The sequence below is a fragment of the Lolium perenne genome, chromosome 7, assembly GCF_019359855.2.
Source record: "Lolium perenne isolate Kyuss_39 chromosome 7, Kyuss_2.0, whole genome shotgun sequence".
In the NCBI taxonomy this organism is placed as follows: domain Eukaryota; kingdom Viridiplantae; phylum Streptophyta; class Magnoliopsida; order Poales; family Poaceae; genus Lolium; species Lolium perenne.
In genome coordinates, this window is record NC_067250.2 from 121451947 (window position 1) to 121523541 (window position 71595).

A 71595-nucleotide genomic window follows, 5' to 3' on the forward strand; every position below is an offset into this window, starting at 1 on the left:
TGACAAAGGGCTAAATCCCGTCGTATTCAAATGCCATTGGTTCGACCCACGCCGCGTGAGACGGGATCCTGAAATTGGATTGGTCGAAGTTGAAAGAAGCTCTGTTTATAAGGGAGAGGACGTGTACATTTTGGCCACCCAAGCCTTCCAAGTATTCTATCTCCCGTACGCGTGCCGAAACCCGACCAAACGTCTACATGGATGGGATGTTGTGATGACGGTTCCTTCACGCATTAGGCCACCCCCGCCAAACAAGGATGATTACCGCCGCGTAGACCCCTCAACAAGGAGTGTTGATTTCTATCAAGAAGAAGGGCTCCCCGGTCATTTCACTATCGACTTGTCGGCCGTTGTTGATAACATGGTCGTAGACGATGAGCAAGAAGAAGATGCGGTTATGGAGGAAGACAATGAAGAATATGAAGCTGAGGATGTGTGTGCCGTCGAAGACCTAAGTTTGCTCGAGGCGTTCAAAGCAGGCATTGACCTAGGTCCAAATGGACCACCTCCAGGTTTCATCGATGATTATTGGTTCGCTGAGCCTGATGATGATGAAACATGTGGTCCGATTACGGATGTCGACATAGGCTACTGATCTATGTAGTTCTAATTGTGAGGCTATCCTATGTAATAAACTATGTGCTATGTAGTTGTAATTGTGAGGCTATCCTATGTACTGAACTATGTGCTATTTGTAATAAACTATGTGCTATGTAGTTGTAATTGTGAGGCTATCCTATGTACTGAACTATGTGCTATTTGTAATAAACTTTGATCTATGTAGTTGTAATTGTGAGGCTATCATATGTACTGAACTATGTGCTATTTGTAATAAACTATGATCTATGTACTGAACTATGTGCTATTTATTGTTGATTTCACTAATATTCATCTGTTTACATTGCATACTAATAAACCACTCTTTTCATTGTGTTTGCAGGTGATTGAAACATGCCGCCAAGAAAAAGAAAGGGAGGTTTCAAAAAGAAGATCAAGGCCGTGGCTGAGCTTGTGGGACTTTCGAGTGGTTCATCGTCGCAGACACGTCCTCCTAGCGCTCCTCCTAGCCCTCCACCACGGAGGAAGAATGCCCAGCCACGGCGACTTCGTACCCCTTCTCCTAGTCCTCCCCCAGCCGAGGATGATGACGAGGAGCAGTGGGGTGGGGAGGACGAGGAGGACGGTGAGGAGCACGGTGGGCAGGATGAGGAGGATGGTGGGGAGGACGGTGGGGAGGACGGTGAGGAGGACGGTGGGGAGGACGGTGGGGAGGACGGTGGGGAGGAGCTCGAGGAGGATGAGGGGTTGGGGGGTTTGCCGCAGGAGCTAAACAAAGACCTAGCTTGGTATCCGCCCGAGGAGGAGGAGTACGTTGCAGCCGAGGAGAGGCTGGAACCACGGGACAAGAAGCCGTATAAGCGCGGGATTACGAAACTCCCCAAGCTAAAAACTTGGGCCTTCCGCGATGTTGTTCTCGTGCCCGCTGGAAAGAGGTACATGCTGATTCTGGCATTCCATTATTGAAATTTTTATCATTATACAATTTTTTTATCACATGCATACTGATTTTGGCAATTCGTTGTGCAGCATGTTCAAGTATGGTGACCCGAGGAGGCTCCCGACACGTGAGTACTCGAACATACTTGGAGGCCTAATTAGGAAGCATTTCCCTGGGATTGTCAATCTCCCTAGTGGTGGCCGCGATGTGGCTTGGACTTGGAAGCACTACAGCTACGCGGAAGATCCTAGCGGCAAGTGCGCCAACATGCAAGAGCGGGTTGTCCGCCACTTCTGGGTACGTGACTTTTGGCTTCTTAGCATTCAAACACTTCTTGACTACCAATAGTTGCTCTAATTCCTCTTGTTTTACCTATGTGCATGGTTGCAGAAATACTTCACGAGGGCTGAGGGCAAGGAAATTGCGTGCGACGTTATCTTACACGAGTTGTGCAGGGTGAGGGTGACTGGCATGCACTACGAGGCACGTGTCCAGTGCGTTCGCGACTGGCACGCCGAGCGCAAAGTTTGGATGAGTAAGGCTGATTGTCGGGATACGCTCATGGCACCGTGGCAGTACCTGCAGGTATTAGCATCGATGTGTTCTTTATTTCCGCATTTTCATGTAGTTTATGTTCTAATAATGGGTCTATCTTGTGTATGTAGAACCCTCCTCAGTACGTCGGGGAAGACAAGGCGTGCTTTCTTGCGATGGTCATATGGTGGACATCCGCCGAGTACGCCCGGAAGCACGAGGAGGGCAAGCAGAAGCGTTTAGAGATGGGAGGTGGATCACATGTCCTGGGCAGCAAGAACTTGGCCCTTACCTTGCAGCAAGAGGTGAGCAAATGGTTTCTTCATTCTTTCGTTTCATGTTATTGTTAGCCCCGCAAGGGTGTCCCTCTTCACTTACTTGCATGTACTCTTTTGCAGGAAGTGAAGACAGGCGTGACACCAAACTTGTTTGGCCTCTTCCAAAAGTCCAAGACCAGGAGGGAGCCGCATCCTGAAACGGGGTCCGTGTGGGTCAACGGGCTAGCGGAGGCCCAGTGTGGCGCGTACCGCTCGAAGTTCAAGGACAAGCACGGCGAAGACGCCGACCCAACCACCGAAGACTTTGACGTTGAGGTTGCGGTGCTTGCGGGACAAGGCAAGAAGGGTGGCCGCCTATGGATTGCTGACGGGTTAGTCGACCCAACGACCATTCCATCTCTACGCCAGATCCGTCGTGGGCGTACGAGCGAGCAGCCTCGGGTAGAGACCCGCCCACGGGCTTCGGACCTAGCTGTGGAGAAGTTACGGGTAAGTTCTTCGTCGATCCTCTACGCTTCATTACATGTTTTCCATTGCAATGTTACTGACATCGCGGCAACACAACGTAGGCGGAGATGGAAGAAAGGGAACGGAGGCACCAAGAGGAGCAGATGCAGATGCAGCAGCAGCTTAGGGAGAACATGCAGATGCAGCAGCAGATGTTGCAGCAGATGCAACAACAGCAGCAGATGTTCCAGCAGATGTTCATGAACCAGACCGTGCTGACTTCACCACCGGGGAGTAGTGGTCCTAGCACGTCGTGTCCTCCTATGTTCCCACATTTTGTAAGTGGTTAACTTAATATCTCCGTCTCAATCTTGTTTGTTGTCTAACCGAACTTTGGATATTGCAGATCCCCACGCCCGATCCGGCTGTGATGGCGCTCCTCCAGCAAGGGCCAAGTCAGAGCCCGCCGACACACGGCTTGACCGTCAACAATACGGGCATCATCCGGAGCCTGCAGCAGTTTCTAGGTGAGTTCTCCTACACTTCTAATTCTTCCATACCATGTCACTTGTGAATTTTAGCCATTCAACCATGTCAATTTTAGCCATTATGTTCAATTTTACCTATTCCATGTTAATTTTAGCCATTCCATGTCATCCTTAGCCATTATGTTGAATTTTAGCCATTTCATGTCAATTCTAGCGATTATGTTCAATTTTAGCCATTCCATGTCAATTCTAGTTCTTCCATGTCTTACATGTCAATTTTAGTCATTCCATGCCACTTATGCATCAACGAACTTGTAGGAGGACAAGGAGGTGGAGAAGGACAAGGAGGTGGAGACGGAAATGGAGAAGGTTGATGTTGGTTGTATGAACTTTGTTGTGCTATTTGGATCATTCTATGTTGGAGACTTTGTTGTTGGACTATTGTATGGACTTCGTTGGACTATATTATGTATGAACTTTGTTGTTGATGATGTGCAAATACTCTATATGTTATGCTATATATGGATCTGGATATATATTTGTATTTGTGAATTGTATATGCAGGGATTAATGAGAAACAGAAAAAATCTGGAATTTTTCCAGCACCTTTGCCGTGCATATGCACACGGCAAAGACACATGCACACGGCAAAGAAGGCCTTTGCCGTGCACATACACACGGCAAAGGTTGCCCTGCTGTGCACTGCGCGGCTGTGGCAGTGCTGCTGTAGCATCTTTGCCGTGCGGGGAGAAGTGGAAGCGCACGGCAAAGAGGAGACTTTGCCGTGCGGGATGGGGGCGGAGCACACGGCAAAGCCGGCCGCACGGCAAACGCTCAAGGCGCACGGCAACCACACTCGCACGGCAACGCTGTCCCAGCACACGGCAAAGCCAGTGCGCACGGCAAAGGCCTTTGCCGTGCCTCTTCCGCGCGGCGCACGGCAAAGGCGGCTTTGCCGGGCGGTTCATTGCCGAGCATTCTTTGCCGTGCAAGCCCGCTCGGCAAAGGCTTTGCCGAGCGTATTTGGCCCTTTGCCGTGCGTTTTGGCTGCACGGCAAAGCCCTGTTCTGCCGTAGTGAGAGATAGTGTCCTCGCAATACTCTAAATCTAATGCTATATATAGTTGATAAGTAACTGCAAATCATTTACTACTAATGAGTGTGTGCCTCTGAAGTTCCTCCAACTGAGTATATAGGACCTGCACGTATTCGCAATAGAAAATCGGTACTACCTGTGTAACCATCGGTGTAGCCAAAATTACGAATCATTTCTGAACATGTGGCGTATGTTTACAGAAAGGTTTAGTCTAGCAATTGATGTGTTGTAAGGGAAATTGAATGAATCAACTGATGTGTCATATTGACCTTTCGCAGCTTATATATAAGGGGAAGCGATGCAAGTCCGTCCATGGCGACGTGAGTGAGAGTCACCATTGTTGCTAAACAACCAACATAGGAAATTATAAGAGGAAGGGTTACCCCTTTAACGAATCCTATTAAATAAATCCTAACCCTCCGTCTAGTCCTTTCTCGTTCTTACGATTGATCATCTTTCGAATTATTTTTGCTATTTTCTCCTCCAAAAACTCCATGAGAAAAATGAGAAGAAATATATACTACTCCCTCAGTCCATAAAAGGATGTCTTCTTTTTATAGACAGATGTAGTACATGCCATGAAAATCTCCTTCTAAAATCCTTGTGGGAAAATAAGGATAAAATGAGAGCATCCATGCTTTGCCTCATTAAAAATAGAGATGAGAACCATTACGAAAACTCGCAAGGAGAAAATATAATAATCTTCAACAAGCTATAACCTAGGAGATTTCTTCTCCTGAATTTTGCAATGGTAAGAAATTTGCGGGATTATCGCATGACCACGTTTGCTAAAATACCAATTTTCTTATTCATTATAATTAATAGAATGTCTATCATTGTGTCAAGCAATACACATTTCCAAATGCTTCATACAAAGCAATTATCTCATAATGATTTCTGGACGTAGCCACCAAAGTTTGCTTTATCGACTCCCAAGAGAAGGTTGTACTCGTCCATGTAAAAAGAGAAAACATCTGTGTTCTAGCATTATGTGGATCTAACAAGTATTCAGCGTCACAATACCCCACCATTGTTCTCTCTTTATTTTTCGATAGAACAAACCAAGATTTTCGGTGCCCTGGAGATATATAATAATATTCTTCACCCAACCCAATGCCTTTTCATTAGCGATGCGATGTGCATGCCTAGACAACAAATTAATTGCAAAAGATATATCAGGACTTTTGGGATTTTAAAATATCATTATGGTGCAAGATTTTTTTTATTATTATTATCTTTTTGCAACATTGTTCATTAGGATTTAAAAAGATTATTATGGTGCAAGATATTTTTTGTTTCTTACGATCTTGCTTCTTCTAGGAGAACTATTACTTCATGGTATGCCTGTTTAGTTATTAATTGTTTTCTATTCTCAATGCTTGCTTACATCTTGAGTGGCAATAAACATTGAAAATATGTAACTAATGATAAGAAATTCCAAATTCTATGTTGTCTTGTCATCTTTATGCTCGAGGACAAGCATACATTAAGCTTTGGGATGTTGATACGTGTAAAATGCCATGGATATATGATTTTTTTATTATTGCATATATTTGAGGTTTCAGAAATGCATTGATTTTGGGGATTTTTCACAAAGTCTTATTTTATTTGTTTATAATGGTGTATAACAACAAATTCTATTTTACTTATTTTTTAGTTTCAGGAATCTTTGGGATGTCAAATAGACTCCAACTCTTTTCCACGCTAGTTTATCGGGAAGTACAACGAAGTGAGAAGGAGTGGAGCTAAAGCACCATGGGCTGGCCAAGAGAGCCAATGGCGCGGCCACCACCCTGGGTCGTTCCATGGGGCCCACCCGCCGCCTCGTCACTCTGTTTGCCACGTTCTTCACGCCTACGAATGCGTATTGACCTGAAATTTAACCATCTATAAACACCCTTGATATCACACAGCCACAAGGAGCTGGCTATAAAAAAAGAAAAAAAAAGAAAAACCGAAACACAGAGGAACCTGTAAAGATTGGAGGGGGAAACAACGTCTGAGTTTTCCCCGGTCACTGCTTCGCCTCCATCAATATCATCAACATTGCCGTCATGATGAAGAGGGAGTATTCCACCTCTGGACTATGGGTTTGCATAAGTAATTTGTATCAACTCTCTCTCTCTATCTCTCTCTTTCTCTCTCTATGCACTTCACTAATTATATGCCCATAAGTTGTCTAGATGATTGCGGTCATATTTTATTACCTTCATGGTGGATTTTTTGCCATGATATGAAATGGAGATTTATGTGATGTATGTATTAATATATGAATATGTATCCGTTCATGTATGCTTTGTTCTGACCAAACTTGTGTGCAACAATCCGTGTGGTGAATGTGTGTGTTAGTTGGAATAATTTGGTAGTGACATGTGGATTAAACACAAATGTTGTGTGATGCTAAGGTGTTTACCTTTCCAATGATTACCTCACTATGTACATGCTATTATTCATCTAATGACATCCTAGTGGACCTTGTTTGATCAAGGTAGTATATCGATAATCAACATCATTGCAATGTTCTAAAGGCGGGAATCTGGTAATTCTTAAACTTGGTTAACACTACAGCACGACATGTGGGCCGGAAAGGCTTAAATGGCGAGGCCTGCCCGTAATCGTCGCGATTGCGCAAGCATATCAAAAAAATGTGCTAGTGATAACTGGCGTCCGTTCTTGTGCGCGAACGCATCTGTCCATTAAGAAACATCGGATTATTTAGTGCCGATATACGGAAAAGTTCAGCATGAAAATATGTGTTCTTCGGTACGATTTCTGCGGCACGAAGATTAATCACAACCAACAATTTAAAATAAGGTGATCATTTTTTCAATAAGATAGTAACTTTGATTTAATTAAGATATAAAATTCCATTACATTAAGAGAGATAAAAAATCATTACATTACATTTTGATGATTAGTGCAGACTTGTACTGGTCCTAAAAGTATGCACTAATCTAAGAGGTTTTGACCCTTTTCGTTTAACTAGCCTAAACTAATTACAATTATTTTGGAGGCCTACCACCGCCGACATCTTTGAGCATCTTTTCGTTCGGCGACGGGTTGGACTGCACACATACATTGTGTTGGATCTGAAAGAAACGGAGAAGCAACTAAACGCAAACAGAGCTTGGCTCTGGTGGTTAGGTCCCTTGTGGTGGAACCAGCCCACCCAGGTTCAAGTCCTAGACTTGACATGGGTGTTTGCATTTACCTGGATTTATTACAGGATTTAATCGGCGCTATGCTTTCAGTGGTAGGTGACGTGCCCGTCAACAGCGAGGCGCCAGTGGTGACTTCGTCAACCTCAAGATATGCCGGCTCAGTCCCTCGGAGGTGCTCATAGGGGTAGGGTGTGCGTGCGTTCATAGGGGTGTTTGTACGTGCGTGTTTGTGAGCGTCTGCGTTGTACTGTGTTCTCAAAAAAAAAAAAAAAAAAAAAAAAGAGAAGCAACTAAACACGGGAGACACGAAATACGATTTGTGGATGGGATGAAGCCTGGTCAGGAACGACGGTACACAAGTTCATGCGCAACTGCTGAATTAACGAGCGAGGCCAAGCCATGCACATCTTGGTAGTCTTGTTCTCCCTGGCCATCTTGTGATTTGGGATTTGGACGAGTCTAATTGCGATAAGGGTTAGAGGGTGGATATTTGGAAGTACGACAACGGGTAGTAGGACTTGGGAGTGGGGAAGTGCGGTGTGGGGTAAGAGTTATCTAACTAGATTTAGATGTGCGCCTTGGCGCACGAGCCCGTAAAATTCACATCAATTAACAATTTGTATAGACAAAAACCAGGGTTAAAAATGATAAAACGTTAAAATTAATGATAATACTTGGCTCGATATGACTAAAGATAAAATATTAGGCAAGAGCACCAGCAATAATTTTAGCAGAGTAAATCTGACAATTAAATTCTATGAAAGCCCAGAGCTTTAAAATTACATAAACAACTCAGGATCACAAGACAAATATGTAGACACAGAGGGGATCGCGAAGGATTGTAATAATTCTTTTGCCCGATGAATAAAACTCACGTGTTCCTTCAAATAAGCCGGAGTGCATAATAATACGGATGAACCAATAAGTAATGCAGCAATGTGGGCAACAAAAATCCATGACAAACATGTAGATCAGTGTCACACACAATAGTAACATTCTAGACTAAATATCAAGCTTTCAACCTAAAAGCGGGCGACTCTTGTATAAATCACAATTTGCATTTCTCAAAGTATCATAAGACTCATGATCCTCTCTGTACTCGATCAGATCGTCATCATCATCAAGCACTGGATGCGCCATCACGCCAGCAAGCACAACCTCGTGTCTACAAACATTGTATTAAAAAATCAGCAATCCAGTCAATCACTTATTACAAATAAGAGGAACATCTGTGGTAGTGGAATGACAGGAAAAATGTGTAGAGTTTGAAGGTCATTTCCGGGTGCTTGAGAGTCATGGCTTCAACAAAGTGTTGGCATTACTAACATCATCAAGTATAAATAAGAATTTATATAACTGTCCATGGATACTGCAAAATCAATTAAAAGAACAATAAGTCAGAGATGAATTAACCATGGATACTGTAAAATCAATTAAAAAGAACAATCAGTCAGAAGTTATAACAAATACGAGTATACATGAGCAGGTAGTGGCAACCAATAAAAAGTACAGTAAGCATTTTACTAAATTTCAGATAAAGAAAATGGATAATGTGTACATTACCACCCTAGGAACAACAAATACTTATTCATATATATGGAAACGATTACAAGTTAACTAATGCATCTAAGTATTGAGACAATGTAACTCATTCATATGTAAAACATTAAGCTAAAATTTCACCATGTTTTCAGACTAATTAATGCCCTATGAAGAACAAATAATAATTATGAAAATGAAACCATTACAACTTAACCAAGACATCGAACTATTGAGACAATACAACACTCATGCAGAAACATTAGCTGAAATATATATCAAGAAGTTACATAGGGTATTTTTCCTAACAAAATTGTATTGCACACCAAGACCTACAACGCACTAACAAACACACCTTTACACAGAAAAATTATGGCCACCCTGATATGATTTTTAGTAGTATCTTAGGGTGAAGGAAATATTTTCTAGTGTTGCACAAAATAGCAAGTTCATTTCGACCACCAACATAGTATGAGTGACAGTTTCATAAGTATACATAGTAGAAGATAAGAGAATCTGAATAAGGTCAGGTTAGCATGAGCTAGACAATCTCCACATTGTACATGAACCAACAAATGAATAAGTATAATTACTAAAGTTAATGTGCCTGAAATTACACTTATAATAGAGTAATTAGTAGAGAGACATAGATAAAATCACACATGTTTCTTCATTTCCTTCCTTTATTTGAGCACAAAAAGTAACAAGTCTCCAACAACCACGATAGAATAGAAACACACAAGTATTTGAGAGCAAATGTAAGATCATGAGCATTGTTGCAAATTGCAACTCTAAGTATAAGAAAAATCTCAAGAACTAAAGGATGTTAGTTTTGCTCACATTTAGCTATATTTGAAGACAACAAATCTATTAAGCATCACTATATTACCAACAAACGTTTTTTTGCATGGCTCTTCAAAGGAAATAATAGCACTAACGATGGTACGGTTTCTACCACACCATATTAAAGCATGTTGGTACAGAAAAGTAATAATTCAGTGAGTTGATAATGGTGAGACACTAATCGTGTTTCTTATGGCTATGAACCGACAATGTGTCATGGCGTGATATTATGACCAATGCATGTGCATAGAAATACATGTAAATTTCCATGCACACGCAGCCTTCTGAGAACAAAAAGAATATAAAACCATGTTGATGAAATATTTTCGAAAAAAATGGAAAATTGCAGAAACGGAAAGAGTCCTTTTTTAGGAAGCATTGAGTTAAGATGTAGCTTAGCAATGCCCCCTCGGAGAATGATTTGGCCATGGTATTTTTGCCAGCATCATAGGCTTGAAGCATATATCATTTTTCATATGTAGTACAAATGAACTCTCAGTAAATGGATATAACAATTTTTCATATGTATGCAGGCACTATCTACCCAGCAAAACGAAATGAGAAGCGAATTCAGACCGGAGATTTTGCCTCATTGGCATGAAAAGTTTTTTTTTGTGGGGGAAATAGCATCTTTAGTATAAATATTGATAAGTTGGCATTAAATTTTCTTAATTTACACATACCAATGATATTTTAGGACCAGGATAAGTGTAATTAATTAAATTTAGGTCTAATACAGTAATATGTAAGCCATGCAAGGTTAAAGTGTACTTTTAAAAATCTACGAAAACAGAAGAGAAAATCTTTAGCATACATGCTCAACTAATACGTGCATGAGTTTATTTGTGGTTGATAATGAAAACCCATATGTATGGTTAAAGGGCAGGGCTTAGCATATCAATTTTTACATGGTAGCAGCCTAGCAGGACATGAATATCCTTTTCAGGGATCCAAAAACTAACCAGAATCATTTATATACAACATACTTCAACCTTTTGTAACTTAGGGAGAAGTAGCCATATCTATAATACAAACTTAGGGGCATTTCTTTTTTATAAGTCACTATTCTGAAAAATATAGAACATGTGGAGTGTCATATACTGGCATCTCCATGAAGACACGGGTATTACTACAACTCTCAAGCATTAAAGTATAGGCTGACATGCTGCATTTTCTTAAAGATCAGCTAAAACAAAGTTGTAGGCAATATACAAACTATAAGTTTCAATACAGTCGATATTAATGAAAAAGGTGAAAAGCATACCATGCCAGCTCAACAACTTATTCTGATATAAAAGCTATTGGATTCTGATGATAATTCTAAACTTTGTAGGTTTCCTATCAAATAAAGATCCGCAATTTGGATGTAAAAAGGGGGTACAATATAACTATTAGGACTGGTGCAAGAAATTGCTGGCCGAAACAACAATTATACTGACCTAAAATAATCTCGTCCTATCAAATAAGACCAGCTCAATTTCACCATCTTCATTTGTACTAACACAACAGACCCAATACTACAAAATCAATTGGACCCAGTGGATACATATACACAATGACAAATATATAGATCAGAAAATCAATGTCCGGTGAGGATTCTAGGTAGAGGAGAGAGGGGTGGAGAAAAGGAGATGGTTATGAGGATGCGGCAAATGCAGCTAGGCTCTCATGGGACTAAATTACACAATAAAAATTGGGCATTTCCAGGAGCATGAAGATTGCAAAACATTCAGGCATATCTACACCATATGTAAGAACTGAAGAAAAGGATAAAACCGAGGATTAGTCTAGCTGAATAAATAAGGGTATATGATATATGGATCCTACCGCTACCAATTATAAGAATGATTTTCCATTGGCTAATTCATACAAAAATAGGTGAGCATAATCTTTATCAGGTATGTATTATAAAACACGCCATACTACTCAGTACTCATGACTCGCATAGTGATTTCAAGTAGGAGAAAGAGCATGCCAATAGGATTAAATCCAAAATAGAGCAACTGGGCTCCATAATATAAAATCTGAAAAAGGTGGGTCGAATATGATATTGATGTGAACTTGAATAAGCACGTGTCAGTGATTTGTGCAAAATAAGAGCAGTCTTGTAAAATGAAATGGATTTAAGATGATTACACTTCGTTCAAGGACATGTGCACAACACCAAATGAATAAATGGGCAGCAACACACTTTATTGTTCTGGCTCCATATTTCTAATCACAAATAATCCATGAGTACGAAACAATAGGTAATTAGAGAAAAAAAAAAGGTAGATAAAGTGCAGCCAAGGAAGAAAATAGACAACCAAAGAATAATACTTTGTGCGATTATTAGTATAAGCATCGAAGAAAACATGAACATAACTGGCAAGCTAAATCTAAATCAGAAAACAACTTGAAAAATAGAGCTAAAAGAAACTAAAAATGAGAGCTAATTATTTATGTGAACTATGTCCAGAGAAGTGATATTGTGATTAAGAGTGAAACTACATGAAAGGGGAAAAGATAAGTCCTTTATCCAAGACTGGAACAATGAATGCTATGACTTATGACTAACTTGCTGGATAGAATCGCTATAAATAGTGCAAGTTCAGGATTGATTCTTTCAACAAAAAGTAACGCTGGAAAGTGAAAATGAGGGTCACCTGCAAATGATGGAAGCAAACATATCAATATGTACCTTGATATAATAATAATAATAAGCATATGCATCTCAGCATTTGCGACACCTAATCCACCATCTAGTCCATGTATGCCACTATTACTAACCCACGTTACTGATAAAGAAAGCAGACCATGAACAAAATACCAAAAGATTGATAGGATGTCATATTCTACTGTCAAGCTGCATCACCAAATTTAGCTGCATGTTCTAGCATGGCCAATGCTCATTATCTTGAAAAAGAACATTGTAGCTGCATTTTTTTTGTTAGAATAGCAGTTAGCATACACAGATCCGAGGGAAGGTAGGCAGTAAAATAAAATCCCATTTTGAATCACTCACGGATTTAACAATGCATTTTCCTTATCTATCTATGTAAAATGCAATCCTTTCTTGATGAATCAGCTACCAGATGGTCTATCTACAGGCATGCATATCAGGTGAGATTTCCATTCTGGTGTTCAAATGATATGATCGTTATTGACAGTAACATAACTCTACTAAAAATTGCTTTTTGAAAATTTTAAAAGCTAGAGTACCATAATACACCTGAAGCTACCAATCAGAGAACGTTTGTTATCAGTATAGTGTCATCGGAGGATCTTTGGCATGTCTTTTTGCACTCGAATCATTATTTGCTTGTGTCAGCAAGCATGAATGGCGTCCTCAGAAAATAGAATGTGCTTCTACAACAAGTATGCCCTCTGCTACCACATTCGTCAAGTAGATACACCTTTATTTCGGTCATGTTGAACAATTCTTCAGTTTCCTGCTCTGCATGTGCACGTTATCAGAAAACTTTATCATGTACAAAGGCAATATAGCAATAATGTAATCCATAACCAACCGATTTATTTTATGGCAATCATAAAGGGGTAAAATATAACAAACCGAGTTACAACTGCACTATCGCTATATCAGTCGTGTGATTGCTTATGTAAGCATATTTTAACACAAGAGGTCCAAAGTTACTAACATTAAATACAACATATTAATAGATTATCCTCGGTAACCTGGAAAGAATAATTATGAGAAATGAAATCAGTTTAGTGAAAATAGCTGCTGCATAATCCCCTATAGAAAAGGTAAATGGTCATTTTGGTTGCTCTTTTAGATAGAAAAGCAAGCCTTCTTCGCTACTCAATTTCCCAGAAATGAATGTAATATACATGATCATAAGCAAGAAAAGAAGCAGTTAAATAGTAATGTATGCAATGAAAAAACAATCAACCAAAGCTGGCGGAGCTCGCATTTCTCACAGCACCAAATCCAATAGGCCACTTCCAGCCATATAACACAACCACACGAACTCAATAAGCCACCAGACACCTTCATTGAGCAATTAGCGCGTGAAAAGAAAGGGGCGTACCTAAGTGCTGATGGGAGGATGTGGTAGCCAGTATGCAGGGCTGCAGGTCTCCCACTTTGTCGGTCGTGGCGGAGAGCTCTAGAGCACACTAGCGTTGAGCAGGGACTCCACACAAGATACTACCAAAAATACCGATTAGGCTTTGTAGACAGTAGCCAACAAATATAAGTTGGAAGAAAATCTCAGTAACATGGGAGGACTGCAAGATCATATTTCTTTGAACAAACAAAGATGAGATTGTGTCCATACCTTCAAGAGAGAGAGAACCTAATGGTCTTCTTCGAAGAAGAGATTGTTGCACTACTGGCTGGCATCCTTGGTGACACCGAGAGGATGAGTAGGTCATGAAGTCTGTGGCATATCATTTATAAAATCGATCATGGAGAAAAATAATTTTACAATGATACATTTTTGTCGATCAGAAGATAACATGGTAGATATATTAGAATGTACTACGAACAGACCAAAGTTACCTCCAAGAAATCATTACTCATTATGGAGCTAGGTATTATTTTGGCAGTACTGTTTGCAAACCCACAATGACTTGTGGGTTTATAAATCATATGCTATGAAAAATTAGAAGCTACCAACATCATTTCAAAGTGTTTCCAAATAGTACAAAATAGTGTCGCATCATGAATATAGTAAGAAAATAAAATGTTCAACAATTCTGACGAAAATTCTTGCTAGTCAATGAGGGCATACAATTTATGTCCTTAATTATGAACTTCTGTTGTATCTAATTTTAGCTCCATTTTTGAGGTCAAACCAAACACACACAATATGAACTAATGTCAGGAAAGCAATCACACACAATAGAAATCTTGCAGAAGTTTCAACTCCGCCTAGCCGCTGTGTAGGCCTCCGTTTCTCCCATTTACTAAACTGCGGAGAAAAAGATAACCGAATATACACGCAGCCATGTCGACACGAGGATGACCGTCCGGCGACCGAGACGGCACTCCTCCAGGTGGAGTAACAGCAAGAGAGGAACCTCAATACTGGGTGAATGCACTCACATCTATGTAGCAGAGAACTATGGGGATGGTGACGGCATCGACTGAGGCTACTCCTGGAGGCTGCGACGGCGCGCTCCTCTTGAACCTCCGCCATTGGCAGCTCACGTCAGCCTCTGTTACCCAGCAAACCACCGACCTAGTATGTAACAAAAAAATCCCCTTCTCAGACCCAAACTTTACAACAAAAAAGGATTCAATCAGATGAAAGATTCTAGGAGCAATTGCACACTTCACTCCTCATACTTCTACCCAAGTGGACACGAGTAAGTACAAACCAAAGCTACAAACAAATATGTGCAGAATCAACACCTTCACACACATCTCCAACCAATGATGCAAACATCTGCATCAAATTAGTTCATCAGGAAGAAGGTGATTCAAAGCTAGAGAGGGAGAGAGAGAGGAGAAACCTGCAGGTCCTAGATGAAGAAGCCGTCTTTGCATCCTCCCCATCTTCGTGGCTGAGGACACATGCTTTCTCCTCCATCCCGTCCCAATCCTCCTTGTCTGTTTGTGGAGTTCTTTGAGGGACGATGAAGATGTCAGAGCTGCCATGCCGCCGGAGGAGCTCAGCGCCACAGAGGAGCTCGGTCCGCCCCGTCCCTGCCCTCCCATTACCGCCACACAGAGGATCTTTGTCCGCCCTATCCCTGCCCTCCTCTCGCTGCCTCTCTCCGCTGGGACACGCTCCTGGCCAGGACCACCTTCTCCGCCCCTTCGAGCCCACCTCCTCCCGAATCCGTCCAGGGACAAGCTCAATCCACGGGGCGGAGGCGAGGGGCCTCGAGCGGGAGAGAAGAGGGGCGAGCGGGACAGCACCGGCGGCGCCATGGAAGCTCGAGCGGGAGAGAGGAGGGGACTGGGGACGTGATCTTGGGAGGAGATACGAGCAGAGGCGGCAGCTGTGGCCTGTGGGGATTGGGGGTAGGGTTTCGGAGGATGATTTTGTCTCACTTTCGTCTCCTATTCCGCTCAGCTGACTTTCATAGTGAAACGTGTCCTAGTCGCTGGAATAAGAAGTGAGCCAACGTCCAACCCGCGCGCGAGACGTGCTCGACGTGGATGCTCTGTGAGGCCCCCGTTGGGGGGCATCTATTATAGGTTAGACTAGATTTAGATGTGCGCCTTGGCGCACGACCCCGTAGAATAGGCGACAATTTACACATTGTATAACGTGGCTAAATAATTTTCAAAACAAAGTCAATAGGGTGAAATTAGGATAAACAAAATACACAAAATCACGACATAGTAGCAAACGCGCTTATGTACAGCCATATAAATAGAGGAATATGTTACAACTGGTTTCAAGACCCGTCATCCAAAATGCATCAAGTATTTATACAAATCGATGATAATAGTCAGAAAATAAGTCTATCAGTCCACAGGCCACCCAACCTTTCACATAGTCAATTGCTGGGTAAAGTATTTTGGGCATTCTATCATTTAGAATATACTAACCACATGAAAAATATAATGTACCTCTAATCCTTTTTAGCGAAGCAATAATATAAATCACTGTCAAGCGGCAGCCACGTCTAACATAATTACTTCTGAAGTCATCATGAGAGAGGGTCCAACAGTGTAAAGTGCGAGATATGTTGTTCGATAAGAGCTACTCAAAATGTTTACAATGGTGCGGAAATAGCATAACAATACATCAAGAGAGGAGCTGATTTCGGAACTTGGAACCCATTGAAAATAGTCCATGTCTGCACACATTAGAGAGGATTCAAATTAAAAGGCTGTAGTCCAATGAAAGACACAAAGAAAGTATGAACCATTCTACAGATATTCAACGTTTTTAGTTTGGAAGTGAAATGGTCTAAAAGAATCTTATCTTACCACCTGAAGCGACACAACTAAATATAGTTCTCCATGAAGTACAGTTCAATTTGCTACCAAATTGTAGTTTCATCTATTTCATATTTTTTGATGTCTTTGTGGATGCAAGAATAGGTGACCAATCTTTGACCACACTACAGAGCTCAATTTTGACATAACTTCCATTTGCTTTTAAAAAGATGGCTTCTCCAAAAACTAATATACAGGATTTTCATGTGTAGCTATTACAACTCCAAATATATTTTGTGACCGATAATTAAAATATGATGGATATATCGGAGCAGCAAAGCATGCAGTGTCAAAACAAAAGAACTACCTTGGAGCTTGAACGACAATGAAACTATCGATTCCTATTTCCACGGCATAACCAGATGGAAGGCAAAGAATAATCTTTCTGACACGGCTAGTAGGAAATGCCAAGCTACTGTGTGATAAGGTAATTTTAGGCAGATCTATGGAAGTATAAAACATTTTAGTTAATTAATTTCAGAGTAATGAGTGGTATATTAAAGCACCATTTTCCAAGTAGGTAAGGAATCAGAAGTCACCCAAGATACCGAAAGTGGATTGGCCAGGCTGTAATTAATTCAATGGCTAGCTCGGCTAGCTCCTCCTACGTAATACTCTTTGGTAATGGTTCAGGCATCCAGCAAGGAGGACCATTCTAGTATCAACAAAAAGCATGATGACAATACGAAGGAAAAAAAGTCAGATCATTATTAGATCGGCGCATGGGTAAGAGCCGATGTAAGCTGTATTCCTGGAATCGGCAGGGATTGGATCAAAACGGCTAGGATTACTATCCCTAGCGCATGTGCTAAGCGCCGCATTGTACATGCCCTTAGTACCTGCAGATAGAACCGGAGACTCGAGTTAAAATGAACAGAAATCATAGCCATGTTTTCATATATATGTATCTACCAAACAAAGTGAAACCAAGCAATACGGCAAATTTCCCAAAGTGAGGTATATACTGTGTAATGACCAACGATGGTGCATCCAAAGAGCCTTTTAGAGCTAATAAAAATTCTTCTTTTATGCAAGGATAAAAGGGGGAGTAGGAAAATCAAGTACAAAGTTATTTCTTCCGGACTAAGAAGATAGACAGGGTTGTAGAGAATTCAAGTATGATGAATTATTTTTCTGGAATAAGAAAATAAAATACTACAAAAATAAATGCTTCAAACCTAACCAAAGATAAAATGATGCATCTATCTATATGCAAAGATAAAATGATGAATCTATTTATATGGATTATTTATTTAAATAAACGCTTCAAGTCTTTAGCAATTTTTTTAATGCTTCTTGCAAACCATGATAATCTGTAAATTTTCTCACCGATTTTACAGTTTGATCCTTCAGTGACTAAGAAGGAACTCTGAGTTAATGTTGGTGTAAATGGTTGCTATAATACTTTCTATCTTTCTTATCCATAGATTATTCTAGGAACAGGAATACTGAACTTTGCATGAACAGACAAAGAGAAGCAACATGACATACCTCATTTAAAACTCGGGTGAACATATATGGCCGAACACAATGCCACGTGAGGCGGTGCAGGGCCAAGGAAAGACTTAAATGCCATATAGAAAAGAGTACAAATAGTGTAAACAAAAGCACTGCTCACTAAAAACTACGCACAAACTAAATGTTGTAGCTCACTCTATTAACAAAAAAAGTTATTGGAAAGAGGGACATGGGTCTACTTTGAGCCACTGGACAAAGTAGGCTAAAATGTAAATATATGTGGAACCAAAGTAACTACAAAGCAAGTTGAATTTTAGTCAGCCAAATTATATTCATAAATAGCCGCTCTATCTTTCTATGGTCATCTCCCTTGAGTTCACACACTAAATAAGAAATGAATGTGTTATTTTTGCAACTCACACGTATCATTTGCTGGCAAAATTGTAAAGCCAAATTTTCTAGGAACTAAGAACCTATTGAGGAACGGCTTATATTAACTAATTGCGGAGCTGCTTCTTACAACCAAACCAGACCATAGGTATGATAGTACATAAACACACCTGAACGACAACCTATCTTTTATCAAGCACTTGCTCATCACTGACTTCTTTTTTTCGAAAGACCAAAAACAAACTAACATGGGGAGGAACCCCTGTTATTAAGATAGGTGGTGAGTCTCTGAACCCTGGCTGCCTAGACATTTTGCTAGACAGGAAGCTATGTGTACAGAAAAATATACAGACTATGTAAAATATGACAGTACAAAAATAGCAATTTACAACAGAGTTACATGTATTTAGTGGACATCCCAGGTTGATGGCAGAACTACTCGGAGGATTGCAAACTCTATCTTTTCAATGAAATGAAATTGCGTTTTCAAGGAAAAAAAATAGCAATTTCACTCAGTGGCAAAAGCCACATGTTTTTTATTTTAGACATGTATAAAAGACATGTAAAATGGGGATTGGACTTACCCACATCCCAAGGCTGGAGGACTGGCCTGTCATGCCAGTGGAACGCATTGGTTTCATGCTCATGGTACGTACCACATTTTGACCCTGTGAAGCCTCCTGCTGTAGTTTTGGTTTCAGAGAGGAAATCGTCCATTACTTAATCGATCTCAGCTGAACTTAAGCTTATTTTCTCCACTGCAGCCGCATGGATTCTTCAACTGTTCGCCTGCGGTTGACGTGCCTCCTGGCACTTCTGATGCTGCTGATGTGAAGGAAGCTGACTCGCCTAAAGTCATAATGCCTGTAGCCATTTTTGTTAGCTCCACTGTCATGTTCACAATCGTTGAGTAACTACAAGGTTCAAAAATAAAAAGGGACCTCTGTAAATTCAAGGGTACAAAGGTCAAAGTACCTAAAAGCAAAAAACGAAGGCAAAAAGTTCAATCATAAGAACCGTTTTCACAATGGCATCCACAGAAATGCTGTAAGATACATGAAAGACCTGATCTTGTCTCCTGCCTAAGCAAGATATGCATCATCACAAACGGATGCTTAAAAATTAAAATAATTACAGGTGAATGCACAACTCACTAAACAATTAACATTGGAGAGCCAATGATACTCCATAGTAATGCAACAGGTTATGACGTATCTGATCTACGTTGCTACCATTATCAACAGCTTCTTTACGAAAACCAAGCAAATACATCCCAAACAGCAACAAAGCTGAATACAAGAATGGCATGTCTACTTAATGACATATTATACAACACCCCAATGACCCAGCCTACTATCGGTGTCTGATGCCAACTTTGGTGGTAGTTATCCTCTGCAATTAAGAAATTGACCTTGCTGATAATGTAAAAAATTTTGCTCTTAATCTATTTAACTTGACCAAGATACTACTCCCTCCGTCCAAAATAGTATGTCAGAGATTTTGTCCAAATTCGATGTATCTATATTACACTAAGAAGTGTCTAGATACACTTAAATTTAGGCATACTTGTGACATCCTTTTATGGACAGAGGTAGTATATACTATTCCTTTCAGTTCTGTCTATCTAAGTCTCCTTGAGTAAAAAGATACCAAAGTCAAACCAAGTCAACATCAAAATGGTATGGTTTCATGTAGGTCCCAAGCAGGAACGTTGATCGCACCTATGTAGTCTGAGAACTTCGAACACCGAGCAACGAAGCTTACATCCCTAACCTTATACGAGCAACAATAATGCACTATGCAGTGGTATATGTAATAGCAAGCAATGCTGGATGCAGGAAAAACAAAAAAAAATACAATTGATTACAATATGCCTCCAAATGAAAACCATTTGGAAAAATGCACTAATATTTTCAGATTATCATGGAAATAGTTTAGATAGACAAAACAGCATCCCCGTGTGGTACAAGATAAGAAATGACATACCGCGCATAGTTTAAGACCACACTCATAAAGAGCCTTCTTGTGACCACAGTCAGCAGCTAGTTGCAGCCACTTCTTAGCACGCATATGATCCTGCGTAAACCCTTCACCCAAGCAGTAACACAAGGAAACGTTATACATGGCTCGTACATTCCCTCCCTCTGCAGCTCGCAAGTACCATTTTGCCTGCATTTACAAGTTTCTTTCAGTTTGAATTTAAGGGCAAGTAAAACCTTATGTAACTGCTACAGAGAAGTTGATGAGTCTTCTGGTAATATGGTATCCACCAGTTAGCATTGATCCTGGTGATACAATCCTGACTACCTTAGTAGGGTAAACTAGTCAAGATTGAAAGGTCCTTTCTCTTAGCAAAGTTTTCAGCAACCAAAACAAGTTCAGTTTAAATTTAGCTTAAAAGCTTGAACACAACAAATCAGCCTCGAAATCGCTATGAGCTAAAATAAGAGCATATGGAGGTTGCCTGGTGAAAAAGTAGTTCAGAAAACATTTGCTACAGGCCTATTTCGTAAAAAATCAATATTACAACAACTATTTTGAATATGCATCTGGAGTAACTAACTATTTTGAGCTTTAAAAAATTAAAAAGCACAATGGTAACTGTGCACAGAGGCGGTATCTTACAGCTTCTCGTTGATTCCGCTTGATTCCTTTTCCATTCTGCAAGCAGAGGCCTAGGTTGTATTGGGCACGAACATTGCCTGCGGACGCAGCTGGATAAAACCATCTAACAGCTTCCTCGGCCTCAGGTGGATCAGCTGTATTGTAAAGAAATTTGACAGCCAGTTAATTCCAAAATTTCTAATGGCTAGAGTTTGACTGCGTAACAAAACCTAGATGCCATTTCCACTACGAGCTAGGTACTGTATTTGTTACTCTTCAGAGTTTGAAATCGGACTGAAAGAACACCAAAGTTTACTGTAAAAAGACCCAGCAGAAGACCGACGCACGAGGCGGAGCAATCAATAAGTCCACTAAAATCAACACATCTGCTAGGACACTAGCCAAATTGGTCATAACCTTTTAGCTACCATCTGAAACAAGTAACCAAGAAAGGAAATTCCCGTAACCCCAAATCACTGATACCTTCGAGGTAAGAGACCCCGAGATTGCACATCCCGACAGGGTGCCCCAGCTCGGCCGCCCTGCGGTAGTACCCCATGGCCTCCTCTCGCTGCCCAGCCCGGCGTCCACCATCGCCGCCGCGGATCCGAGCCTGGCCGCCCGCTGGAACATCCCGAGCGCGCTCCGCCGCGCCAGGTCGCGCCCCTCGACCCCGCAGGGGGCGGGGACGGTGGGGCCGTGCTTGAGGCGGCGGCCGTGCGCGGAGAGCGCCCGGTGGAGGAGCTCCTGCGGGAGGTCGGCGAAGTCGGAGCCGGAGCCGAGGGGGGCGGTCTTGGGCGGCGCGGGAGGCGGTGGCGGTGGCCGCAGTCGCCGACGGCGAGAAGCAGGGGCGGAGAGGAGGTTGGCGGCCAGCCAAACGAGCAGCGGTGGCGGCAGCCGTGGAGGAGGGGATTGGGGGAGGAGACGCCGGGCCAGGCGGGCTTTACACGACCCATGGATAAAACGTGGGTTCGTGCGAGGGCCTCACGCCCTGGACGTAACGGCCGGCCGAGATCGCGCCACGTCAGCTCGATCTAACGGCCCAAAATCCAAACGCCTGTGAGAGCTCCTATGGGGGGCATCATATACACCTTTAGACTAGATTTTGATGCGCGCCTTGGCGCGCGACCCCGGATGTACGTAGCAATGATCGTTTTGAAATATTCTTGGTAATAAGTTTTGTTTGGTTTTACGGTAAGTTATACCTCTAATTAAATTATAGTCAAACACGTGAAACTACAAACGAAGCATCAAAGGCGTATATAGAGCAAGAAAATAGGGGGATATATTACAACAACCAAGAGCTAATGGTTTTGTAAAGAGCAAAAGAAGTAAAGAAAGAACAACAAAAACAACATCGCCATAAACAATGTGGTGAAAATAATGACAGGTTTCTTAGGTTTCACAAAACAAAGTCAATAGAGTGCAGTCAGGATAAAACACACGAAATCGAGAACAAAGTGGAAAATGCTTATATACGATTTGGAAACCAACTTTCGCAATGATTTTAGTAACTTATTTGGCAACCGATAAATTAACAATGCATGAAAAACTATTTGAGTAAAGACATTTCTCCAAAATAGTGCTTACAATAATAATAGATTTAAGTTTAGGTAAAATCATCAACTTATCCTAACAGGGCATATTTAAGCTAGCTCTTTTTTTCAGGGAACATATTTAAGCTAGCTAGTTGTTTTCTTTTGACCTGGAACAAATCTATTCCATTAACAGGCATAGCTAACTCGCTGGACACCATAACACGAACATCATCAAGATCAGTCTGCCTAGTGGCATAAGCCGCAAGGGCATGGGAATATCACGATAATTAACACCTTCAGTTGTCAAATGCCACTCGCGGGCTTTGAGGTGCTTGACCAGATTCTTGCATATCATACTCTATTGTGCAGTTGCTTGTACGGCCTTAGTTTGTGGTGTGCTGTCAACTCTCCCTGCACATTAAATGTTTAACTCTATTAACCACATGTAACAAAAAGCATACTGAAATCTAATGCATATGTTTACTTTTTTTAGATGAACCCAAGCTAGGTGCCTAAATTTATTTAGATACATTCACGCTGAACAGCTCTCCATGTTCTAGAGTTGCTAACATCTTACGAACAAAAGTTCATCTTCTTACACTGAAACTTAAACTTCATAACTAAACTGTGTATGGAGTTAGCTTCATAGCTAAACTTGTACTGTGTATGAAGTTAGCTGTGAAACAAATGTCATCAATGATAATAGATTGACCCAATCTAGGTGTAGGTGCCTAAATGTATTTAGATACATTCACGATGAACAGCTCTCCATGTTTTAGAGTTGCTAACATCTCACGAACAAAAGTTCATCTTCTTAGCCAGAAACTTAAACTTCATAACTAAAGTGTATTGTGTATGGAGTTAGCTTCATAACTAAAATTGTATTGTGTATGGAGTTAGCTGTGAAACAAATGGCATCAATGATAATAGTTTCATACCTGGAACACACTGCTAGGAGAAATAGGTACAGTACCATGCATAGCTCTTTTAATAGTTTTAGATCTAGAACAACTCTTTTTTCGGACCTAAAATAGAAATAGGAACCTCAGTGCTTGGTCAATGAATGGTGCGCCAATGGTGCGCATTGGCGCACGACCCCATGAAACTCTTGTATATGCGGGAAAATGATAATATTTTCTTAGGTTTTACAAAACCTAGTGAACCACACAAAATTACAAACAGAGTAACAAACCAGGAAACATGAGGGAATATATTGTAGCAGCTAACATTCATTGAGTCGATCGAAGCAAAAGCAAAGAAGAAACACCAAAATCATCATCAATATAAGCTAGGCATTTTCAAACCAGGAAACACGAGGGAATATATTGTAGCAGCTAACATTCGTTGATTCGATCGATAGCAACAAAAAGCAAAGAAGGAACACCAACGTCATCATCAATATAAGCTGGGCATTTTCACAACATAGTCATTAGAGATCACTGTACCAAGGAAAGGTAAACCTAATTAGGACACAAAGAAAAACAAAACACAGATATGCAAGCAAGGTCTTTTTCATAGATAGAAATAACGGCATCGAGACAGGAGTTGACAAAGTCTTCCTGGCAGAGCCATGCACGGTTCACCTCTCTCCTCCTCAACTTTCTGATTGCGGCTTATATTGTTCCAGGCATAGAATTTCAACACCGAACCTCACAAAATAACCAGCTGACAACAAACAAGTCACATAGTTGTAGGCTACACCCAATCTGTAATTAGAGGATAAACAACAAACAGCAGGATGAATGGTCCCCTGTACTAAAGAGAAGACAACATGTAGCTTAAAAAACATAGGCACAGTATAAAGAATAGTACCAAGATGCAGAAACCAAACCCAACTATTATGTTCTGTCGTTTCTAATCAAGTCCTTTTTCTAATCAGTAGATGAGTACAGAGAAAAACGAAGACTAACTTGGTTGAAGTTTTGTCAGTTGTAGGAGCAGCAAACTTGGCAGACATAGAATCCGGAGCAGGAAGCAAGTGTAATTCAACCTAACACAAATATATTTGTACATAAAACAGTCAAGCCACTGGAGTGTTTACAGTATAACAGTGAATACACAAAAATTGCAAAGATAAGCAGAATATTAGCACATAGAGCTAGGCCAACCAAATATTAGCACATAGGGCCCAAGTAAAATGTTCCCCAACCAATATGTTCAATTCAGCTATTCTATCTTAAACAAATATCAAAAGAAGGTTCACCGCAAAATGCATTAATCCCTACAGGGTAATGGTAATGTCAAGCTAGTAGTTCACTCGCAACCACATCCCACCTCTTCAGTCTGAATTTGAGGGGAAAACTATGCTGCAGCTTTTAACCCATGGCCAGGCGATATTTGAGTGAACAGGGCCTTCTTCCTTCACATGTGAAAGAGGCACACTGTTACGTCGCTGCATAATATGCGAGAATGTCAGATAACGAATCAAAGGGACGATGCATGTAAATGAACCAGCAAATGAAGATTCTGCACCTAGGTCCAGGAGGCTTGGAGACAGAGTGCGATGTCTGGAGAAACATCGCTTCAGAACCAACCTATTTACAAAAGATAATGTAAGCAGCTAGATATGTAGAAAGAAATAAAGAAGTTCAAATAGCACAAGCAAGTGAGGACTGCAGAAAAGAGTACATGTCTATGACACAGTAGAAAGAATATTGCATCACGACAAATAACACGACATGAAAATAACTGATCAAAAAAGAACCGGGTGGGCGCGGCTCCCTCCTGGACAGCAGCGATCTCAAGCTCCACGCTCCAAGGATGGAACCATCAGCGCCCACCTCACGCAGGTAGGAATGGTATGACAACCGACAGTGGGAAGCAACCAACTAAGCGCAAGAAGGGGACACACACCAAGATAGGGAAAACCCCAGAGGGCACTCTTATTAGGAATATGCTATCCACAGTCACGAACAACAATAAAGAGTGTGTAAGAAAGAGCTAACTATGCACTGATATAGAACAGGCAGAGAGGTCACAGCCTGATAGACAAGAAATTACGGCAGCAGATATCCTGAAACAAACAGTAAATGCAGACATTAAGTGAAAAACTGCATGCAGGCAAGAGCAAAGGTAAGACAACACAACAAATACAATGGAAAGCTAAGACAATCCATATATACAAAATCAAACTAACCTCATTTACACATAAAGAACCAAATGCAAGGAGAAACAGCAGCGAGCGGGCATCATGGTCCACAACCGAAATAGACGAAAGAATTAACCCAGCACAACCAACAGGTAGATCTCACTTTCTATGTCTATTATTGACTAAGCATCTCTTCTCAGCAGCAAGAACAAACACGAGGAAGAAGACATTTTCTTATCGGCAATGAAATGTAACCAAATAAGAACAAAACTAAGCAGGAGAAAAAGCATACAACAAGCGTACCGGTGCTTTTCGAGTTCAGAAATGATTTACACCTCACAAAGTTTGGATGAAAAATACAAGGGTACCAAATTGAAAATTTAGAGCAATAACGAAAGCACTACTGGCTAGAAAAATGGATCAGGTTTAACATGCCATTAAATAGAACAGGCAACAAATGCAAAAAAATAGCTGAACATGCGGGGATCTGAAATAGGCAAAGAGATTTATCTGACAGGAAGACACGCACGACAGCCAACCCACAGCAGCAGCTAGCCTGGAATAACAACAATATCAAACAACATATTTCACGATATCCAAAACTATCTCCAAAAGGCCACTACAAAACAACAATACTGTTTTAAAAAGACCAAATTTGAGAAACGACAAGCATTCAGTGAATCTGAAGCTGCTAATATCTTCATTAGCAACAAAATCATAACCCACATATTAGCACCGCAAGACATCTTATTTTAATTAAAGGGAGGCGAGAAATTAATTATAACAAAACCGTGAATATCATGCTAAACTTCAGATACAAACAGCCATGTGTATCCTGAATAAAATATAGTACACAGCAAGAAATTAATTATAACAAGATCTATGCATGTTAAAGAGAAATTAATACTGGAAAGCTAGCTAACATATCACACTTCTACAAAATCGCTGAAACAAATGTTAATAAACAACTGGCAGTATATCTTGTGCCGTGGAATTAAAGATGAAATACTTCCATTACTAATAACAGTGATCTCTGCTCTTCTCACATGATATACTAATTCACCGGTCACAAAGAAACACCAATTAACAAGTTGGGGTTCTAAGCTAATCTGGACGACCATGAGCATCAAGGATAGTGCTCCACGACCACCGCTAAGCGTTGCAGAGCATACTCACCAAGAACACAAGCAGACAGCAGACCAGCAAGAGCAGCCGCGGCCAACCGACACGGAAATCCCAGCACAGCGACGACCTTTAAAGACGAAACACAAAGCCACTATAAATCACGTTAGGCAGAGAAACCATTGGAAGCCATTATAGTAAGGATAATCTGAAAGAAAAGGGGAAACGCCCAGCTAGATCCTGAAAAAGGAATACACTGTCCTCTGCCTACAGAAACACGGGCAGTAATCGGACCAGAAAGATGCCAAATTTTATGGGGAAGATTGTCAGATCCAACTAACTATGCTAATTCATTGGTTAAGAATCTGCCGGCAATGAAGTGGAAGAATCCAAGAGCCGAAAAAAATTCACCAGATCAGGGGAAAAGGAGAACATGGGCCTCTTCATACAGAATACAAATATAAGGCCATCAGTCGAACCAGGAAGACGACAAGTTTTCATGGAAAAGGCATCGACCGGCAACGAAACAGAAGAATCCAAAATAGACGAATCGAAATTTGATCTGGGAAGGAAGGAAGCAATGGCAGTTTGTCTCTCGTGAGGACGGTCAAGGAAAAAAGCATGGGCAAAAAAAACGAGAGACCAAAATAAGGCTGGCGAATAAACGCCCTGAATCCATGAACGCAACAAAATAAACTCCCGGCGGTGAAGCAGCAGCTCACCTCAACCGAACCCGCGACAAAGGGCCGCCATGGAGCAGCACCGGCCACCGCCGACGGCGCGGATCGCGTGGTAGGCACGGAGGACGGGCGATCTACATGCTGCAGTTTCCGAACGGGCGAGACGAGGAAGAGAGGACGGCGAGGGCGAAGCGGATACGGTGAGAGAAAAGTGAGGCGGATGGCCCTTGAAAGCCTGCAGAGGCCAGCAATATGACACTCGAACAGTGGAACCTCCCTGCGTGGGCTAATGACGAGTCGACAACGAACCCGAGCGCGACCACAACCAAGACGGCGATACATGAAATCCCCAAACTACCCTGGCGAGGCAAGATATTATCCATAACTGCAGCTCACCGCTCCCTACGCCGCACACACACGCGACTCACCCAAAATCCACCCAGCCGACCGACGGGGTGGGCCATGCGCTATCCGGTCCCAGTCCACAGACACACGCAGATAGAAACTCACCGTTCCACTCCTTGATCTAGAGAGAGGAGCGAATGGCAGGACGCCCAGGCAGCGCACATGCCCACCGCGTCCACTCTGCTCTGCGTCCATAGTCATGTGCTACACCGCGTCCACTTGCTCTGCGTCCATAGTCATGTGCGACTTGTTCAAATCCCACTCCAGGCAACCGACGAGCGGGCCAGCTTATCTTAGGACCCGCGTGCAGCCACAGGTGGGTAGGACAGCGCCATTCCATGGCTTGATCTAGCGAGGGGAGGCTGACCACGCGCGCGTTGCCAGCATTGACCGGACGCGCCGGTGGCACAGAATTGACGGCCAAGATCCTCCCGTAAACTCGATCCAACGGGCAGTAAGTTGAAATCGCTGTGAGGCCCCCTATGGGGGCATCAATTATACCTTCAGATTACATAGATATGATAGTGGGGAGTGGGTGTTAGGATTTTTTATAGGCCCTACCTGCAAGCGGCAATGTTGATTCCTGGAGGCATTCACTTATGGATTGCGGTATGGCTCGGTGTGTTTGGGCGTTGACAGACGAAACTCTTGTCGAACATCTGACAATGAATGAAGAGCCCAATGCTAGACTATGGCTGTTTGAAATGATCGATACCCTACCACATGATCAGTTCATCAGGGTAGCCATCACTTTGTGGTCGATTTGGACAGCAAGAAGGAAGGCAATCCACGAAGAAATTTACCAATCGCCTTTGTCCACTTTTGGCTTCATTAACTCTTACATTTCAGAGTTGAACGCAATTGCAAAACCCTCAAAAAACACTAGTGTGGGTCAACAATCAAGGAGAAAAGAGAGGGCGGAGTGGATCCCACCACCGACAGGCATGGCAAAAATAAACTGTGATGCGGCAAAGTGTCAAGATCTGGAGACAGGGGAGTGGCGGCGGCGATATGCCGGGATAGCAGTGGCCTATACCTGGGAGCATCTGTTGTTGTTTTCGCAGGATTGTACGACCCGCCGAGCCTGGAAGCAATGGCATGTCGAGAGGCATTGGCGTTATCGAAGACCTGACATTGCAGCGTGTGCATGTGGCATCAGATTGCAAAACAGTCGTCGTTGATATCAATGAAGGTACCAGGGGAAGTTATAGTATGATTGTAGAGGAGATCAAGGCCCGTTCAACAAATCTCCAGAGCTGCACCTTCGTCCACGAAGGTAGAGCTTCGAATTTCGAAGCCCACAACCTAGCTAAGTATTCGTTATCGCATGCAGTTGGTCGCCATATTTGGCTTGGTGTACCAGTTTCAGAAATTTTCCCTGTAAACATTGTTATGAATCAATAAAGCTTAGCTGGTTTGTCTCAAAAAAAAAAAACCTGCAAGCGGCTAAACATTATATGTCACGGTTTCTACAAGGGTCCATAAGTTTGTGAAGTTTTTTTCGAGAGCTATAACCTTGTGAACTTAAACAAGAACTAAAATAAATAGATCCGTGATAAACTGAACAACGACAAGAACATATATGCTAAGTGCATAGTTCTTCAATTAATAATTAAACAACACATCAGTGGGATTGAAATGCATAGTGCAACACACACATATTGCTACTTCAAATAAAAATTCCTTTACTCATAAGTAGGGTGATCTAGAGTTTCAACAAGCAACCCGAGTTCGCCTGACAACAATGCCGCTCTTATCATAGGAGCCACCTATTCTTCAGATTACTTTTTTGCTTGCTTCACAGCCCCATAATCGGAGCCGGACAATTTGTACCAGGTAGCGACGGTGTCATTTCACATCGCCACCAACACATGTTGCAACTCCGGTTAGTGATTTTTATCAACATACAACACGAAGTCGCACCTCGCCCCTTGATGGTGATACCCGGGGAACCTTCGGCCGGTGTTCACGCCCTCAAATGTGATGAGGCAAAACGGAGGTAGGTTGCACTTGCAAAGTAGATCGGATTTGCAAAAGCTGGTTGATGGCTCCTAAGTGCAGGAGATCAATTGTAGTATTATTCTATAAGAAAGGTTGTTGAACCCACGAGGACCTGAAGGTATTGGTTAGGAGAATCAACAAGAACGCAGTAATAATAAAGTGGCAGTTTGGTGTTTTTGGGTATATAGTTTGCAATAAAAATAAAGTACAGAAAGTAAATAGCAAATAAGTAAATGCTCTCGATGAGAGAAAGGCCCAATCCTCTATGCATCAAGAGGACAAGCTCAAGTGTGTGTGCTTATATGAGACTAAATTTCCCTAGGGCGGCATGCATAATTAACTAGCATCTGATGATGTGGGCATTACCCTTCAGGTACCCGACATTGGTCTACCTCCTTTGGCCCAACAAGGGGCCCATGAGGGTTGTCGTGATCCAAGGTGGGCCCATATGTCGGTTGCAACGAAGAAGACTTACAGGCAGACAGATTCTTGATGAATATGTTGCGGTCAAAACCCACCGGCGGGCAGCGACGGGCAACACAAGAGAGCCGGGAACAACCTAGGGCTGCGGCTGGCCCTGGTCCCTCCGAGCGACGGCCCGCAAAGCCTCTGGTACACACGTCCGATGCTGATGCAAGGGCGTGCCACCTGAACTATACCTGGTCAGGAAGGTGATGGAGATGCCTCGCTTAGTTTCCTGCATGGCATACACGTAAACATTAAATATGAGCCTCGATCGGCTCTCAGGTTATCCTGTGAATCGGCTCAAAGAGCCGATCCACCCATGATTCGTACGAGGTGCACGAATATATGGTGGTCCTGCTTGATCAAGATAAAGCTAAAGCGATCTACGATGATTTAGGGTTTTCACCGCATAATCGGATCATCCTACTCACGATTGGGCCTCGCGGCCACGCACGGTGATCGTAAGCCGATCCTAGATAGGGCCTAAAAACCAACACGAGGTTGATCCCCGGAACATCCTGTCTAGGACTAGCAAACGACACCCTACGTGCCGCTGGATCCTCCAACCCTTTGTAAGGCCTAACTATTGCAGATGTTAAACTAATCCTTGAAGAACAAGGAGCAACCGTAACGGATCGGATCTACTAAATAATGATCAAGCGGGGTGCCGCCCCCACACCTAAGATAGGTGTGAGGGCGGCTAGATATGCAAGGGTTGCACTACGATAGCATATGATACGAAGAACAATGCTAACCCTAACATATCTAAGATAACTACGTTGCTCGCCATCAAAAAGGCTTCAGTACGAGCAACGCATGAACAACATAAAGCTTCTGCTGCCTAGATCGCAAGATGCGATCTAGGCAGCATGATGCTTACCGGTAGAAACCCTCGAGACGAAGGAGTTGGCGATGCGCCGAGATTGATTGGTTGGTTGAACGTTGGTTGTTGTTTATTTCATAAACCCTAGATACATATTTATAGTCCAGGGGACTTTGTAACGTGGGAACAATCCCCACCGTGCACGAGACGAACTCTAACTTCTAATCTAAGATGCGATCTACTATAATTAAAGATACACGGGCAATCTAGCCCAAACTCTTCGTGCAAGGCCGCTTCAGAGATCTTCCACGTGTAATCTTCCAAGCCCATCTCCCTTACGGCCCACCTCCTGGTTTGGCCAAAATCTGGTGATAACACATGCCCCCCTGGTTTTGGCAATGATAATTTCAAAACCACTCTGTTTTTCCTTCGAAGGGTCATGTCGTGGCAGAGCAGACCTGTCGCAGTATTCTTCATCATGATGACCTGCCTTCTCAACTTCTCTGCACGATTTGACAATTTTGGCTCCATCCCCTCGGAAACTGCTTGAGCAATAAATTTCCACTAGGTTCCTTATTATTTAACCGTGCCGATTGATTAGCCCACTTCATCCCCTTCCTCTGTTCCAGCTATCGGCACCAAAAAACCCTCTTCCCCTGTAGCGATGTCTTCCTCTTCCTCTGTCTTCTCCGGCCTCTCCCTCCAATCCTTCTCTTCGAGCGAGCCGGAGTGGAACTCCGATCACGCGCCAGAGGGCGACCTGCCTCTGACCGATGGGGAAGAGGACCTCAAGTTCCTCATCGATGGGGAGCTGATAAGCGAAAGTGAAGACGACCCCCATCCCTGGGCGAAACCCACCTCCCCCGACGGGAATGGGGAAGAAATAGAGGAAGAGGAAGAAAAAGAGGAGGGCGGCCCCTCTTCCCCCGCTAAGCTTCTGCCGGCCAAGCGATTCCGTGCTTGGGCGGACAGCGAAGACGATGATGATGACGAGGAGGAAGAGGACTCCTCCTCCATAGGGTATCCGCCGACCAAGCGCTTCCGCTCCTGGGCGGACAGCGAGGATGATGATGATGACGAGGAAGATGAAGCTCCGGCCAAGGGCTGGGGTAGCAGCGACGAGGAGCTTCCTGGGAGCAGCGCCGACGACATTGACGACGGCGACGATGAGGACAGCGACGACTAGTAGAGTAGGACTAGTAGTAGCAGTGCACTAGGCACCAGATCCCTCTTTTGAGAGCCATCGGCTTTTTCTTGTAAAGCCGCCCCTTTGAATTAATGAAAATTGTTCTTCCAATTCATCTTTCAATTAATCCAATTTCACTCCTTCCGCTTGTCATACCAAGACCGATAGCAACGTACCGGATTCCTTTTCCTTTGGACGCCCGTGAAGCCGGACTCAAATGTCGATTAGACCGTCAGTCAAGCACTTCTCAAATTCGGACTGCGATTTGATATCTGACCATAATTTCTCGCAATCACTTAGCCGATGACTACTCATCAGCTACTTTGAGAATCCAGTCCCTTTCCTTTTCTTGCAGCAACTGGACGGTCCAAAACCCGTAAAGCCGACGGCCTCCCTTTCCGGCTCCTCTCCATAGCTTTAGCAGTTTTCTTTTGCGACACCTGAACTGCTTTCAGAGAAGATCACGATGCAGGGTCAGTCGATGCGACTCCAACCGGCTCCCAAAACAGAACATCTACCAAGTTAGCTGCCCCCCAGCCTTAATCAAGGCGAAGATACCGGCGAGGATGCACAGGTCATTGATCAGCTTTCTTCCACTGAACGCCGATGTTGTAAATGAACACCAAACTGAAAACCATCTTGGCGAAAATGTGAACCTTGAGCACATAGCCAGTAGGTCTTGGTCTTGTGTAACTGTACCAGAGTCGATGGCTGCGCATCGGCTTTGTTTCTTAGTTCTAAAGTCGATGCCCTTTCATCGGCTGTACGTCATGTAAAAATTTTTTTTTTACTGACCGATTTTTCCTAATCGGCTCCCAGTGTTTCACTGCACACATGTTTACACATGTTTATCTGCACATGTTCATCTGACTATATGCCCCCCAAGCCGAATCTGCCAGGTGACTGCAGATATCGGCTTTGTGGTTAGCCAAGGCACTGTACTTGCACGTCGGCTCCGCGAGGATTCGTGTTGACTTTCATCCGCCGACGTGGCCGCTGCCCAGTAGATCGATGTTGAACACAAGCAGAACATGTGGTGAAGATAATTTTGGCCGATTGCTGGAATCGGCCTCCATATTGACTGAAACGCTCAATGAAGGCTTCGTAACGTTCCTTCATAGATCATTGGGGGGCCGATCCCCAGGGATCGGCCTCGCCACGTTTGCTCATTGTTTTGCTCCTTCTACATGGTCAAGCCAGTGGATAAAACCAGCCCAACCTCTGACTTTATCATGTTGATGCGCTTGCTGTCGTCCTCCTCGAGTGCGTCGTGTAATCGTGGAGCACTAAGCTCCGTCGGAAGGACGAGCACCATGTTTGTGCCAGCCGATGTTTCATCATCGGCTTTCCTTTGCTTGGGGCGCCACTCCATTTTCCGTGGACGGCCCTCTTCGTCCAGGGTTCGCTGAACTTTCACAGCCAGATCAGGTCGTGCCTTTTTCTTAGCATATGCAAGTATAACCTTTCGGCTTCCTCCAGGCCGCGCAATCGCTGAACCCTGCGCTTTTGGGAACGACTGAGTCCATCAGGGCACCACCTTGGCCGGTGGTACCTGTCTTCTTCTTCTTGTCCCTCGTCTTCTGAATCCTCGAGATCTTCCCATCGAGGGGACTCAGCGCGTTTGCTTTGTGGCGGGAGAGGCCCTAAGCGCTTGAACACGGACACGTTGGCCGCCTCCTTCTTCTTCTGGTTGCATTCTGGGCAATTGCCGATTGTGGGCAATCGGCTCATTCCTGAATCCCAGCAGTGTCTGAAGAAGGGACAGTCACAGTGCCTGTCGTTGTCGTCTTGCTCCCTTGATTTTCCTTTGGCACGGCGCTCGTGCTCCTCCTCATCGCGATCATGCCGAGGCTTTCTTCTGGCTTGTCGAGCCAGTCGATCTCTTTCTTCATCCGCGCTGGATCGGCGGCGTTGGTCATACCGACTTACATATTTGTTGAGGAGGTGATCGAGAGAGGGTCGGCGATATCTTATGTTCTTCACTTCTCCCTGCGACGTAGCGCTTGCCATCATGACGGAGCCGATCGCGTGGAGCGGCCTCCTCTGTGTCCTTGCTACGAGAGCAGCTGCCCTCGTTTCCATCTTTGCCAGAGTGGTGCCCAGGTCCTACCATGTGGATGCTGAACGAGGATCCTGGCTGGCAACCTTCAGGGTAAGTGCATCCCACCATGTTAACGGCGGGGAAGGGTTGGGTGTCGACCTTCATGGCGTACTGGTTGAAAATCAGACGTCCTTTTTCTATCGCCATTTGGATCTGCTGACGCCACACCCTGCAGTCGTTGGTGGCATGGGAGAGCGAGTTATGCCATTTGCAGTATGGCTTTCCGTTCAGCTCTTGTACCGTGGGGAATTTGAGACCTTCGGGAATCGTCAACTGCTTCTCCTTGAGCAGGAGGTCGAAGATTTGCTCAGTTTTGGTCACGTCAAAATCAAACCCCCTGGGCGGGCCTGGTGGCTTTACCCATTTGCAGGACACGGGGTTTGCCCCCCGAGTCCATTCAGCCACTGCTACCTCTTGATCTCCCGCAGAAACTTCGTCTTCCTCTGCCTCGACCAGGACTACTGCACGCTTGAATTTGTCCTGGTACAGGTCCGGGTGGCGCTGTTCATATGCCGACAGTTTCTGAACCATGTGCGCCAGTGAGGGGTAGTCTGCTTGGGAGGCCATGTCCTTGAGCGGTGTTGCAAGGCCCGCTACTGCCAACTCGACTGCTTCCTTTTCAGTCACACGAACCGAATAACATCGCTTCCTAAGATTCCTGAAGCGCTGGATGTATTCTGTCACAGTTTCTCCACGCTTCTGACGTATTTGTGCTAGATCGGCAAGGCCAGACTCGGAAGCCTCTGAGTGATACTGCATATGGAACTGTTCTTCCAACTGCTTCCAAGTCCGGATCGAGTCTGGTGGCAACGAGGTGTACCACCCGAAAGCCGATCCCGTGAGGGACTGTGAGAAGAACCTCACGCGTAGTGAATCCGACACTGAGGCCGTTCCTAGCTGTGCCAAATATCGGCCCACATGCTCGATGGAGCTGGAACCATCTGATCCACTGAATTTGGAGAAATCAGGGAGCCGATATTTAGGTGGTAGCGGGATCAACTCGTAGTCGTCAGGGTACGGCTTGGAATAGCCGATTGCCCTCCTTTTCGGCACCATGCCGAACTGGTCTCTCAGTATGGCGCTGATCTGATCCGCTGTGCTGGCTGCAGGAGTTGAACTCTGAAGATTCGCCGGGGTGGCGTACTTAGCCAGCCATGTTTGCTTTTCCAGCTCTGAGCCAACTGCAGGAGCTGTGCTCTGGAGGTTCGTCGGGGTGGCGTACTTAGTTAGCCACGTCTGCTTCTCAAGATCTGTCGCTGACGTCCCTCCTGTTTTCCCAGAAGTCCCTGATGTTGTGGCCTGGTTCGTGAGCGCCCAGCTACCGCAATCTGGCACATACGTGCACGTGTACCCGTGAGGGATCTCCTTAGGTGCCTCATGCAAGAACTGGCAGTCACTAGGGTCACCACCGATCTTGTAGACGACGAATGCCGGTGAAGTCGGCACTTCTGGTGCTGCCAGCGCAAATGGCAGCGGTGGACGGGACTGGAGTGGCAACTCTCCTAGATGCGTCCCGAGAGCTGGTCCTGACGGCGAGTACTGGTGCCTCATGATCTCCTGGATCACGCGAAGAGCGACACGCTCCAACGTGTTTACCAGGTTCTCAGAGTGGCGGTGTAGCGAGTGAGCCACTAAGTAGTTGATCTCCTGCCGCAGGGACCTGGTGCGTTATTCCGACGGGGCAGAGAGGTCTATCCCATCGAGTGCACCATTAGGCGAGAACCCCTTCCACCTGATGCCATGTGAATGGGTTCTGTGGAAAGAGCCGATGAGGTCGGCTTCGAGGATGGCTTTGACCTCGTCATACTTCTTCTTGAGCTCGTCGGTCAGATCCTCGTACGTGACTGGAGTGCCGTCCGCCATCTCAGATGTAGATGGCGATGTGGTCGATGACGAAGCTTGTCCCACCGGGCGTGCCAGAATGTGTTGCGGTCAAAACAATCAACCAAAGCTGGCGGAGCTCGCATTTCTCACAGCACCAAATCCAATAGGCCACTTCCAGCCATATAACACAACCACACGAACTCAATAAGCCACCAGACACCTTCATTGAGCAATTAGCGCGTGAAAAGAAAGGGGCGTACCTAAGTGCTGATGGGAGGATGTGGTAGCCAGTATGCAGGGCTGCAGGTCTCCCACTTTGTCGGTCGTGGCGGAGAGCTCTAGAGCACACTAGCGTTGAGCAGGGACTCCACACAAGATACTACCAAAAATACCGATTAGGCTTTGTAGACAGTAGCCAACAAATATAAGTTGGAAGAAAATCTCAGTAACATGGGAGGACTGCAAGATCATATTTCTTTGAACAAACAAAGATGAGATTGTGTCCATACCTTCAAGAGAGAGAGAACCTAATGGTCTTCTTCGAAGAAGAGATTGTTGCACTACTGGCTGGCATCCTTGGTGACACCGAGAGGATGAGTAGGTCATGAAGTCTGTGGCATATCATTTATAAAATCGATCATGGAGAAAAATAATTTTACAATGATACATTTTTGTCGATCAGAAGATAACATGGTAGATATATTAGAATGTACTACGAACAGACCAAAGTTACCTCCAAGAAATCATTACTCATTATGGAGCTAGGTATTATTTTGGCAGTACTGTTTGCAAACCCACAATGACTTGTGGGTTTATAAATCATATGCTATGAAAAATTAGAAGCTACCAACATCATTTCAAAGTGTTTCCAAATAGTACAAAATAGTGTCGCATCATGAATATAGTAAGAAAATAAAATGTTCAACAATTCTGACGAAAATTCTTGCTAGTCAATGAGGGCATACAATTTATGTCCTTAATTATGAACTTCTGTTGTATCTAATTTTAGCTCCATTTTTGAGGTCAAACCAAACACACACAATATGAACTAATGTCAGGAAAGCAATCACACACAATAGAAATCTTGCAGAAGTTTCAACTCCGCCTAGCCGCTGTGTAGGCCTCCGTTTCTCCCATTTACTAAACTGCGGAGAAAAAGATAACCGAATATACACGCAGCCATGTCGACACGAGGATGACCGTCCGGCGACCGAGACGGCACTCCTCCAGGTGGAGTAACAGCAAGAGAGGAACCTCAATACTGGGTGAATGCACTCACATCTATGTAGCAGAGAACTATGGGGATGGTGACGGCATCGACTGAGGCTACTCCTGGAGGCTGCGACGGCGCGCTCCTCTTGAACCTCCGCCATTGGCAGCTCACGTCAGCCTCTGTTACCCAGCAAACCACCGACCTAGTATGTAACAAAAAAAAATCCCCTTCTCAGACCCAAACTTTACAACAAAAAAGGATTCAATCAGATGAAAGATTCTAGGAGCAATTGCACACTTCACTCCTCATACTTCTACCCAAGTGGACACGAGTAAGTACAAACCAAAGCTACAAACAAATATGTGCAGAATCAACACCTTCACACACATCTCCAACCAATGATGCAAACATCTGCATCAAATTAGTTCATCAGGAAGAAGGTGATTCAAAGCTAGAGAGGGAGAGAGAGAGGAGAAACCTGCAGGTCCTAGATGAAGAAGCCGTCTTTGCATCCTCCCCATCTTCGTGGCTGAGGACACATGCTTTCTCCTCCATCCCGTCCCAATCCTCCTTGTCTGTTTGTGGAGTTCTTTGAGGGACGATGAAGATGTCAGAGCTGCCATGCCGCCGGAGGAGCTCAGCGCCACAGAGGAGCTCGGTCCGCCCCGTCCCTGCCCTCCCATTACCGCCACACAGAGGATCTTTGTCCGCCCTATCCCTGCCCTCCTCTCGCTGCCTCTCTCCGCTGGGACACGCTCCTGGCCAGGACCACCTTCTCCGCCCCTTCGAGCCCACCTCCTCCCGAATCCGTCCAGGGACAAGCTCAATCCACGGGGCGGAGGCGAGGGGCCTCGAGCGGGAGAGAAGAGGGGCGAGCGGGACAGCACCGGCGGCGCCATGGAAGCTCGAGCGGGAGAGAGGAGGGGACTGGGGACGTGATCTTGGGAGGAGATACGAGCAGAGGCGGCAGCTGTGGCCTGTGGGGATTGGGGGTAGGGTTTCGGAGGATGATTTTGTCTCACTTTCGTCTCCTATTCCGCTCAGCTGACTTTCATAGTGAAACGTGTCCTAGTCGCTGGAATAAGAAGTGAGCCAACGTCCAACCCGCGCGCGAGACGTGCTCGACGTGGATGCTCTGTGAGGCCCCCGTTGGGGGGCATCTATTATAGGTTAGACTAGATTTAGATGTGCGCCTTGGCGCACGACCCCGTAGAATAGGCGACAATTTACACATTGTATAACGTGGCTAAATAATTTTCAAAACAAAGTCAATAGGGTGAAATTAGGATAAACAAAATACACAAAATCACGACATAGTAGCAAACGCGCTTATGTACAGCCATATAAATAGAGGAATATGTTACAACTGGTTTCAAGACCCGTCATCCAAAATGCATCAAGTATTTATACAAATCGATGATAATAGTCAGAAAATAAGTCTATCAGTCCACAGGCCACCCAACCTTTCACATAGTCAATTGCTGGGTAAAGTATTTTGGGCATTCTATCATTTAGAATATACTAACCACATGAAAAATATAATGTACCTCTAATCCTTTTTAGCGAAGCAATAATATAAATCACTGTCAAGCGGCAGCCACGTCTAACATAATTACTTCTGAAGTCATCATGAGAGAGGGTCCAACAGTGTAAAGTGCGAGATATGTTGTTCGATAAGAGCTACTCAAAATGTTTACAATGGTGCGGAAATAGCATAACAATACATCAAGAGAGGAGCTGATTTCGGAACTTGGAACCCATTGAAAATAGTCCATGTCTGCACACATTAGAGAGGATTCAAATTAAAAGGCTGTAGTCCAATGAAAGACACAAAGAAAGTATGAACCATTCTACAGATATTCAACGTTTTTAGTTTGGAAGTGAAATGGTCTAAAAGAATCTTATCTTACCACCTGAAGCGACACAACTAAATATAGTTCTCCATGAAGTACAGTTCAATTTGCTACCAAATTGTAGTTTCATCTATTTCATATTTTTTGATGTCTTTGTGGATGCAAGAATAGGTGACCAATCTTTGACCACACTACAGAGCTCAATTTTGACATAACTTCCATTTGCTTTTAAAAAGATGGCTTCTCCAAAAACTAATATACAGGATTTTCATGTGTAGCTATTACAACTCCAAATATATTTTGTGACCGATAATTAAAATATGATGGATATATCGGAGCAGCAAAGCATGCAGTGTCAAAACAAAAGAACTACCTTGGAGCTTGAACGACAATGAAACTATCGATTCCTATTTCCACGGCATAACCAGATGGAAGGCAAAGAATAATCTTTCTGACACGGCTAGTAGGAAATGCCAAGCTACTGTGTGATAAGGTAATTTTAGGCAGATCTATGGAAGTATAAAACATTTTAGTTAATTAATTTCAGAGTAATGAGTGGTATATTAAAGCACCATTTTCCAAGTAGGTAAGGAATCAGAAGTCACCCAAGATACCGAAAGTGGATTGGCCAGGCTGTAATTAATTCAATGGCTAGCTCGGCTAGCTCCTCCTACGTAATACTCTTTGGTAATGGTTCAGGCATCCAGCAAGGAGGACCATTCTAGTATCAACAAAAAGCATGATGACAATACGAAGGAAAAAAAGTCAGATCATTATTAGATCGGCGCATGGGTAAGAGCCGATGTAAGCTGTATTCCTGGAATCGGCAGGGATTGGATCAAAACGGCTAGGATTACTATCCCTAGCGCATGTGCTAAGCGCCGCATTGTACATGCCCTTAGTACCTGCAGATAGAACCGGAGACTCGAGTTAAAATGAACAGAAATCATAGCCATGTTTTCATATATATGTATCTACCAAACAAAGTGAAACCAAGCAATACGGCAAATTTCCCAAAGTGAGGTATATACTGTGTAATGACCAACGATGGTGCATCCAAAGAGCCTTTTAGAGCTAATAAAAATTCTTCTTTTATGCAAGGATAAAAGGGGGAGTAGGAAAATCAAGTACAAAGTTATTTCTTCCGGACTAAGAAGATAGACAGGGTTGTAGAGAATTCAAGTATGATGAATTATTTTTCTGGAATAAGAAAATAAAATACTACAAAAATAAATGCTTCAAACCTAACCAAAGATAAAATGATGCATCTATCTATATGCAAAGATAAAATGATGAATCTATTTATATGGATTATTTATTTAAATAAACGCTTCAAGTCTTTAGCAATTTTTTTAATGCTTCTTGCAAACCATGATAATCTGTAAATTTTCTCACCGATTTTACAGTTTGATCCTTCAGTGACTAAGAAGGAACTCTGAGTTAATGTTGGTGTAAATGGTTGCTATAATACTTTCTATCTTTCTTATCCATAGATTATTCTAGGAACAGGAATACTGAACTTTGCATGAACAGACAAAGAGAAGCAACATGACATACCTCATTTAAAACTCGGGTGAACATATATGGCCGAACACAATGCCACGTGAGGCGGTGCAGGGCCAAGGAAAGACTTAAATGCCATATAGAAAAGAGTACAAATAGTGTAAACAAAAGCACTGCTCACTAAAAACTACGCACAAACTAAATGTTGTAGCTCACTCTATTAACAAAAAAGTTATTGGAAAGAGGGACATGGGTCTACTTTGAGCCACTTTGGACAAAGTAGGCTAAAATGTAAATATATGTGGAACCAAAGTAACTACAAAGCAAGTTGAATTTTAGTCAGCCAAATTATATTCATAAATAGCCGCTCTATCTTTCTATGGTCATCTCCCTTGAGTTCACACACTAAATAAGAAATGAATGTGTTATTTTTGCAACTCACACGTATCATTTGCTGGCAAAATTGTAAAGCCAAATTTTCTAGGAACTAAGAACCTATTGAGGAACGGCTTATATTAACTAATTGCGGAGCTGCTTCTTACAACCAAACCAGACCATAGGTATGATAGTACATAAACACACCTGAACGACAACCTATCTTTTATCAAGCACTTGCTCATCACTGACTTCTTTTTTTCGAAAGACCAAAAACAAACTAACATGGGGAGGAACCCCTGTTATTAAGATAGGTGGTGAGTCTCTGAACCCTGGCTGCCTAGACATTTTGCTAGACAGGAAGCTATGTGTACAGAAAAATATACAGACTATGTAAAATATGACAGTACAAAAATAGCAATTTACAACAGAGTTACATGTATTTAGTGGACATCCCAGGTTGATGGCAGAACTACTCGGAGGATTGCAAACTCTATCTTTTCAATGAAATGAAATTGCGTTTTCAAGGAAAAAAAATAGCAATTTCACTCAGTGGCAAAAGCCACATGTTTTTTATTTTAGACATGTATAAAAGACATGTAAAATGGGGATTGGACTTACCCACATCCCAAGGCTGGAGGACTGGCCTGTCATGCCAGTGGAACGCATTGGTTTCATGCTCATGGTACGTACCACATTTTGACCCTGTGAAGCCTCCTGCTGTAGTTTTGGTTTCAGAGAGGAAATCGTCCATTACTTAATCGATCTCAGCTGAACTTAAGCTTATTTTCTCCACTGCAGCCGCATGGATTCTTCAACTGTTCGCCTGCGGTTGACGTGCCTCCTGGCACTTCTGATGCTGCTGATGTGAAGGAAGCTGACTCGCCTAAAGTCATAATGCCTGTAGCCATTTTTGTTAGCTCCACTGTCATGTTCACAATCGTTGAGTAACTACAAGGTTCAAAAATAAAAAGGGACCTCTGTAAATTCAAGGGTACAAAGGTCAAAGTACCTAAAAGCAAAAAACGAAGGCAAAAAGTTCAATCATAAGAACCGTTTTCACAATGGCATCCACAGAAATGCTGTAAGATACATGAAAGACCTGATCTTGTCTCCTGCCTAAGCAAGATATGCATCATCACAAACGGATGCTTAAAAATTAAAATAATTACAGGTGAATGCACAACTCACTAAACAATTAACATTGGAGAGCCAATGATACTCCATAGTAATGCAACAGGTTATGACGTATCTGATCTACGTTGCTACCATTATCAACAGCTTCTTTACGAAAACCAAGCAAATACATCCCAAACAGCAACAAAGCTGAATACAAGAATGGCATGTCTACTTAATGACATATTATACAACACCCCAATGACCCAGCCTACTATCGGTGTCTGATGCCAACTTTGGTGGTAGTTATCCTCTGCAATTAAGAAATTGACCTTGCTGATAATGTAAAAAATTTTGCTCTTAATCTATTTAACTTGACCAAGATACTACTCCCTCCGTCCAAAATAGTATGTCAGAGATTTTGTCCAAATTCGATGTATCTATATTACACTAAGAAGTGTCTAGATACACTTAAATTTAGGCATACTTGTGACATCCTTTTATGGACAGAGGTAGTATATACTATTCCTTTCAGTTCTGTCTATCTAAGTCTCCTTGAGTAAAAAGATACCAAAGTCAAACCAAGTCAACATCAAAATGGTATGGTTTCATGTAGGTCCCAAGCAGGAACGTTGATCGCACCTATGTAGTCTGAGAACTTCGAACACCGAGCAACGAAGCTTACATCCCTAACCTTATACGAGCAACAATAATGCACTATGCAGTGGTATATGTAATAGCAAGCAATGCTGGATGCAGGAAAAACAAAAAAAAATACAATTGATTACAATATGCCTCCAAATGAAAACCATTTGGAAAAATGCACTAATATTTTCAGATTATCATGGAAATAGTTTAGATAGACAAAACAGCATCCCCGTGTGGTACAAGATAAGAAATGACATACCGCGCATAGTTTAAGACCACACTCATAAAGAGCCTTCTTGTGACCACAGTCAGCAGCTAGTTGCAGCCACTTCTTAGCACGCATATGATCCTGCGTAAACCCTTCACCCAAGCAGTAACACAAGGAAACGTTATACATGGCTCGTACATTCCCTCCCTCTGCAGCTCGCAAGTACCATTTTGCCTGCATTTACAAGTTTCTTTCAGTTTGAATTTAAGGGCAAGTAAAACCTTATGTAACTGCTACAGAGAAGTTGATGAGTCTTCTGGTAATATGGTATCCACCAGTTAGCATTGATCCTGGTGATACAATCCTGACTACCTTAGTAGGGTAAACTAGTCAAGATTGAAAGGTCCTTTCTCTTAGCAAAGTTTTCAGCAACCAAAACAAGTTCAGTTTAAATTTAGCTTAAAAGCTTGAACACAACAAATCAGCCTCGAAATCGCTATGAGCTAAAATAAGAGCATATGGAGGTTGCCTGGTGAAAAAGTAGTTCAGAAAACATTTGCTATAGGCCTATTTCGTAAAAAATCAATATTACAACAACTATTTTGAATATGCATCTGGAGTAACTAACTATTTTGAGCTTTAAAAAATTAAAAAGCACAATGGTAACTGTGCACAGAGGCGGTATCTTACAGCTTCTCGTTGATTCCGCTTGATTCCTTTTCAATTACGTGCAATCAGAGGCCTAGGTTGTATTGGGCACGAACATTGCCTGCGGACGCAGCTGGATAAAACCATCTAACAGCTTCCTTGGCCTCAGGTGGATCAGCTGTATTGTAAAGAAATTTGACAGCCAGTTAATTCCAAAATTTCTAATGGCTAGAGTTTGACTGCGTAACAAAACCTAGATGCCAATTCCACTACGAGCTAGGTACTGTATTTGTTACTCTTCAGAGTTTGAAATCGGACTGAAAGAACACCAAAGTTTACTGTAAAAAGACCCAGCAGAAGACCGACGCACGAGGCGGAGCAATCAATAAGTCCACTAAAATCAACACATCTGCTAGGACACTAGCCAAATTGGTCATAACCTTTTAGCTACCATCTGAAACAAGTAACCAAGAAAGGAAATTCCCGTAACCCCAAATCACTGATACCTTCGAGGTAAGAGACCCCGAGATTGCACATCCCGACAGGGTGCCCCAGCTCGGCCGCCCTGCGGTAGTACCCCATGGCCTCCTCTCGCTGCCCAGCCCGGCGTCCACCATCGCCGCCGCGGATCCGAGCCTGGCCGCCCGCTGGAACATCCCGAGCGCGCTCCGCCGCGCCAGGTCGCGCCCCTCGACCCCGCAGGGGGCGGGGACGGTGGGGCCGTGCTTGAGGCGGCGGCCGTGCGCGGAGAGCGCCCGGTGGAGGAGCTCCTGCGGGAGGTCGGCGAAGTCGGAGCCGGAGCCGAGGGGGGCGGTCTTGGGCGGCGCGGGAGGCGGTGGCGGTGGCCGCAGTCGCCGACGGCGAGAAGCAGGGGCGGAGAGGAGGTTGGCGGCCAGCCAAACGAGCAGCGGTGGCGGCAGCCGTGGAGGAGGGGATTGGGGGAGGAGACGCCGGGCCAGGCGGGCTTTACACGACCCATGGATAAAACGTGGGTTCGTGCGAGGGCCTCACGCCCTGGACGTAACGGCCGGCCGAGATCGCGCCACGTCAGCTCGATCTAACGGCCCAAAATCCAAACGCCTGTGAGAGCTCCTATGGGGGGCATCATATACACCTTTAGACTAGATTTTGATGCGCGCCTTGGCGCGCGACCCCGGATGTACGTAGCAATGATCGTTTTGAAATATTCTTGGTAATAAGTTTTGTTTGGTTTTACGGTAAGTTATACCTCTAATTAAATTATAGTCAAACACGTGAAACTACAAACGAAGCATCAAAGGCGTATATAGAGCAAGAAAATAGGGGGATATATTACAACAACCAAGAGCTAATGGTTTTGTAAAGAGCAAAAGAAGTAAAGAAAGAACAACAAAAACAACATCGCCATAAACAATGTGGTGAAAATAATGACAGGTTTCTTAGGTTTCACAAAACAAAGTCAATAGAGTGCAGTCAGGATAAAACACACGAAATCGAGAACAAAGTGGAAAATGCTTATATACGATTTGGAAACCAACTTTCGCAATGATTTTAGTAACTTATTTGGCAACCGATAAATTAACAATGCATGAAAAACTATTTGAGTAAAGACATTTCTCCAAAATAGTGCTTACAATAATAATAGATTTAAGTTTAGGTAAAATCATCAACTTATCCTAACAGGGCATATTTAAGCTAGCTCTTTTTTTCAGGGAACATATTTAAGCTAGCTAGTTGTTTTCTTTTGACCTGGAACAAATCTATTCCATTAACAGGCATAGCTAACTCGCTGGACACCATAACACGAACATCATCAAGATCAGTCTGCCTAGTGGCATAAGCCGCAAGGGCATGGGAATATCACGATAATTAACACCTTCAGTTGTCAAATGCCACTCGCGGGCTTTGAGGTGCTTGACCAGATTCTTGCATATCATACTCTATTGTGCAGTTGCTTGTACGGCCTTAGTTTGTGGTGTGCTGTCAACTCTCCCTGCACATTAAATGTTTAACTCTATTAACCACATGTAACAAAAAGCATACTGAAATCTAATGCATATGTTTACTTTTTTTAGATGAACCCAAGCTAGGTGCCTAAATTTATTTAGATACATTCACGCTGAACAGCTCTCCATGTTCTAGAGTTGCTAACATCTTACGAACAAAAGTTCATCTTCTTACACTGAAACTTAAACTTCATAACTAAACTGTGTATGGAGTTAGCTTCATAGCTAAACTTGTACTGTGTATGAAGTTAGCTGTGAAACAAATGTCATCAATGATAATAGATTGACCCAATCTAGGTGTAGGTGCCTAAATGTATTTAGATACATTCACGATGAACAGCTCTCCATGTTTTAGAGTTGCTAACATCTCACGAACAAAAGTTCATCTTCTTAGCCAGAAACTTAAACTTCATAACTAAAGTGTATTGTGTATGGAGTTAGCTTCATAACTAAAATTGTATTGTGTATGGAGTTAGCTGTGAAACAAATGGCATCAATGATAATAGTTTCATACCTGGAACACACTGCTAGGAGAAATAGGTACAGTACCATGCATAGCTCTTTTAATAGTTTTAGATCTAGAACAACTCTTTTTTTCGGACCTAAAATAGAAATAGGAACCTCAGTGCTTGGTCAATGAATGGTGCGCATTGGCGCACGACCCCATGAAACTCTTGTATATGCGGGAAAATGATAATATTTTCTTAGGTTTTACAAAACCTAGTGAACCACACAAAATTACAAACAGAGTAACAAACCAGGAAACATGAGGGAATATATTGTAGCAGCTAACATTCATTGAGTCGATCGAAGCAAAAGCAAAGAAGAAACACCAAAATCATCATCAATATAAGCTAGGCATTTTCAAACCAGGAAACACGAGGGAATATATTGTAGCAGCTAACATTCGTTGATTCGATCGATAGCAACAAAAGCAAAGAAGGAACACCAACGTCATCATCAATATAAGCTGGGCATTTTCACAACATAGTCATTAGAGATCACTGTACCAAGGAAAGGTAAACCTAATTAGGACACAAAGAAAAACAAAACACAGATATGCAAGCAAGGTCTTTTTCATAGATAGAAATAACGGCATCGAGACAGGAGTTGACAAAGTCTTCCTGGCAGAGCCATGCACGGTTCACCTCTCTCCTCCTCAACTTTCTGATTGCGGCTTATATTGTTCCAGGCATAGAATTTCAACACCGAACCTCACAAAATAACCAGCTGACAACAAACAAGTCACATAGTTGTAGGCTACACCCAATCTGTAATTAGAGGATAAACAACAAACAGCAGGATGAATGGTCCCCTGTACTAAAGAGAAGACAACATGTAGCTTAAAAAACATAGGCACAGTATAAAGAATAGTACCAAGATGCAGAAACCAAACCCAACTATTATGTTCTGTCGTTTCTAATCAAGTCCTTTTTCTAATCAGTAGATGAGTACAGAGAAAAAACGAAGACTAACTTGGTTGAAGTTTTGTCAGTTGTAGGAGCAGCAAACTTGGCAGACATAGAATCCGGAGCAGGAAGCAAGTGTAATTCAACCTAACACAAATATATTTGTACATAAAACAGTCAAGCCACTGGAGTGTTTACAGTATAACAGTGAATACACAAAAATTGCAAAGATAAGCAGAATATTAGCACATAGAGCTAGGCCAACCAAATATTAGCACATAGGGCCCAAGTAAAATGTTCCCCAACCAATATGTTCAATTCAGCTATTCTATCTTAAACAAATATCAAAAGAAGGTTCACCGCAAAATGCATTAATCCCTACAGGGTAATGGTAATGTCAAGCTAGTAGTTCACTCGCAACCACATCCCACCTCTTCAGTCTGAATTTGAGGGGAAAACTATGCTGCAGCTTTTAACCCATGGCCAGGCGATATTTGAGTGAACAGGGCCTTCTTCCTTCACATGTGAAAGAGGCACACTGTTACGTCGCTGCATAATATGCGAGAATGTCAGATAACGAATCAAAGGGACGATGCATGTAAATGAACCAGCAAATGAAGATTCTGCACCTAGGTCCAGGAGGCTTGGAGACAGAGTGCGATGTCTGGAGAAACATCGCTTCAGAACCAACCTATTTACAAAAGATAATGTAAGCAGCTAGATATGTAGAAAGAAATAAAGAAGTTCAAATAGCACAAGCAAGTGAGGACTGCAGAAAAAAGAGTACATGTCTATGACACAGTAGAAAGAATATTGCATCACGACAAATAACACGACATGAAAATAACTGATCAAAAAAGAACCGGGTGGGCGCGGCTCCCTCCTGGACAGCAGCGATCTCAAGCTCCACGCTCCAAGGATGGAACCATCAGCGCCCACCTCACGCAGGTAGGAATGGTATGACAACCGACAGTGGGAAGCAACCAACTAAGCGCAAGAAGGGGACACACACCAAGATAGGGAAAACCCCAGAGGGCACTCTTATTAGGAATATGCTATCCACAGTCACGAACAACAATAAAGAGTGTGTAAGAAAGAGCTAACTATGCACTGATATAGAACAGGCAGAGAGGTCACAGCCTGATAGACAAGAAATTACGGCAGCAGATATCCTGAAACAAACAGTAAATGCAGACATTAAGTGAAAAACTGCATGCAGGCAAGAGCAAAGGTAAGACAACACAACAAATACAATGGAAAGCTAAGACAATCCATATATACAAAATCAAACTAACCTCATTTACACATAAAGAACCAAATGCAAGGAGAAACAGCAGCGAGCGGGCATCATGGTCCACAACCGAAATAGACGAAAGAATTAACCCAGCACAACCAACAGGTAGATCTCACTTTCTATGTCTATTATTGACTAAGCATCTCTTCTCAGCAGCAAGAACAAACACGAGGAAGAAGACATTTTCTTATCGGCAATGAAATGTAACCAAATAAGAACAAAACTAAGCAGGAGAAAAAGCATACAACAAGCGTACCGGTGCTTTTCGAGTTCAGAAATGATTTACACCTCACAAAGTTTGGATGAAAAATACAAGGGTACCAAATTGAAAATTTAGAGCAATAACGAAAGCACTACTGGCTAGAAAAATGGATCAGGTTTAACATGCCATTAAATAGAACAGGCAACAAATGCAAAAAAATAGCTGAACATGCGGGGATCTGAAATAGGCAAAGAGATTTATCTGACAGGAAGACACGCACGACAGCCAACCCACAGCAGCAGCTAGCCTGGAATAACAACAATATCAAACAACATATTTCACGATATCCAAAACTATCTCCAAAAGGCCACTACAAAACAACAATACTGTTTTAAAAAGACCAAATTTGAGAAACGACAAGCATTCAGTGAATCTGAAGCTGCTAATATCTTCATTAGCAACAAAATCATAACCCACATATTAGCACCGCAAGACATCTTATTTTAATTAAAGGGAGGCGAGAAATTAATTATAACAAAACCGTGAATATCATGCTAAACTTCAGATACAAACAGCCATGTGTATCCTGAATAAAATATAGTACACAGCAAGAAATTAATTATAACAAGATCTATGCATGTTAAAGAGAAATTAATACTGGAAAGCTAGCTAACATATCACACTTCTACAAAATCGCTGAAACAAATGTTAATAAACAACTGGCAGTATATCTTGTGCCGTGGAATTAAAGATGAAATACTTCCATTACTAATAACAGTGATCTCTGCTCTTCTCACATGATATACTAATTCACCGGTCACAAAGAAACACCAATTAACAAGTTGGGGTTCTAAGCTAATCTGGACGACCATGAGCATCAAGGATAGTGCTCCACGACCACCGCTAAGCGTTGCAGAGCATACTCACCAAGAACACAAGCAGACAGCAGACCAGCAAGAGCAGCCGCGGCCAACCGACACGGAAATCCCAGCACAGCGACGACCTTTAAAGACGAAACACAAAGCCACTATAAATCACGTTAGGCAGAGAAACCATTGGAAGCCATTATAGTAAGGATAATCTGAAAGAAAAGGGGAAACGCCCAGCTAGATCCTGAAAAAGGAATACACTGTCCTCTGCCTACAGAAACACGGGCAGTAATCGGACCAGAAAGATGCCAAATTTTATGGGGAAGATTGTCAGATCCAACTAACTATGCTAATTCATTGGTTAAGAATCTGCCGGCAATGAAGTGGAAGAATCCAAGAGCCGAAAAAAATTCACCAGATCAGGGGAAAAGGAGAACATGGGCCTCTTCATACAGAATACAAATATAAGGCCATCAGTCGAACCAGGAAGACGACAAGTTTTCATGGAAAAGGCATCGACCGGCAACGAAACAGAAGAATCCAAAATAGACGAATCGAAATTTGATCTGGGAAGGAAGGAAGCAATGGCAGTTTGTCTCTCGTGAGGACGGTCAAGGAAAAAAGCATGGGCAAAAAAAACGAGAGACCAAAATAAGGCTGGCGAATAAACGCCCTGAATCCATGAACGCAACAAAATAAACTCCCGGCGGTGAAGCAGCAGCTCACCTCAACCGAACCCGCGACAAAGGGCCGCCATGGAGCAGCACCGGCCACCGCCGACGGCGCGGATCGCGTGGTAGGCACGGAGGACGGGCGATCTACATGCTGCAGTTTCCGAACGGGCGAGACGAGGAAGAGAGGACGGCGAGGGCGAAGCGGATACGGTGAGAGAAAAGTGAGGCGGATGGCCCTTGAAAGCCTGCAGAGGCCAGCAATATGACACTCGAACAGTGGAACCTCCCTGCGTGGGCTAATGACGAGTCGACAACGAACCCGAGCGCGACCACAACCAAGACGGCGATACATGAAATCCCCAAACTACCCTGGCGAGGCAAGATATTATCCATAACTGCAGCTCACCGCTCCCTACGCCGCACACACACGCGACTCACCCAAAATCCACCCAGCCGACCGACGGGGTGGGCCATGCGCTATCCGGTCCCAGTCACAGACACACGCAGATAGAAACTCACCGTTCCACTCCTTGATCTAGAGAGAGGAGCGAATGGCAGGACGCCCAGGCAGCGCACATGCCCACCGCGTCCACTTGCTCTGCGTCCATAGTCATGTGCTACACCGCGTCCACTTGCTCTGCGTCCATAGTCATGTGCGACTTGTTCAAATCCCACTCCAGGCAACCGACGAGCGGGCCAGCTTATCTTAGGACCCGCGTGCAGCCACAGGTGGGTAGGACAGCGCCATTCCATGGCTTGATCTAGCGAGGGGAGGCTGACCACGCGCGCGTTGCCAGCATTGACCGGACGCGCCAGTGGCACAGAATTGACGGCCAAGATCCTCCCGTAAACTCGATCCAACGGGCAGTAAGTTGAAATCGCTGTGAGGCCCCCTATGGGGGGCATCAATTATACCTTCAGATTACATAGATATGATAGTGGGGAGTGGGTGTTAGGATTTTTTATAGGCCCTACCTGCAAGCGGCAATGTTGATTCCTGGAGGCATTCACTTATGGATTGCAGTATGGCTCGGTGTGTTTGGGCGTTGACAGACGAAACTCTTGTCGAACATCTGACAATGAATGAAGAGCCCAATGCTAGACTATGGCTGTTTGAAATGATCGATACCCTACCACATGATCAGTTCATCAGGGTAGCCATCACTTTGTGGTCGATTTGGACAGCAAGAAGGAAGGCAATCCACGAAGAAATTTACCAATCGCCTTTGTCCACTTTTGGCTTCATTAACTCTTACATTTCAGAGTTGAACGCAATTGCAAAACCCTCAAAAAACACTAGTGTGGGTCAACAATCAAGGAGAAAAGAGAGGGCGGAGTGGATCCCACCACCGACAGGCATGGCAAAAATAAACTGTGATGCGGCAGTGTCAAGATCTGGAGACAGGGGAGTGGCGGCGGCGATATGCCGGGATAGCAGTGGCCTATACCTGGGAGCATCTGTTGTTGTTTTCGCAGGATTGTACGACCCGCCGAGCCTGGAAGCAATGGCATGTCGAGAGGCATTGGCGTTATCAGAAGACCTGACATTGCAGCGTGTGCATGTGGCATCAGATTGCAAAACAGTCGTCGTTGATATCAATGAAGGTACCAGGGGAAGTTATAGTATGATTGTAGAGGAGATCAAGGCCCGTTCAACAAATCTCCAGAGCTGCACCTTCGTCCACGAAGGTAGAGCTTCGAATTTCGAAGCCCACAACCTAGCTAAGTATTCGTTATCGCATGCAGTTGGTCGCCATATTTGGCTTGGTGTACCAGTTTCAGAAATTTTCCCTGTAAACATTGTTATGAATCAATAAAGCTTAGCTGGTTTGTCTCAAAAAAAAAAAACCTGCAAGCGGCTAAACATTATATGTCACGGTTTCTACAAGGGTCCATAAGTTTGTGAAGTTTTTTTCGAGAGCTATAACCTTGTGAACTTAAACAAGAACTAAAATAAATAGATCCGTGATAAACTGAACAACGACAAGAACATATATGCTAAGTGCATAGTTCTTCAATTAATAATTAAACAACACATCAGTGGGATTGAAATGCATAGTGCAACACACACATATTGCTACTTCAAATAAAAATTCCTTTACTCATAAGTAGGGTGATCTAGAGTTTCAACAAGCAACCCGAGTTCGCCTGACAACAATGCCGCTCTTATCATAGGAGCCACCTATTCTTCAGATTACTTTTTTTGCTTGCTTCACAGCCCCATAATCGGAGCCGGACAATTTGTACCAGGTAGCGACGGTGTCATTTCACATCGCCACCAACACATGTTGCAACTCCGGTTAGTGATTTTTATCAACATACAACACGAAGTCGCACCTCGCCCCTTGATGGTGATACCCGGGGAACCTTCGGCCGGTGTTCACGCCCTCAAATGTGATGAGGCAAAACGGAGGTAGGTTGCACTTGCAAAGTAGATCGGATTTGCAAAAGCTGGTTGATGGCTCCTAAGTGCAGGAGATCAATTGTAGTATTATTCTATAAGAAAGGTTGTTGAACCCACGAGGACCTGAAGGTATTGGTTAGGAGAATCAACAAGAACGCAGTAATAATAAAGTGGCAGTTTGGTGTTTTTGGGTATATAGTTTGCAATAAAAATAAAGTACAGAAAGTAAATAGCAAATAAGTAAATGCTCTCGATGAGAGAAAGGCCCAATCCTCTATGCATCAAGAGGACAAGCTCAAGTGTGTGTGCTTATATGAGACTAAATTTCCCTAGGGCGGCATGCATAATTAACTAGCATCTGATGATGTGGGCATTACCCTTCAGGTACCCGACATTGGTCTACCTCCTTTGGCCCAACAAGGGGCCCATGAGGGTTGTCGTGATCCAAGGTGGGCCCATATGTCGGTTGCAACGAAGAAGACTTACAGGCAGACAGATTCTTGATGAATATGTTGCGGTCAAAACCCACCGGCGGGCAGCGACGGGCAACACAGTAGAGCCGGGAACAACCTAGGGCTGCGGCTGGCCCTGGTCCCTCCGAGCGACGGCCCGCAAAGCCTCTGGTACACACGTCCGATGCTGATGCAAGGGCGTGCCACCTGAACTATACCTGGTCAGGAAGGTGATGGAGATGCCTCGCTTAGTTTCCTGCATGGCATACACGTAAACATTAAATATGAGCCTCGATCGGCTCTCAGGTTATCCTGTGAATCGGCTCAAAGAGCCGATCCACCCATGATTCGTACGAGGTGCACGAATATATGGTGGTCCTGCTTGATCAAGATAAAGCTAAAGCGATCTACGATGATTTAGGGTTTTCACCGCATAATCGGATCATCCTACTCACGATTGGGCCTCGCGGCCACGCACGGTGATCGTAAGCCGATCCTAGATAGGGCCTAAAAACCAACACGAGGTTGATCCCCGGAACATCCTGTCTAGGACTAGCAAACGACACCCTACGTGCCGCTGGATCCTCCAACCCTTTGTAAGGCCTAACTATTGCAGATGTTAAACTAATCCTTGAAGAACAAGGAGCAACCGTAACGGATCGGATCTACTAAATAATGATCAAGCGGGGTGCCGCCCCCACACCTAAGATAGGTGTGAGGGCGGCTAGATATGCAAGGGTTGCACTACGATAGCATATGATACGAAGAACAATGCTAACCCTAACATATCTAAGATAACTACGTTGCTCGCCATCAAAAAGGCTTCAGTACGAGCAACGCATGAACAACATAAAGCTTCTGCTGCCTAGATCGCAAGATGCGATCTAGGCAGCATGATGCTTACCGGTAGAAACCCTCGAGACGAAGGAGTTGGCGATGCGCCGAGATTGATTGGTTGGTTGAACGTTGGTTGTTGTTTATTTCATAAACCCTAGATACATATTTATAGTCCAGGGGACTTTGTAACGTGGGAACAATCCCCACCGTGCACGAGACGAACTCTAACTTCTAATCTAAGATGCGATCTACTATAATTAAAGATACACGGGCAATCTAGCCCAAACTCTTCGTGCAAGGCCGCTTCAGAGATCTTCCACGTGTAATCTTCCAAGCCCATCTCCCTTACGGCCCACCTCCTGATTTGGCCAAAATCTGGTGATAACACATGCCCCCCTGGTTTTGGCAATGATAATTTCAAAACCACTCTGTTTTTCCTTCGAAGGGTCATGTCGTGGCAGAGCAGACCTGTCGCAGTATTCTTCATCATGATGACCTGCCTTCTCAACTTCTCTGCACGATTTGACAATTTTGGCTCCATCCCCTCGGAAACTGCTTGAGCAATAAATTTCCACTAGGTTCCTTATTATTTAACCGTGCCGATTGATTAGCCCACTTCATCCCCTTCCTCTGTTCCAGCTATCGGCACCAAAAAACCCTCTTCCCCTGTAGCGATGTCTTCCTCTTCCTCTGTCTTCTCCGGCCTCTCCCTCCAATCCTTCTCTTCGAGCGAGCCGGAGTGGAACTCCGATCACGCGCCAGAGGGCGACCTGCCTCTGACCGATGGGGAAGAGGACCTCAAGTTCCTCATCGATGGGGAGCTGATAAGCGAAAGTGAAGACGACCCCCATCCCTGGGCGAAACCCACCTCCCCCGACGGGAATGGGGAAGAAATAGAGGAAGAGGAAGAAAAAGAGGAGGGCGGCCCCTCTTCCCCCGCTAAGCTTCTGCCGGCCAAGCGATTCCGTGCTTGGGCGGACAGCGAAGACGATGATGATGACGAGGAGGAAGAGGACTCCTCCTCCATAGGGTATCCGCCGACCAAGCGCTTCCGCTCCTGGGCGGACAGCGAGGATGATGATGATGACGAGGAAGATGAAGCTCCGGCCAAGGGCTGGGGTAGCAGCGACGAGGAGCTTCCTGGGAGCAGCGCCGACGACATTGACGACGGCGACGATGAGGACAGCGACGACTAGTAGAGTAGGACTAGTAGTAGCAGTGCACTAGGCACCAGATCCCTCTTTTGAGAGCCATCGGCTTTTTCTTGTAAAGCCGCCCCTTTGAATTAATGAAAATTGTTCTTCCAATTCATCTTTCAATTAATCCAATTTCACTCCTTCCGCTTGTCATACCAAGACCGATAGCAACGTACCGGATTCCTTTTCCTTTGGACGCCCGTGAAGCCGGACTCAAATGTCGATTAGACCGTCAGTCAAGCACTTCTCAAATTCGGACTGCGATTTGATATCTGACCATAATTTCTCGCAATCACTTAGCCGATGACTACTCATCAGCTACTTTGAGAATCCAGTCCCTTTCCTTTTCTTGCAGCAACTGGACGGTCCAAAACCCGTAAAGCCGACGGCCTCCCTTTCCGGCTCCTCTCCATAGCTTTAGCAGTTTTCTTTTGCGACACCTGAACTGCTTTCAGAGAAGATCACGATGCAGGGTCAGTCGATGCGACTCCAATCGGCTCCCAAAACAGAACATCTACCAAGTTAGCTGCCCCCCGAGCCTTAATCAAGGCGAGGATACCGGCGAGGATGCACAGGTCATTGATCAGCTTTCTTCCACTGAACGCCGATGTTGTAAATGAACACCAAACTGAAAACCATCTTGGCGAAAATGTGAACCTTGAGCACATAGCCAGTAGGTCTTGGTCTTGTGTAACTGTACCAGAGTCGATGGCTGCGCATCGGCTTTGTTTCTTAGTTCTAAAGTCGATGCCCTTGCATCGGCTGTACGTCATGTAAATTTTTTTTTTTACTGGCCGATTTTTCCTAATCGGCTCCCAGTGTTTCACTGCACACATGTTTACACATGTTTATCTGCACATGTTCATCTGACTATATGCCCCCCGAGCCGAATCTGCCTGGTGACTGCAGATATCGGCTTTGTGGTTAGCCAAGGCACTGTACTTGCACGTCGGCTCCGCGAGGATTCGTGTTGACTTTCATCCGCCGACGTGGCCGCTGCCCAGTAGATCGATGTTGAACACAAGCAGAACATGTGGTGAAGATAATTTTGGCCGATTGCTGGAATCGGCCTCCATATTGACTGAAACGCTCAATGAAGGCTTCGTAACGTTCCTTCATAGATCATTGGGGGGCCGATCCCCAGGGATCGGCCTCGCCACGTTTGCTCATTGTTTTGCTCCTTCTACATGGTCAAGCCAGTGGATAAAACCAGCCCAACCTCTGACTTTATCATGTTGATGCGCTTGCTGTCGTCCTCCTCGAGTGCGTCGTGTAATCGTGGAGCACTAAGCTCCGTCGGAAGGACGAGCACCATGTTTGTGCCAGCCGATGTTTCATCATCGGCTTTCCTTTGCTTGGGGCGCCACTCCATTTTCCGTGGACGGCCCTCTTCGTCCAGGGTTCGCTGAACTTTCACAGCCAGATCAGGTCGTGCCTTTTTCTTAGCATATGCAAGTATAACCTTTCGGCTTCCTCCAGGCCGCGCAATCGCTGAACCCTGCGCTTTTGGGAACGGCTGAGTCCATCAGGGCACCACCTTGGCCGGTGGTACCTGTCTTCTTCTTCTTGTCCCTCGTCTTCTGAATCCTCGAGATCTTCCCATCGAGGGGACTCAGCGCGTTTGCTTTGTGGCGGGAGAGGCCCTAAGCGCTTGAACACGGACACGTTGGCCGCCTCCTTCTTCTTCTGGTTGCATTCTGGGCAATTGCCGATTGTGGGCAATCGGCTCATTCCTGAATCCCAGCAGTGTCTGAAGAAGGGGCAGTCCCAGTGCCTGTCATCGTCGTCTTGCTCCCTTGATTTTCCTTTGGCACGGCGCTCGTGCTCCTCCTCATCGCGATCATGCCGACGATATCTTCTGGCTTCTCTAGCCAGACGATCTCTTTCATCATCATCGCTGGATCGTCGGCGTTGGTCATACTGACTTACATATTTGTTGAGGAGGTGATCAGAGAGGGGTCGCTGATATCTTATGTTCTTCACTTCTCCCTCTGTGACGTAGCGCTTGCCATCATGACGGAGCCGATCGCGTGGAGCGGCCTCCTCTGTGTCCTTGCTACGAGAGCAGCTGCCCTCGTCTCCATCTTTGCCAGAGTGGTGCCCAGGTCCTACCATGTGGATGCTGAACGAGGATCCTGGCTGGCAACCTTCAGGGTAAGTGCATCCCACCATGTTAACGGCGGGGAAGGGTTGGGTGTCGACCTTCATGGCGTACTGGTTGAAAATCAGACGTCCTTTTTCTATCGCCATTTGGATCTGCTGACGCCACACCCTGCAGTCGTTGGTGGCATGGGAGAGCGAGTTATGCCATTTGCAGTATGGCTTTCCGTTCAGCTCTTGTACCGTGGGGAATTTGAGACCTTCGGGAATCGTCAACTGCTTCTCCTTGAGCAGGAGGTCGAAGATTTGCTCAGTTTTGGTCACGTCAAAATCAAACCCCCTGGGCGGGCCTGGTGGCTTTACCCATTTGCAGGACACGGGGTTTGCCCCCCGAGTCCATTCAGCCACTGCTACCTCTTGATCTCCCGCAGAAACTTCGTCTTCCTCTGCCTCGACCAGGACTACTGCACGCTTGAATTTGTCCTGGTACAGGTCCGGGTGGCGCTGTTCATATGCCGACAGTTTCTGAACCATGTGCGCCAGTGAGGGGTAGTCTGCTTGGGAGGCCATGTCCTTGAGCGGTGTTGCAAGGCCCGCTACTGCCAACTCGACTGCTTCCTTTTCAGTCACACGAACCGAATAACATCGGTTCCTAAGATTCCTGAAGCGCTGGATGTATTCTGTCACAGTTTCTCCACGCTTCTGACGTATTTGTGCTAGATCGGCAAGGCCAGACTCGGAAGCCTCTGAGTGATACTGCATATGGAACTGTTCTTCCAACTGCTTCCAAGTCCGGATCGAGTCTGGTGGCAACGAGGTGTACCACCCGAAAGCCGATCCCGTGAGGGACTGTGAGAAGAACCTCACGCGTAGTGAATCCGACACTGAGGCCGTTCCTAGCTGTGCCAAATATCGGCCCACATGCTCGATGGAGCTGGAACCATCTGATCCACTGAATTTGGAGAAATCAGGGAGCCGATATTTAGGTGGTAGCGGGATCAACTCGTAGTCGTCAGGGTACGGCTTGGAATAGCCGATTGCCCTCCTTTTCGGCACCATGCCGAACTGGTCTCTCAGTATGGTGCTGATCTGATCCGCTGTGCTGGCTGCAGGAGTTGAACTCTGAAGATTCGCCGGGGTGGCGTACTTAGCCAGCCATGTTTGCTTTTCCAGCTCTGAGCCAACTGCAGGAGCTGTGCTCTGGAGGTTCGTCGGGGTGGCGTACTTAGTTAGCCACGTCTGCTTCTCAAGATCTGTCGCTGACGTCCCTCCTGTTTTCCCAGAAGTCCCTGATGTTGTGGCCTGGTTTGTGAGCGCCCAGTTACCGCAATCTGGCACATACGTGCACGTGTACCCGTGAGGGATCTCCTTAGGCGCCTCATGCAAGAACTGGCAGTCACTAGGGTCACCACCGATCTTGTAGACGACGAATGCCGGTGAAGTCGGCACTTCTGGTGCTGCCAGCGCAAATGGCAGCGGTGGACGGGACTGGAGTGGCAACTCTCCTAGATGCGTCCCGAGAGCTGGTCCTGACGGCGAGTACTGGTGCCTCATGATCTCCTGGATCACGCGAAGAGCGACACGCTCCAACGTGTTTACCAGGTTCTCAGAGTGGCGGTGTAGCGAGTGAGCCACTAAGTAGTTGATCTCCTGCCGCAGGGACCTGGTGCGTTATTCCGACGGGGCAGAGAGGTCTATCCCATCGAGTGCACCATTAGGCGAGAACCCCTTCCACCTGATGCCATGTGAATGGGTTCTGTGGAAAGAGCCGATGAGGTCGGCTTCGAGGATGGCTTTGACCTCGTCATACTTCTTCTTGAGCTCGTCGGTCAGATCCTCGTACGTGACTGGAGTGCCGTCCGCCATCTCAGATGTAGATGGCGATGTGGTCGATGACGAAGCTTGTCCCACCGGGCGTGCCAGAATGTGTTGCGGTCAAAACCCACCGGCGGGCAGCGACGGGCAACACAGTAGAGCCGGGAACAACCTAGGGCTGCGGCTGGCCCTGGTCCCTCCGAGCGACGGCCCGCAAAGCCTCTGGTACACACGTCCGATGCTGATGCAAGGGCGTGCCACCTGACCTATACCTGGTCAGGAAGGTGATGGAGATGCCTCGCTTAGTTTCCTGCATGGCATACACGTAAACATTAAATATGAGCCTCGATCGGCTCTCAGGTTATCCTGTGAATCGGCTCAAAGAGCCGATCCACCCATGATTCATACGAGGTGCACGAATATATGGTGGTCCTGCTTGATCAAGATAAAGCTAAAGCGATCTACGACGATTTAGGGTTTTCACCGCATAATCGGATCATCCTACTCACGATTGGGCCTCGCGGCCACGCACGGTGATCGTAAGCCGATCCTAGATAGGGCCTAAAAACCAACACGAGGTTGATCCCCGGAACATCCTGTCTAGGACTAGCAAACGACACCCTACGTGCCGCTGGATCCTCCAACCCTTTGTAAGGCCTAACTATTGCAGATGTTAAACTAATCCTTGAAGAACAAGGAGCAACCATAACGGATCGGATCTACTAAATAATGATCAAGCGGGGTGCCGCCCCCACACCTAAGATAGGTGTGAGGGCGGCTAGATATGCAAGGGTTGCACTACGATAGCATATGATACGAAGAACAATGCTAACCCTAACATATCTAAGATAACTACGTTGCTCGCCATCAAAAAGGCTTCAGTACGAGCAACGCATGAACAACATAAAGCTTCTGCTGCCTAGATCGCATATGCTTACCGGTAGAAACCCTCGAGACGAAGGAGTTGGCGATGCGCCGAGATTGATTGGTTGGTTGAACGTTGGTTGTTGTTTATTTCATAAACCCTAGATACATATTTATAGTCCAGGGGACTTTCTAACGTGGGAACAATCCCCACCGTGCACGAGACGAACTCTAACTTCTAATCTAAGATGCGATCTACTATAATTAAAGATACACGGGCAATCTAGCCCAAACTCTTCGTGCAAGGCCGCTTCAGAGATCTTCCACGTGTAATCTTCCAAGCCCATCTCCCTTACGGCCCACCTCCTGATTTGGCCAAAATCTGGTGATATCAGAATAAGGCAAGGAGACGTGGATAAAAGAAATGATACATTAGATCTTGATCTAACCTAGTCGACTTGGGACATGACTCTCGGGACCTGGCCTCCTATATAAAGGCCAGGAGAGAGCCTGCCGAACGACACACTTAGAGCATCTCCAGTCGCGTCCCCCAAAGCGTCCCCCAAAACGCGCCGGATTGAGCATTTGGGGGACGTGTTTCGTTCGTGCCGCGTTTGGGGGACGTCGCTCCCCAGCCGCGTCCCCCAAACGCCGGCCCCAAACATTAAAAATACTTTTTTTGGCATTTTTATTTTTATTTCCACAAACTAATACATAATTGGGAACGTGGTTTACAGGAAGACATAGTTTGGAACATGGTTTTCCACAAACTAATACATAGTTTGAACCATGGTGGACACAAATATAAAATATTGCAAAAAAAACTAAACCTAACTAGGCCGTGCATCGAAGGTTTCCTGTGTTCGCTGCTAAGAAAGAACACTCGAGGGCACACCCAGTCACCCAAACTGGAAAAATCCAGCGGGAGGATGGTGCCCTTGTTGGTTCTACCAATGAGACGAACATCCAGAAACTTCGGTGCACGTATTCGCTGCGAAGAAACAACACTTTTTCACCATCAGTCGTCCTCCTCGTCGGTGCTATCGCCGTGGTAGTCCTGGCGGCAGCGCGTCTCGTCGAAGACCTTGACGCTCATGTCCCTGTCGCCGAAGTAGGAGAACAGGAGGATGAAGCCGGCTTCGAGGCTGTGGTGGCACGTGAACTTCTCCCAGCCGATGTTGACGTACATCTTGCCGCGCGCGTCGTAGATCACGTCGACGATCCACCGGTAGTAGCCGCACGAAGCCTCCCGCAGATGCATCGTGCGCGGGCGGTCGTCGCCGGCGACGTACTCGGCGCAGGAGTCCGGCGGCCTCTGGATGCCGCGTGGGTCGCCCTTGAGGACGAGGACGAACTCGAACAGCACGCCCGGCTCCACGTCCATCTCCGACGATGAAGACGACGGCGTGGCAGACGACAGCGAGCGTGCAGCTCTGCCGCGGCCACGACCACCACCACGGCCACGAGCTCGGCCTCCGCCTCTACCAGACATGGAGTCGACTCTTGTTGAGATGGTGGCGGCTAGGGTTTGGGAGAGAGGCGCTAGGGTTTGTGTGTGAGAGGGACGATGAGAGGCGGCCCTTTTTATAGGTCGGACGGAGGCGGGGGAGCGGTGGCGCTCATTAACACCGGCACGCAGAGCTAGGCGCGACGAGACGTGTCGCTGCGCCTCTGCGGGAACTGCACCGTCGCTGCGCGTCAATTACTTCTGTCGCAAGGTAGGCGACGGTTAGGTTAAAATTAATTGTGTCGCTGACGGGTCGGCCCTGCCAGTCCCCGCCTCGCTTTTCGGTGTGTCCGGCGTCCCCGGTGCGTCCCCTGTGGGGCGGGGACGGGCTCGGGGCACCGGACACCGTATTGGGGCGCTCCGGACAAAATTGGGCTTTGGGGGACGCGGCTGGAACCGTTTTTTGGTCCGGCGCGCCCCAAATTGCTTTGGGGGACGCTTTGGGGGACGCGACTGGAGATGCTCTTACGTAACCAAAACAACCTAGAAAACACCAACCCTAGAAACCTTGTCTCCCAGCGAGTTCACCATAACACAGTCTATCGGCTGCCCCATTGTAACCTCTTTTATTCGATAAATCAACATCAGACAAGTAGGAGTATGGGTTTTACCTCATCGAGGACCCCGAACCTGGGTAAAGATCGCTCCCTGTTCGTTTGGTATCTGATTTCTCGTGTTAACCTCCAGGATTCCGTCAGCCCTAAGCCCCTCATGGTGGGCATTGTCGAGGAGCTCCCTCATCAATTGGCGTCGTCTGTGGGGAACCTGCTGGTACAAGGCACTTCATCGGCTGTTCCGATCGTGTCGGCTGCACCATCGCGGGCATCATTACCATCATCGGCTCCATCATCGCCGATCTCGAGGAACTCAATCCCTCTTCAGGTCCTTCGAGTTCACTCCTCACACCGACGCGTCGTGTTCGGCCTTCTCGGGCATGCGTGGCGGGATGGACATGACGTTCGGGAGCGTTCTCTTCCACGTCAACTCTGGTGGCGTTTTTTCACCAACCGCGACACTTCTGGAACGGCGACAGCCACGACTTCATCGACTTCTAAGTCCACCGCTTCTTCACCAACCGCGGCCGATCTATCGGCTGCATCATTGGTGTCAACTCCGACATCTCCATCACCATCATCATCGCTACGTTGTACCATGTCCACCATGTTTGTCGAGTCTGATGACTCTGGATCATCAGATCTGACATCGTACTACTGCTGTCGTGGGCATTACCCTTCGTGTAACCAATGTTGCTCTACCCTATGCGGTCCAGCTAGAGGCCCATGAAGGTACCCGATGGCAAGATGGGCCACTAGGACGGTGCGGCGGAAGATTACTTGAAGTACAAGACACGGAAGGAGCCGAACAAGGAAGGTTTAGAGATAGATCTACTGTAATCCTACTCGTACTCGAATAGACCTCTCGAGACCTGGCCTCCTATATAAAGGCTAGGAGAGGGGCTATCGAGGGGAACAATCAATCTTAGCAATCTTAGCCAACAGAAGCTTAGAACTAGGTTACCCTAGCAATTAGCCATCTCGACGAGATCACAGCCGAACTATTCGGCACCCCTTTGTAACCTGTTATCATCATAATCAAGAACAGACAGGCAGGACGTAAGGGTTTTACCTCATCGAGGGCCCCGAACCTGGGTAAATCGCTCTCCCCGCTTGTCTGTGTACCGATGTCTCGTGTCAGCTTGCAGGATTCCATCAACCCTAAGCCCCTATCGGAGGGCATTGCCGAGGAGCACCCTCGACAATTGGCGCCGTCTGTGGGAAGCCTGTCGGCACAAGGCAGGGCATCGGCAATACCAGTCACGTCTGCAGCGTTCGTGCTCGAGTCACCAACACCTCCAGATCCAAAGGACCCGATTCGCTGCGGATCCTTCGAGTTCGTACCACACCTCAAGCCGCCGCACTCGATTCCAGCAGAATCGTGTGACGACATGACCGCCACCTTTGGAGGCGTTCACTTCATCATCGACTCCGGAGGCTTTCTTCGCCTCCCTAGGACAAATATGTCCGGGTTGGGGCCCTCAGTTTCGGTAGATGACACCCCGGCAGTAACTTTGGAAATCCCGCCCAGAAGCGCGCTCGGAGGCAGCCGAGGAAGCTTCGATCTCACAACGGGGCGAAAGAAAAGGCGAAGGGACTTGCACCATGAAGAGGAAGAACGTACAGCGCCTCGTCAGTCCGAACGGGGACAGGAGGGCGCGCTATCGATCCATGGCCGCGCTCGTTCACCGCACTTATCGGCCACGGAGCAACTCGATGCGCCATGCTACCTCCACTCCTACATCGACCCGAAGGACGGTCGGGAGAAATCCAGTCACCTATTGAGGAACTGCCGACACTTCCTGGAGATTCGACAATTCTGTGATGACCTTAGGAGCGAAGCTATATCAAGAGTTCACATAATGGAGAAGAGGGCAAGATCTTACAGCTATCGGTCGGAACCGTACGTGCCAGAGCCGTACGAACCGATGGATAAGGACAAGTATGTGCCAGCCGAGATATTCCCAGAGCCGCGCGGGCAGGTCAGCATGATCCATAAAACCAGCTTTTCAAAAAGGGAAGTCAAGAAGTTCTCGCGAGAAGTGAAGTACGCAGAAATCGCTATGGTTGACACACCCGAATTCATCGACTGGTCAGAACAAAGTATCTCCTTCGACAGGACAGACCACCCGAAAGTCGTCCCTAGACCAGGTCATGCAGCCCTTGTCCTTGAGGCGCAGATCGGAGGGTACAACATGAGCAAAGTATTCATGGATGGAGGGAGCGGCTTAAACCTACTATTCGCCAACACAATGAGAGCAATGGGTTTAACAGTCGATATGCTGAGAGAATCTGACACAGGATTCCATGGCATTATACCGACTCGACCCGCTTATTCTCTCGGAAAAAACGTCATTGGATGTAGTCTTCGGTACACCCACCAATTTCAGGAAAGAAAAGATCGAGTTCGAAGTAGTCGACTGGGAGTCTCAATATCATGCCATACTCGGCAGGCCGGCGTTTGCCAAATTTATGGCCGTACCTCATTATGCGTACCTAAAACTGAAGATGCCAGGCAACAACGGGACCCCAATAACCGTTCACGGGAGTTTTGCCCAATCAGACACCTGTGACAGAGAATTTCAGAAGATCGCCTCAAAATTCGGCGCTAAGGAGGAACTCAATGCGATCGACGCTGCCGTGGATCATACGCAGCCACCAGCCGACAACCGAAACGTAAGATCCGACGAGTTTGATGCTACAAAGGAAGCCAAGAAGCTGCAGGTGCATCCCACTGACCCGAAGAAAACGGTCAATATATCGGCTGATCTTACGGTCGCATAGGAAGGCACGCTCATCGAGTTCCTTCGTGAGCGCTGGGAGATATTTGCATGGGAACCATCCGACATGCCAGGTATCCCCAGGGAACTCGCTGAGCACGCCCTTAATGTTGACCCAACAGCCAAACCAGTACAGCAGTCGATGCGTCGATTCTCTAAACCGAAGAGGAGAGCAATTGGTGAGGAAATCAATCGACTCCGTAAAGCAGGATTTATCCGAGAGCTCAAGGAATCAGAGTGGGTGGCCAACCCTATCATGGTGCCCAAAAAGGACACCACCGCTCTGCGTATGTGTATCGATTATACTAGCCTCAACAAACACTATCCGAAAGACCACTTCCCGCTGCCTCGAATTGACCAGATAGTCGATTCCACAGCCGGATGCGACCGCCTCTCCTTCCTTGATGCCTACTCTGGGTATAATCAGATAAAACTGAAGAAAGAAGACCAGGAGCTAACCGCGTTCATCACCCCACACGGTGTTTTTTGCTACAACGTCATGACCTTCGGGTTGAAAAACGCGGGAGCAACTTACCAACGTTGCATGCAAGCTTGCCTTGGAGAGCAGATCGGGCGAAACATCGAAGTCTACATTGACGATATCGTGGTGAAAACAAAGCACACCGCCACCCTCGTCGATGATCTGCGGGAGACCTTTGATAACTTAGACAGGTATAAGATCAAGTTGAATCCCAAAAAATGCTTCTTTGGAGTACCAGGGGGCAAGTGCTAGGATACTTCATCTCGGCCAGGGGGATCGAAGCCAACCCCTTGAAAATCAAAGCTATTCTCGACATGGAGCCGCCAAAGAATCTGCACCAAGTGCAGCAGTTGGCAGGACGTTTAGCAGCGCTCAGCAGGTTCATCGCCAAGCTAGGAGAAAAAGCTTTGCCTTTCTACAATTTGATGAAAAAATCTGAAAAGTTCGAGTGGACAAAGGAGGCGCAGGAATCCTTCGATAAACTGAAGAAAATCTTGTCGACATCTCCAGTCCTTGTAACCCCCCGTGAGAAGGAAATGCTGCTCATGTATATAGCTGCGATAGCCCAAGTCTTCAGTAGCGTCTTGGTCGTCGAACGAGAAGAAGCAGGGAGAGTTCATGGCGTGCAGAGGCCCGTTTACTATCTCAGTGAAGTGCTCACACCCGCAAGACAGAGGTACCCTCATCATCAGAAGCTGGCATACGCAGTGTGGAGGTCAGCCCGCAAGTTACGGCACTACTTCACATAGCACCCGATTGTCGTCGTAAGCGAAGCACCGTTGAAGAACATAATGACAAATCCAGAGGTCAGGTGGAAAGGATCAACGGTCTAATAGGGGACGGTCTCAAGAAACGTCTCACAGGCGCGGAAGGAGCCTGGGTCGAGGAGTTACCATCGGTACTATGGAGTTTGCGTACCACACCTAACAGGTCGACGTAGTACACCCCATTCTTTCTGGTACATGGAGCCGAAGCAGTCCTGCCAGCCGACGTTCGATTCGAAGCACCTCGAGTGACGGCATACACAGAACCCTCTTCCAACATCGCACTGCAGGATGCCGTAGATCTCCTCGACGAAGCTCGAGACATTGCTTTAGCCAGAACCACAGTGTACCAGCAGGCGCTAAGGAATTATCACAGCCGGCGAATACGCAACCGATGCTTTAGTGTTGGAGACATGGTACTTCGGCTGAAACAAAAAAGACCCTCGAAACTCGAGTCTCCATGGGAAGGACCTTACATCGTCACTGAAGTGATACCAGGAGGAGCGTACAGGCTCAAAAACCCAACTTCGGGAAAAGATGTCGGGAATCCATGGAACATTGCACACCTGCGACGGTTCTATACATAGGACGCGATCGCTTTTTATTATAGCCTTTAAGGTTGCTTTATGTTATGAATAAAGTTTTAATCAGGTTCTCTACCTTTTTTCTTCAATTTAGGCCCTACCACCTGAACAGGTTGACTGCGGCCCCTACCTTCGGCTCTTACTCCCATCGGGAGCGCTGGCCCAGAAAACACGCAGTGTCATTAATTAAATGCTCTCAACGGGAGCTAAGATTAGTGACACACAAAAACAACCAATCCAAGCCTCGAGAAAATACACGAGTGCTGCAGTCGATGGTTACATTATCATAAAATAAGGCTCAAACCGGTGCACCGCGTGACGATGCCTAGTCGACGGGTCTCGCCCTCGCAAAACTTACATAAAGGCTTCACAATAACATTGCATAATCCAACGAAGTCGTCGGGAGAGCAGGTTGAACTGATCATTCAGCCGCCCTCGACAATAAAATATCAATCAAATTAACATAGCGTGCAACGTACGCAATAAATTTATACAAAACAATCTTATGCAGGAATAAGGTTATTACATTCATGATCGGGCTCCCCGGTCCCAGTGGGCCTTCAGATCCTTCTCAAGGCACGACTCCATTCGAGAAACTATGGTGTAGGCGGGACCTCTGGCAGCATCATAATATTGGCCTAAGTTCCTCTCGGTGTTTGCTACGGCTCCCAAGTCTACAGACGGATGGCATGCCAATATTGAAGCAAAAGCAAGCTCAACACCAGCCAGGAGTTCCTTCCGCACCAGCTGTCGAATCCTCTCGGGAGACTTGAATCGGGTGAACAAGGCAGACAAAGTTTCGGGTGCCTGGTCCAGAGGGAACAAAGTGTTCCAAACCATTGTGAGATGAGCGTGGAACTTATCAAAATAATGATGCGCCTTCTCCACCCGATACTTAAACTTTCGCCATGACAACAGCCTTCGGACGGTGCAGCCATAAATCATGCTTCGGGTGCGCTACGTCAGACATCGCCTCGACCTCTTCATGGATCCTTTTGTTCTCTTCAGATGCATCTGAAGCTACGACTGGAAAGGAACAAGAACCAGTTAAAGGAACATTCAAACTATGGCAGAAAGCAGGAGATGGGCTAATACTTACAACCCAAACTTTCGGTAGCAATATGAAGACCATCAAGGGCGTACTGCTCGGTAGCAGTCGCTATCTCCCCCTTTTTCTTCACCAAGGCCGCCATCGCACGAAGAGAAGTGATATCTCTGTCTAAACTAGACACTTGGTCACGCAAGCGGCGAACGAGGCTTGACTCATCATTACTCGAAGGGTTCGGAAAAAGCTCAGCACGAGAAGAAGACGGAGGAATCTGCAGTACAGTCCTTAGTTCAGACTAGCATCAAAGTAAAAATTCCCATCGGGAGCGCTGGGCATGTATGATACATTCAAAAGCATGTTCAAGTTGGCAACAGAGCCGAAATAAAACTGGACTACGACAAAGTTACGGTTGATCTTATTTACAACAAGTCAAATAAAAAGTTCAAGGATTCGCCGATGATGAGCCAGGGGCAGATTCGGGAGTAGGCTTGGCTTGTGCTTCATCCACCAGCATCAGAAGTTGATTGGCACAAGTTACTGCCGATCGTTTGAAAGGCTCAAGGTCGACTAAACGGTTGTCATCATCGACAGGCAATGCCTTGGACAACTCCTCCAATTCTGACCCCATCCCATGGCCCATGAGCAACTGGAAAGTAAGAACCGCCCCAAATAAACGGCTACGGCGTTTCAATACCTCCACAGGCTCGGAAGGGTCAACGAGGAAGGAAGCCGCCATCTCGTCGAGAGTCTTGTCCTGCTTCATCTTCGGGAAGATCATCGAGTATAACCTCGATAGCGCTCCTTTGGTCTTTTTCAAAAGACCAAGGACTTGGACATTAGACTCGGCAGCAAGTGACAAGGCGTCGGCTATAGAGTCCTCCCGAAGTTGATGACGTCAAGTGACGGTTATGTCGGCAGCGTCTGAAAGAAAGACAGACCAGTAATCAGTAATAGAAACATCAAGACAGAAAACGGGGAACTATGGATTTTACCTAGTAAATCCTTGATGGACTCGCGAAGGACGCCTTCCTTCTTGTCGACTGCAGCCGCCGCCGCACGCCTGGCATCCTGTTCATCCTTCAGTCGCTGCTTCAGCTTCTTCACTTCTTCCTTCAGCAAGACGTTCTCATTCTTGGCGTCGGTGGCAAGCCTGTTGGCTTCAGGCACCTGATCAGCCGAAGATCTGATAGTCTTTCGAAACTGGGAGTTTTCGGCCTCTAGTCGAGTGAAGTGTTCGGCGAATTCAGCCACAGCATCGACTGTGGCATAAATTGGCTGCGGCAAAGTAAAATCATGAAGATTCAGTCGATATAAACTCGGCAAAGCGAAGCGGGTTGAGTACTTACATGATCGCGACTAGCCGATGAAGTAGGAACATCGCCAGGAGGAATAACTGTCGACACTGGAACCTTCTCTAAAACCGTTTGCGAGGGAGGCGTCGATTTCACGGGAGAAGGATTAGATTCCTTAGCCGACGCAGCTCTCTCAGAGACAAATTTGGCCCTCTTCGCAAGAGGGACTTCATCATCATCATCATCAGAGCTACTTAAGTACGGCGCACAGTTATCATGCAAGATGATAGGAAATAAGTTAAGAAAAGAGTATAGGACGCTCACAGGTCCAGGTCATCTTCGCCTGCGAAGAAACTTGTTGAACTCTTCTTGACGGGAGGGGGCGCGGCAGCTTCATCGGCATCATTATCTCGTCCGCTGGGACTTGATTCAGCCGTGGTGATAAATTCATCGTGCACTTGCTTTCGACGCCTACTCCTGATGAAGGCGTCATCTTCAGTAGCCTCTTCCTCTTGGACATCGCTGTCCTCAAGGGCGCGCTGGGCATCCTCGGTTCCATCAGAATCTTCATCGTCATCCTCTAGTACCACACCACTTTCGGGTGTAGGAGGATAGCATCGAGCAGCAGCAAGCGCCTGCCGAAGAAAAAGAAATTTGTGAGACACGACAGTGAAAGAGGAGTAACAATAGCAAAAAACAAACAAAGGATTACCTCGGCTGGAGGATGATCAGAATCGTAAGGAGAACGAGCCGATGTCAGGACGATGTTGTCCCTCATGCTAAGGCACGTTAAGCGGCGGACTTCGTCTCGGAGGTCTTCAGCCGAAAGATCGGCAGAGCTAACTCTGGACTCATCATCCTTGCCCATATAAAGCCACAGCTGATGGGGGCGAGACATTAACGGTTGCACTCGACGTTGTAGGAACACTGAGACAACCTCAGTACCGCACATTGTTAAGCCTCCCGTGTTCTTCAGGATGACAATTTGATCGAACAGCCTGTCGGCTGTCAATCTCTCTTCGGGAGAAAGGGTGTTTTGCCAAGATTTCTTCGGTTTGGCTATCAGTTTATCTTCAAAGGGAGGAAGGTTTGAGCGTCGCCCAGACACCAGAGAGTCTCGCAGATAAAACCATTTGTTGCGCCAGCCTTGGACAGACTCCTTCATTGGATAATCAAGGTAGTCGACCTCCTTCCTAACAACGAAGCCAACGCCGCCGACGATGGGAGGGCCGTTGCTGTCATTATGGCGCTTCACGTAGAATATCTTCCTCCAAAGACCCCAGTGAGGGTCAATGCCGAGGAAGGCTTCGCAGACAGTGATCAAGATAGAAAGGTGGAGGATGGAATTTGGGGTCAGCTGCCAGAGCTGGATCCCGTAAAAGAAAAGAAGAGAGCGAAGGAACTCGTGCGCCGGAAGAGAGAGGCCACGGAACAAAAAGGCGGTAAACATGATAGTGAAGCCCTTCGGGGGCTTTGGGCGAGAAACCGCACCTGGAAGACGAATGTCATCCTCAGATGTGGAGATGAATCCAAGGGCTCGCAGCTTGTTGATGTCGCGGTTGGAAATGGCGGAGGCACTCCAATCGCGGCTAACTTTGGCCGCGTCCGAAGCACTGGCACCCTTCTTTTTACCCATGGCGTCCGAAGCTTCTGAGGGAAGTATGCAGGAAGAAGGAAAGGATGGGCGAAGAAGATGAGCAGTAGGAGGTGTTAAAAAGTAAAAACGATGAAGCCCTCTATTTATACCGTGAAAATTAGCGTGAGATCGTGGCCATAACTCCGTAGACGTCGTGGGAGGTGGAGCGAATCTGGCTGTACACGTGGCGCTTGAAAAGAGGATGGAACCGGCGGCCCATTATTCCCACGTCGCGCGAAAATCAAGGAAACGCCTCGGTCGCTGCGCGTGCACTGGTCAAAACCTAAAAACTGCCCGCGCAGAACTAGGGTGGGCCCGTTAGGTCAAGTCTTGTCAATCAGGTCACAGCAGCGGCGTGTCATCACTGACGTCATGGGCGCTGTCAAAGACATTCGAAGGAACGAAAAGGTATCAGATGGTCAACTTGAGACTACGCACGGATTGCAAGCATCCGCACCTAGACTCGGGGGCTACTCCCATCGGGAGCATTGACGCGCACCTGACAGAATGAGGACTCGAAGGAAAACTTGACTTGAGTCTGCACCCGGACGCAAATGCCCGTGCCCAGACTCGGGGGCTACTCCCATCGGGAGCGCTGGATGCGCACCCGACAGAACTTTTTTCGCACTCCAGGATCATGCCCGGGGACTTGATTCTGTGTAGGTTAACGTTGTTTTGCCCTCGGCAGTTAACCAACAAAAGTTGGGCACGTTATTCAATATCCCTTGCATAAGGAAAATATATCGGATGACCTACGAAGACTTGCAGGAAAAACTTCGGCAGAAGATGTTCGAGTGGTACAACTTGAGTCTACG

At 45.5% G+C, this 71595-nt stretch overlaps 2 protein-coding genes, 4 long non-coding RNA genes and 1 pseudogene across 13 annotated transcripts; 1 reads left to right on the forward strand and 6 right to left on the reverse strand.

Annotated features, from left to right (window-relative positions):
• Positions 1-1365: 1365 nt before the first annotated feature.
• On the forward strand, positions 1366-3331 carry LOC139833686 (uncharacterized). Its single transcript, XM_071824028.1, has 7 exons — positions 1366-1493; positions 1588-1795; positions 1889-2083; positions 2164-2337; positions 2431-2799; positions 2880-3095; positions 3164-3331. Exons 2-7 carry the CDS (start codon positions 1589-1591, stop codon positions 3329-3331), a joined length of 1329 nt encoding a protein of 442 aa, XP_071680129.1. The 5' UTR covers positions 1366-1493; position 1588.
• A 5078-nt stretch (positions 3332-8409) lies between these two features.
• On the reverse strand, positions 8410-15875 carry LOC127323796 (uncharacterized). 4 transcript variants are annotated; one of them, XR_007865959.2, is made up of 6 exons: positions 15344-15875; positions 14934-15069; positions 14164-14265; positions 13915-14033; positions 13095-13314; positions 8410-12798 (listed from the first exon to the last, which is right to left on the reverse strand). It is a non-coding gene; the product is annotated as an uncharacterized lncRNA (long non-coding RNA). The 4 variants fall into 4 exon arrangements; XR_007865960.2 differs by adding an exon at positions 15243-15276 and having other exon boundaries at positions 8410-13314; XR_007865957.2 differs by having other exon boundaries at positions 8410-13314.
• A 304-nt stretch (positions 15876-16179) lies between these two features.
• Positions 16180-22318, reverse strand: LOC127323891 (uncharacterized; annotated as a pseudogene).
• A 449-nt stretch (positions 22319-22767) lies between these two features.
• Positions 22768-27968, reverse strand: LOC139833375 (uncharacterized). Of its 2 annotated transcripts, XR_011749031.1 has the most exons (8): positions 27707-27968; positions 27039-27114; positions 25911-26418; positions 25479-25787; positions 25247-25308; positions 25049-25166; positions 24685-24764; positions 22768-23185 (listed from the first exon to the last, which is right to left on the reverse strand). It is a non-coding gene; the product is annotated as an uncharacterized lncRNA (long non-coding RNA). The 2 variants fall into 2 exon arrangements; XR_011749030.1 differs by having other exon boundaries at positions 25911-27114.
• An 8638-nt stretch (positions 27969-36606) lies between these two features.
• On the reverse strand, positions 36607-38692 carry LOC127325517 (uncharacterized). Of its 2 annotated transcripts, XR_011748671.1 has the most exons (5): positions 38161-38692; positions 38060-38093; positions 37749-37884; positions 36979-37080; positions 36607-36848 (listed from the first exon to the last, which is right to left on the reverse strand). It is a non-coding gene; the product is annotated as an uncharacterized lncRNA (long non-coding RNA). The 2 variants fall into 2 exon arrangements; XR_011748670.1 differs by lacking the exon at positions 38060-38093.
• Positions 38693-38996: 304 nt separating this feature from the next.
• On the reverse strand, positions 38997-45138 carry LOC139833687 (uncharacterized). Its single transcript, XM_071824029.1, has 5 exons — positions 45114-45138; positions 44540-44997; positions 44076-44211; positions 43437-43619; positions 38997-40440 (listed from the first exon to the last, which is right to left on the reverse strand). Exons 1-3 carry the CDS (start codon positions 45136-45138, stop codon positions 44128-44130), a joined length of 567 nt encoding a protein of 188 aa, XP_071680130.1. The 3' UTR covers positions 38997-40440; positions 43437-43619; positions 44076-44127.
• A 449-nt stretch (positions 45139-45587) lies between these two features.
• Positions 45588-50780, reverse strand: LOC127323801 (uncharacterized). Of its 3 annotated transcripts, XR_011748983.1 has the most exons (9): positions 50519-50780; positions 49851-49926; positions 48723-49230; positions 48291-48599; positions 48057-48118; positions 47859-47976; positions 47495-47574; positions 46533-46620; positions 45588-46005 (listed from the first exon to the last, which is right to left on the reverse strand). It is a non-coding gene; the product is annotated as an uncharacterized lncRNA (long non-coding RNA). The 3 variants fall into 3 exon arrangements; XR_011748981.1 differs by having other exon boundaries at positions 48723-49926; XR_011748982.1 differs by lacking the exon at positions 46533-46620 and having other exon boundaries at positions 48723-49926.
• Positions 50781-71595: the final 20815 nt, after the last annotated feature.

What these genes read in the sequence shown, in the direction of transcription:
- LOC139833686 (XM_071824028.1), top strand. Translation starts at nt 1,589, where the DNA reads ATGTTCAAGTATGGTGACCCGAGGAGGCTCCCGACACGTGAGTACTCG. An exon ending in TAGCTGTGGAGAAGTTACGG is followed by an intron (nt 2,800 to 2,879) that starts GTAAGTTCTTCG and finishes AACACAACGTAG; the next exon opens with GCGGAGATGGAAGAAAGGGA. An exon ending in CTCCTATGTTCCCACATTTT is followed by an intron (nt 3,096 to 3,163) that starts GTAAGTGGTTAA and finishes TGGATATTGCAG; the next exon opens with ATCCCCACGCCCGATCCGGC.
- LOC139833687 (XM_071824029.1), bottom strand. Translation starts at nt 45,138, where the DNA reads ATGCCCCCCATAGGAGCTCTCACAG. An exon ending in CCCCATAGGAGCTCTCACAG is followed by an intron (nt 44,998 to 45,113) that starts GCGTTTGGATTT and finishes GGTCGTGTAAAG; the next exon opens with CCCGCCTGGCCCGGCGTCTC. An exon ending in CGGGGTCTCTTACCTCGAAG is followed by an intron (nt 44,212 to 44,539) that starts GTATCAGTGATT and finishes TTTACAATACAG; the next exon opens with CTGATCCACCTGAGGCCAAG.